This window comes from Triticum urartu, chromosome 7A, assembly GCF_056163025.1.
Source record: "Triticum urartu cultivar PI428250 chromosome 7A, HENAU_Tu73, whole genome shotgun sequence".
Lineage (NCBI taxonomy): Eukaryota > Viridiplantae > Streptophyta > Magnoliopsida > Poales > Poaceae > Triticum > Triticum urartu.
The window spans coordinates 488,762,807-488,834,895 of NC_141879.1; the positions used below are offsets into that span (position 1 = coordinate 488,762,807).

The 72,089-nt window shown below is 44.3% G+C and overlaps 2 protein-coding genes across 2 annotated transcripts; both read right to left on the reverse strand.

Annotated features, from left to right (window-relative positions):
- Window positions 1–11,068: 11,068 nt before the first annotated feature.
- On the reverse strand, window positions 11,069–14,532 carry LOC125521506 (uncharacterized). The gene is made up of 4 exons (XM_087535260.1): window positions 13,855–14,532; window positions 13,696–13,752; window positions 12,642–12,754; window positions 11,069–11,327 (listed from the first exon to the last, which is right to left on the reverse strand). The coding sequence occupies exons 1-4, from the start codon at window positions 13,955–13,957 to the stop codon at window positions 11,244–11,246; spliced, it is 357 nt and encodes a 118-aa protein (XP_087391386.1). The 5' UTR covers window positions 13,958–14,532; the 3' UTR covers window positions 11,069–11,243.
- A 23,585-nt stretch (window positions 14,533–38,117) lies between these two features.
- LOC147960091 (uncharacterized) lies at window positions 38,118–40,971 on the reverse strand. Its single transcript, XM_087533126.1, has 5 exons — window positions 40,843–40,971; window positions 39,011–39,175; window positions 38,840–38,914; window positions 38,345–38,644; window positions 38,118–38,189 (listed from the first exon to the last, which is right to left on the reverse strand). Exons 1-5 carry the CDS (start codon window positions 40,969–40,971, stop codon window positions 38,118–38,120), a joined length of 741 nt encoding a protein of 246 aa, XP_087389252.1.
- Between the last annotated feature and the right edge of the window lie 31,118 nt (window positions 40,972–72,089).

A 72,089-nucleotide genomic window follows, 5' to 3' on the forward strand; every position in this document is an offset into this window, starting at 1 on the left:
AGTTCGCTCCCAGTCGTCCCGTCCTTTCACATTAGTTCGCTCCCAGTTTTTTTGCGGGGTACAACAGTTCAACTTCTCCTAACCCTCCTCCAAAATCCATGGTCTCCCAAATCTCCATGGTCGCCGCTGAGTACCAGGTTAGAGCCATCATCGGCGATCAGTTCATCGTCATCTACACACGTGGATCCGAGATGGTGAAAGCATGGCTTGCTCGCTTCCTACGCATGTTCAACAGTTCAACGGATGAGTGGGTCACTGGGGTAGATGTTGAGTAGTCCACAGTCCTGGGACGAGAGAAGGATCTAAAGGACGAAGAGAGGAAGAAGCCCGCCGTGATCCAGGTTTGCGTACATAACGTTTGCTTGGTCTACCACATATGCCATGCCGATGTTGAGTGCCAGGATTTTAAGAACTTCCTCAAGAACAAAAGAGTGAAATTCGGTACTGTAGGCTTTAAGAACGACAGTGACATCCTGCGTCGGATAGGTCTCGTTGTAGGCCAGCCCTTCGATCTCCAAAAGGCAAGCCTGGTGTCCTCCTCTCAACCTTCAATGCTGGCCCTGGCAGCATCCATGATTGATCCTTCGTATGCTAAACTGAAGAAACCTCATCACGAGTTTCATCATGCATGGGAATCGAAGACATTAGGTGAAGATCACATCCTGTACGCAGCAATGGATGCCTACCTTTGTTTAAATATCTACAAGGGTTGGATGAAGAAGCAAAGCCTAGTGTCCGGTTCAAGCAAAGAAGCGTCGGCGAAGAGGAAGAGGGACGAGGACGAAGTCGAGGACGTGGACTCAGACTCCAAGTAGGTGGCAGTGCCGTCGCTCATGCTGGTTCTACTGCAGTGTCAAGCAGACTAGTTGCTTATTAGTTTATTTTCAAGGGTGTGTTGTGGTGAGGCCCTAACAGAACTATGTTTATGTTCTTTCTCGTTATTTGAACTCTTTACTATGTACAATAATACTAGTACTATGTCTTACTACTGTTCTTCTTGCAGTTGGTACTACTGCTCGTATCTTCGTGTTCCTACTGTACTTAATACGTTCATACTAGTAGTATAATTTGGGTCAGTCGATTTGTGAAAGAAGTTCGACGGAGCGAAGGAAGAAGACGGCAGAAGAGGTGGAAGAATCCCTTCTAGCCATCCATGTTGCATCAAACGGCTCACATGAGTCGACTGGCCCAAATTGCTCCTTCAGATTGCAGGATCCACGTGGCATTCAAGGTCCCGAAGGTAGATTCCGCGTCCGCACCCGGTTTGCGGGCTCGACGCGCGCGCGACCGGCTTCTGCCGCGACAGCCACCATGCGCGCCTCCTCCGAGCGAGCGGAGACGACAATGACACGCTAGTTCCTCCTCGCCGGCGGACTGGAGCACACGCTCGTCCTCCTCTTCGTACGCTGCGTGCATAGACGCGGCTCCAACAGCTGATCACGTGCTTGGCAGCGCGGCGGCATCGCGAGGAGGGACTACAGACGACGTGAGCGAGCGAGCCTTCGGCTTCATGGCACAGGGATGCCGGCGACACGGCGGTGATGGGCGAGAAATTGTTGGCCGGAGCAGGCGGGCGCCGGCATGCGCAACGGCGGCGGCATATTGATGAGTGCGCGTGTGGGAGCTTACTTTAGTTTTATATATAAGGTTGGTCAAACTTAAAAGAAAACCGTACTAGTACACGTAAACATTAGACTTAGGCAGCGCTTTTATTAGTTACTAGCTTATGTTCTTGCCCATTGTGACCAGCCTTAGTACCACGGCCACGATACGGAATCCTGTGCAAGCGCGTGAACCGTGGCCGCGCGGTCGATCGAACGATGAGTCACCGTGTCGCGCTCGAAGGACATCCACTGAACCTTTTTGTGTGTGTGAAAACAATCCTTGAATATTACTCAACTTTTTTTCCTATGAAAGTTCTTGACGCTGCAATATTTCCGTATATTTGAATTTAGCTCCAGTTCGTATTTATTTGGATTTGGACGTTTTAGGTGTGCCCTAGTTTTTTTAATACTGATTTTGTGTGTGTGACTGAGAGAGAATGTGTGTATGTGTCCATATGTGTGTTGTGGCGGAAGGGCAATGTGGAGACGGTTTGCGTGTGATACAGACATAGAGAGGTGTGAATGTGCAAATGATCGTGCATGAGTGAGACATAGACGGATGCCGATACGTTGTGTATACCTAAGAGAACGGTCTTCTAGTTTACTTGTGTGTGTGTGTGAGAGAGAGAGAGAGAGATAGAGGGAGAGAGAGATAGAGAGAGGAGCATCCGTAACACAACAACCACCTCTCTCGATTCATCCGTCCCTCGCATGGTCGCATGCAACACATGCATCAACGCGCACATTTTGACACCCCTCACCCGGCCCCTGCCCACCTCAAGGCCCGCACAATCTCTTCGTGAATACCCATTTCTCTCCTTAGGTTTGTTTTCTCTCAATATCTGACACACACACAGAGAGAGAGAGAGACACACGCAGCACAACACACACACACACACACACTCCCCCGAGCACACAATTCATCCCCATCCAAGGTTATATGGCGACCACTCTCGCTTGTGCTTCTTTGCACCCCAACATGCACAACACCTCAATCTTCAAAGAGGGCAACGAGTAGATCGAAGACGGCGACCACATCACGCTAGAGAATGCGGGATCATTTGGAAGCAGGGTGATGTGACGACGGCTGACTGACTCCTCTCCCCACCCTGTCTCTCTCTTGCACAAAATTACCAATCCCTCTCTCCCCCGCACAAAATTGTCAATCCCTCAACCCACGAGATCCTTCCCCTCTCATCCATGTTTTTCCTACTCTCTCATCAAACATGTTGTCTCTTCTCCTTCCACGTATACAAAATCCAGATGCACACGCATCTCATGTATATTACATGTATGCATCTTTCTTACAGACCTAACTTCTTCCTCTCTCTTTCTCTCTCTCTCTCTCTCTCTCTCTCTCTCTCTCTGTCTCGTTAGGTTTGTCTCCTACTCTCTCGTCCACATACATACAATCTTTCCCGCCCTATCTGCTCCATCTTCAAAAGACCTCTCTGCACGTTTCATTCACACATTGGGATATGTCAAAATGTTGCTTCTATAATGGCTGATGTAGAGTTATGGTTGTTCTTGTTGCATCCTACAAAGTAATAACTATGAAATGCATTTAGATTCTCACTTGACTGGGATTATGTGAGTTTGATCATGTTGTGAAGTACTATAGACCTTGTATACATCTTGGGATTCGACAATGATTGTAACTATTGAATTGTATAGACCATTACATTCGAAGTCAATAGCCTAATATATTTATTTCACAATTTCAGCAAATGATTAGTTCACTACAAACTAAGAAAACAAATGTGTACTACCTCCGTTTTTATTTAAGTCCACGTATTAGCATTGGTCAAAGTCAAGTTTTGTAAACTCTCAGAAAGCTTATAACAAAAAATATTAACATATACAATAACAAATAAATACCATTAGATTCATTATTGAATGTACTTTCACATCATACATATTTGTTATGGTAAATGTTTATATTTTTCTATAAACTTGGTCAAACTTTAGGGAGTTTGACTTTGGTCAAACCTAATATGTAGAGTTTACTACTACTACTCGCTAGTTGCTTAGCCGAATCACTCAACACGCCACACGGGGAGTCCAGTGTCACAAAATTTTGAGGTCGGCGGGAAAATCTCCCGCGACCCTGATTCCAACAGTGGGAAGTTACCATCATAGCCTTCGGAACAGGCCTACGGATGACGCTTGGTAGGGGGCTGTTTTCGTAACTTCAGGTTCACCCTACCCAGCCAACCCCACCCCGGCACACAGAGTAGTACACCTGAATACTCCCCAATTTCTATCCCCACCGCAAAATAGACTTGTCCACGGCCCGCAAACTTCGTGCTCCTCCCCTTTACATCGGCGCACTCGTCCATCGCAGCGCATCTGCCTCATCGACGACCTCGTACGCCACACTGGAGCCGGTCCACCGTCGTCGTCGTACACGGAGCCTCTTCCCCAGCATCGTCTTCCACGGTCTCGGATCTGCTTCCCGGAAGCCGACGCCAAGCGCAGAAGTACCACCGTCGTGGACAATGAACTGACTCCCGTTGCCGACCATGACTCACAGAGGCCGCCGCGACCATCGTTCTCCTCCTCGATTGGTAATGTGTGTATTGAATCACTTAGCAGTAGATGTGCAGTTCCAATTTTGTTCATACCTACCCTTCAAATTTCCTGGGTGCTATTGTTCCCGTAAAAGTAATTGGTTATAGCCTCCATTGTCCAACATAATATCAGCTTGTAATTGTGCATCGCTCCTGTATCGCGCTGTGCTTGGGTAGGTTTTTCATCTACAACCAGTAGTGTGGCAAATGATGTAAAGGTTTTTAGAACTAGCAAAATGCCCATGCGTTGCATGCATCAAGATGCATTTGTATGAGTAGTTTATCTTGTTGGAGATGCTCTAACATGGCAGACGAGTGCTTTAATGTTGCCCACAAGATGCGCGAGTATTACTAGTAGTATATTTTTCTTGCCATGTTGAGATTTTAAAACCATGCGTGCGAACATGCAGAGGAGCAATGAAGTCCAAACACGGGATATTCAGGACATCTTCAAGGAGCATGGCAAGTTAAAGAGGAGCTGCACCGAACCTGTAAAACGAGCTTTGGTAAGTAACACCCTTTCAATTACTTTCATGTAGCCTCGTGTTCTTCGATGTGTATATGTTGTAGTTTCTGTTTCTCTTAAGCGTGGTGTTCTTTGATGTGTAATAAGAAGATTCTTAATCGTCCTAATGCTTTCGTTTTTAGCTTGATGTAGGAAGTGGGTGTTCTCACCTTGTAGTCTGTTTTTATTTATTTTTTCCTTTTGAATTCACTTCTCCGAGTTATGTTTATCTGGCTTCTACTAAATGATCTAGGTTGCTCTGAGTATTTATCTAAAAAAGAAGTAACTTCATGTCAGGATGCAGTTCCTACGAGGAGGGAAGTATGGTCAACCTCAAGATCACGTTTCCAAAATGAGGCTGGATTACACACAAGGTGCTAGTTCCCTAATGATGTTGGATTAGACACAAGGTGCAAATTCCCAGATGATGCTGGATTACACATAAGCCAGGTGGAGTCGTCAGCTGTTCGTGTCCTCGTGGCATTAGTAAAGGCTGAAAGAAAGCATGCAGCAGCCCTTGAGAATGTAGCTGAGTTCCTGAAGAAGCGAAAAGAGCAATCAGATGCTCTCTTCACCCAAGCCAAAGAAGAGATGGAAGAAGCCAGAAATAAGCTAGCAGAGGCAGAGCAGGCTAGGCGTCTCCTGCTATCTAAAACTGTTGTCAATACAAAATTCCCTTCGTAATAGCTAGTTTCAAATGTTTATCTAGTCAGCCTACCTATTGTGATGTCCGTGCATCTATTGATGTGGCACAAAATGTTTTTTTTCGGGTCATGTAATAACAGCAATTACTTTCCAAACAATAACAGACGAAGCATTGGACATGGTATAGTTCACGCGCAAGCCCAAAATTCCAAGTTTCATACATAATGTCCACAACCATGATTCACTTCAAAGCCAAAAAATGTGAGGAGAGTTATAAATAAAGAAAATCATCTACTAGTTCTTGCTACCAGTGCGAGCACAACAAGTCTAGACCATGCGTAAATTAATTATATTTTAGTCTTTTTTTGTCTTCTAAAATGCCTGTCGGCTCGCGGAAGGACGTGTTGCCGGCACACGCGCGGATTCAATGAGTGCTCAGTCGGGCCTGCAGCGAGTGCGGCCCTCTTCGCCAGCGCACCGGTTCAATGTCTGCGCTATGAGAGGTCGCGTCCGTGTCAGAGCAATCACTCTCTCCAGTCCTTTTTTGTTTGGGTATAACAAAATCTCGTTTTCCATTCACATTTTAGTGGTAGGAGTTGTGCGTGTGTGTTTGTGAGAGAGAGAGAGAGGAGACGGTAGTCGGGGTTGTCTGATCGGTAAACAAATGAATAATGTCAGTCTGGGATGGAGACGAAAAGGAGACCGCAACAAATGTTGTGTCTAAAGAGAGATAGAGAGAGTAATTTTAGTGGTATGAGTCATATGTAGAGACATATAGGGTGTGTGAGAGAATCCCATAGAGAGAAAGACAAAGTGAAAGACGAGTGGAGACTGTGTGTTTGGCGGTGAAAAAGAAAGCTTAGGTACCGAGTGATACCAGAGAACAGTAGAGACGTGAGAGATAATGAAAACCGTGTAATTTATAATGATAGGGAGAGTGTGACACTTCTCAAGGGAGACGTCGAGAGACCATGTTTGCGAGGATAGGAGCAACATGAAGTGAGCGTGCGGGTGAGCTGGAGAAAAGAGAGTGATAGCTACCTGAAGGAGCATGCATGCGAGAGAGATGGGTGTGAAAGGAGATAACAAAAAAGGCATTCAAATATTTGAATTCGAGATGATGATACATGTAATCCATACTCGGACCAAAATTGATCTATCAAACATGCATACTCATATGAATTCACGCACATCTATGTTATTTAATATGTAGATATTACTGATCCATACATTTTAGTAGAACATAATTTGGTTAAATTTTTTCGAATTCAACCTTAAGATTTCAAGATCGTTGTATTTGTAAATCATATTATACATATAAAGGAGCAGAATTCTTTGTTGTGCTTTTGAAAGTATATATATAAAAAATGATGTATATAGAATGTAATTCCAATTGAAAATGGATCCCGCTCGAAAAAATATAATACAAACGGGATTCGAATTGAGTTGGCACGGTAAATGTGCACTCTGCAAAATTTGAACGAAGCGGGGAAAGTCGCAGTAACTGCCCGAAACCAAAATCTGCGAGATGGAAATCACTACTGCCTATCCCTGCCACGCAAAGCCTATATGCTGGATTTCTATAGGTTTCGATAGGGGTAGGTTTGTAATTTCACCCAAACGTGACGTAACCGCCTCTCACCCGGATTCATACACGGTGGGCGCCAAAACATAGTGTGTCCTCGGCCGAAATCGACCCCCTCCCCGATTCATATTCATACACGGTGGGCGCCAAAAACAAACTCTCGTCGACAAATATTCGGTGTATGCGAGATTACCGTCCTATCCCTAACCGACTAGTGTTGCTGTGATGTGGTAGAAATTTGTAACGGGGGCTAAGTTTGTAAATTTCCTCGCATTTGAGACAAGCGCGCCCTGAATACATGGTTCCCCTTTCCTCTCTACTTCCCTTTTCCCCATTCGTACTCCGTTGGCGCCAAAACACCCTCTCCACCCCACCCTCCTCCGTCCGCCGCCGTCCGCCACCCCATCCACCGCCGTCCTCCTCCACCATGCCGGGGCTGATACCCCGACACCGCCGTCCATTACAAGAGATCGACCTCTCTCATCTATGGCTTCGGACCGGGATCCTTGCATCCCGTCCTCTCGCTTCATCCCCGCCTTCGTCCACCTTGCCGGCGCCGCTCCTACGACCGTCTCATCCACCCCGCCCCGCCGCCACCGTATACCCTCCTAGATCTGCTTCCACGCCGCCGACAGCCATCGCTACCGCATCACCATCAAATTCTCAGCAAATGCATACACGGTGCCGCACCAGAGGCGGTACTCTTTCGTATCTGCTCAACTTATTTATCGCAGCAAGAAAATAGATCGCCACTGCTTTACTCTGATTTTTTGTCTTGGTTGCGAAGTTGCCTTTGTCCGGTTTGCACCTTCAGATCCGCCATGGCACGCTCAACACCATACTCGCAATGCTTATGGTTTTCCCCTTTTATATTCCACACTAGTTAAATCACAGTAGACTAAATTTCAAAATTGGGTCAGTTGTTCTTTCAGAGCTCGCCGGAGTTCGCTGGTGCGATCGAAGGGGCTTGGGTGGTTGTGGGGCCTCGCTGAACGAAGAAAACTCGACGCGGGTTGGGGTTGGGGTGGGGGTGGGGGTGGGGGTGGCGGAGGAACAAAGGCGGTGGGGGCCGGTGGTCCGACCGGCGGCCCGTGCGGTGTTCTGTATGGGAAGAATCAGAGACGAGGAAGAAGAAGGGTTAGGAGACGTAGGATCTTCATCCAACTGCCTGAAATGGTCGAGAGACAGCTAGGAGTTGCATTCTTAATGCGTTCTGGTTCATCATGTGTGGGCACTGCGCAACCAACATTTTATTATCCAAAATCTGCTTGCTCTTCTTTACCATGTTCCTCTTCCGTTCTTCTTTAATATGTACTCTCTCCGTTCCTAAATACAAGTCTTTGTATAGATTCCACCATGGACTACATATGGAGCAAAATGAGTGAATCTACACTCTAAAATGTACCTGGATACATCTGTATGTGATCCATAGTGGAAATCTCTACCAAGACTTATATTTGGAACGGAGGGAGTATGATAGTAGTACAGTATGTTCCTTGTACTAAAGATGAGCAGGGACATTTGTAGTGTAGAGGTCTATACGGTCAGTTGTGATGGACACTTTGAGCCACTTTGATTCGTAGGATCTTGTAAACATACGAATAGGATTTGTAGTGGCCTGCCCACTTGAATCCTATAAGAATAGCAAGGAAATGCGGGGAGTTGTGTCGCCTTTGAGAGTTACATTGATATTAACAGTACCGCACCTTCACTTGAAGAGAGCTGGTATCCGAAGCCATTCTAGCCGTACCGGCAATACTAGCACATATATTCCAGCAAGTTCCACTTTGCTGATTTTACTCTGATGCTTAAGGTTTTCTCGTTATATCTACACTATGATCTGTGTAGCTGCCTTGTGTCGCACTAGCAGCAGTCCACTCTTGAAGCTAAACACTGCAATGACTTACAAAATTGGCACCAAGGCATTGAGTGCCATTCTGGATGCAATGAAACTCACACGCTCCTCACCTGTTGATTCTTCTTCAGAATATGATCTTAATGACTATTCTAACCTCGAGGAGTCAAAGGTAGATGGCCTGTCCTGTTCACCCATCAAGGTGCCTGTTCTAATTTGGCAAGGTTTTATTGATTGCGCGTATCTTGCATATGTTGTCTTGCATAGGTTTACTCATCATATATGTCGAGATGCCATGCCCATCCATTATCAATACATATTCCATCTGTCATCATACCATGTTTTTCCACTCAAATGTTGTTCTTGTGCATCAGACATCAAAAAGGAAGAGGGTGATTGCCGAACCTGAAGGAGCACCAGCAAAGTCCTTGAAAAACGTGGTGGTGCCGGAGAAATCACTGGCCACTTATATTGGCTGTACAACCAGTGACACAAAACGTAGGACCGACTCCAGCAGACTGTACCCATACTTCACTGGCCACACCACTAGCCCCACCACACAGGACCTGCACTCCAGCAAAAGGTATACCGATTTCATTTGCCATCGCACCAGCTGTACCACAGAAAAATCCCACTCCGGCAAAAAGTACATCAAGTCCACCGGCCGAAGACCTATCCCAACTGCAAAGACGGCCAATTCCTGCAGATTGGAACCCCATTCCATTTATTCCCAATTTAAAAGACAATGTTTTCAATGTTGTTAGGGACTACGTGCATATATTCCCATCATGGGAAGATTATTGTGAAGACAAACACCATTTTCACATCTTCCTGTCCAACTTACGTGTAAGTGCTATTATTCATGGCTATTATTTTCCTGTTTTCTGCTGATTGAACACATCAATGATTTACATTACATTGTTGTAACTAGGCGAGGGTCAATCTGGATAGTCATGACAAGCAAAGCTTGCTTGTGCTTTTCATGGAAGCATTAAAGTAGTATCGGTGTTACCTAAGGAAATCACACTTTGATGGCAAGTCTATAAACGAATTTCCGGTGAAGTCTCCTGTGCTAAATTTAGAAGACATTGAATGGGAAAACCTTGTTATGCACTGGCCTCGTTCCCAGGATGAGGTATTGTCTATGAAATCACATGACAATTTGAACTTCTACTTTTCCGCATGTGCCTTACGAATCTTTTTTGCAGGAAATCTGCTCGAAGAAGAATTCCGGTTTGACAAGAACGACAGGATATCGCAAATATGTTGCCCGCTGCTTTGCTCTTGTTAGTACCTGTTGTCCTGTATCACTGTACTTGCATACATACCTCGTTCATTATGTGACAGCAGTATGCATGATAGCTTGCTTATCAATTGTTTGCTCCAAATTATCTGATCTGTATGAATGGTTACATTAGTGTAGAATATATCCAATGTCAATGTTTTTTAGCTCTGCATTGTTCTTGTAAGTACATGTTGTCCTTTATCAGTGTACTTATAATGACAGGTAGTTGTTCATGTACCATCACTCTGCAGCTTATTTTCCTTTGCCCTCCATTTTCTACACATCAGATCTATATTTACTCTTACCATAAGGTTGGTACTGAAGAAGTTTAGCTGTGCATTGCTCTTGGCTATACCTTTTGCATGTATCGCTGCACTTACATTTATAGCTACTTGGTTATGTAGCATAACTCTTCATCTTATCTTAAATATTCTCCATTTTTTGTATATTATCACATCTATATTTACTCTTAACAAAATGTAGAATAAAGGCAATGCTTTTGAAGAAGATTCTGTGGTTAACTTCTTGAATTGCAACCCCATCAGCATGGACAAAGCCTTTATAGAGCCTGTCTTCACCAATAATGTAAGTTTGTCCATCTCAAGCCTTCAAACTTTGTTGTATATATTTGGTTAGGCATGACAGCAACAGCTATTTATTTTTGGTGTTTGCATCAAATTGCTTTTTTAAAGTTTATTATATGTAGTTCATAAACAAAAGTTCATCCTTTCTCAATTTAAGTTTTCAGTTGTACAACCAAGTTCCTATTTCATACCATGTAAATTAAACTATACAGAGCAAGTGATCTTCTTTTGCACTGCATGTATGCTTCTGTTCTTCATCTGTAATCAAGTGGTGTGGTGAACCTACCCACTACAGCACAATGTCATATTTTTTCAGGCTTTTTCTTTCCTGGGCCTTGGCCTTTCCACATTCATTTATTTTCGTTTCATTTTTTACCCAAAATATTTGTCCAATATAATTTGATCCTTGGCCTTTTAAGGTCCAACTCCAGCCCATTTAACGAACATTTTCAAACCAGTTTGAATAACAATATGAATCACCACCAATTAGCTGAATATTACAGAAATATCTCAAAACTCACATTCTACAAATTTCCATCACATCCGTACTTTATACAGATCCAAGCAACCTAGAAATACTCTAGAACAGGAAAAGAATAAATAGAACTATCTAGTGCTTCACAACAAGAAAACATGTAGTCTGCTTCTTCAAGTACTGCTTCTTCCTTAGCAATGACAGGCTGATGCAAAACATCTGGGCATTCAAAAGAGAACAAAAAGTATGTCACTGATATAATAAATATTACACGAATACTTTTAAAATAAAAACTAAAAGTACATGAGATGGAAACAATTAATTTGAGATGGAAAGTTAGCCAACAGAATTTATATAGAAGTTCTTTTTGCAATACAATTATCTTATGTACATATGAATGACACCCAAGTAATTTGAGATGGAAACAAGTACATCTAGCAATCTAACATGTATAGTGGCACCAGCAAAAGAGCAAGACACGGAAGAATTTTAGCTTTACATAATGTTTACAAGAACAGGACCCTGATACAGGATTTAGCTTGTCCTCAACACTGTTAACAAGGTACTGAAAGTAGCTATGTGCATCAGCCTCACCAAGTCTTATCATGAATTGGTTGCTTTTAAAAACTATACTATATTTCTGGACAGCAAACTAAATAGACGGCTGCTCTCAAACCGTACATCCAAACAAAGCAAATAAGTACTCTACGGAAACCTTAGAACATGCTTTACAACTCATATGTAGAGGCCAACTTGAAATTATGAGCATAATGAACTCGTTTTTTAGTTAGAAGCTCGCTGTCCAAACCTGTCAGGTAGTGCAGTTTTTTAACTGAACCAAATTCAGTTTACACAGAGCTAAGGAACTACTTCAAAAACTGAGGTAAGTAAGGAAAACTACTTCAAAAACAGAGGTGCTAACTATGTTTACACAGAAAAACTGTACTATATTTCTGGACAGCAAACTAAAATAGACGGCTGCTCTCAAACCGTACATCCAAACGAAGCAAATAAGTACTCTACGGAAACCTTAGAACATGCATTGCAACTCATATGTAGAGGTCAACTTGAAATTATGAGCATAACGAACTCGTTTTTCAGTTAGAAGCTCGCTGCCCAAAACTGTCAGAAAAGCGTATACATATATTCAGACCAATTGGTAAAGCGTATAAAATGAAATTTCTGCCGATTCAGTAAAGCGTATAAATAGATTCAGACCAATTGGTAAAATGAAATCTACTCCATGAGATTTAGTCAACTTTAGGGAGCGTCGCAGATTCAGACCAATATTTGCAAGCATGTAAATACTGGTTCAACACTAGGGAGTACTGACTTTTGGTGGCAGCAAGAAAGCAACTCAATTTGGCAAGCAGTGCAATGCCAAGTGAATTTAGTCAGACATGCAAGTGAATTTAGAGTAGTAGCACTAGGGACTAGGAACTGACAGCAGTAGCACTAGATTCAATCAAGTGAAAGTGAATTTAGAGCAGCAGCAAAATCAGGGAATGTGAGAGAGGTAGAGGGAGGCTCAACCATGAATTGCTGCTGCCCCATGGTTGGGTATGTAATTGTCGCCGCTCCTCCTTGTGGATGCCGAGGTTGGAGACGCCGGATCCGTGCGGGCATCCACCTCCCATCCGCACCAGCTGAAGCAAACCATAGCAGATGAACATCATTTAAACAGCAATGAACATCATTCAGATGCTTTAGAAGCATAACAGAGTGAACATCATTCGCATGCTATTCAGTACGATATCTCAGATTTTTCAACTAAGCAAAACATGCATACTATAACACTTCAGTACGAATGTAAGTAATGTCTCTTCCATCATCATCTTCTTGCGTAACAACAAACGAGAGGATGCACACATTTTAGTATCACCAATCAGTCTGGTTATCTGCTAACATACAAATAACCAGACACATCTTTACTGATAAACATGACATAGCTGTCAGCCATGTGGAAAAGACAAGTTTATGATGTTACATGCCGATTACAGAGGAGTATTTTCGTGGAACCTGAGCCTAGAGAAGAGAATAAAGGATAAGCAGTGGTTCTATAGCAGCCTGGAATATGTGGACGCATATGCATACTGAACAAATGGTACAAGCAGTAGGGGACAAAACATCGCAATGGGTCATGCTATCGCCAGGCTTAAATTGTATCCTCATTAGATACTTTGATGTTGATGGTTCCTGATAAGTATGCGCAACCTTGTACCGAGCGACAAATTAATGAGATGCTTGATGTCGATGGTTTATACAACCTTGCACCCATCGACAAATTAATGAGACACTTGATCTTGATGGTTGCTACACAACCTTGTGCCTATCAGCAAAATTTTGGTACTGTAGAGTATGACTAGCTATCTACGACGGAGCCGAGGGAACGGTTGCACGGGTCGATTCCTCGATTGCGGTGTCCCTAGAGATCCCAAACGGCTATCCTTTGTAGGACACGTTTCCAAATTCTGAAGGCAGTAGGAACCATAGCAAAACGATTTTATTTACTTGGAAGTGGCTTTGTATGTTCAGTTAGCATAGAAAATAACATTTGCGTAACACTTCAGTATGAATGTAATCTCACCAGTCAGTCTGGAACTGCAGGAATCTTGGCATGCACACATTTTAGCAAGCGTCTTCCCTGCGATGGAAACAGCACCGACGAGAGATGTCAAACACAAGCCTCACGAAAATTTAGAACAGCAAGGGACGAGTACCGGACAACAGCAGGAAGAAACCACACCTGAGATGTAAGGCTGCAAAACACCGGCACCGCGGACGCCCGTCCATCCAGCCAGCCAGCCTCCGGCAATGGCGGCACGCGAGGTCACCAACCACGTATGCATGCCCAAGATGAATGTAATCAGTCTAGCTCCCGCCGTACATGAGAGGAGATGGAAGACTTGGCAAGGACGGCGTACATACCTTGGGCATCTAGGTCCCGCCGGAGATGCACCGTTGTCGACGACCACCGCAGTAGAAATCTCCGGTGTGGTCCGGTGTGCCGCACCAGACCGAGAGCAGGCGGTGGATCCCGATGCGGCCGGCCTCCATCACGCAGGTGGGTGCGGATCCGGCACCGCCGTCGCCAGAACTGGTGCGCCCCATCTATCCATCCATAGGTGGGCGTGGGTGGGTGGATCCATGGAAAAGGGGGTTTCCATGGGTGGATGGACGAGATGAGGAGGGAGGTCGGCCGGAGGTGGGGATGGGGCCGGAGACGGGGAGACGAGGTCGCCGGTGGGGGTGGGGATCGGCGGCGGCGGTGGAGATTGGAGAGGAATCGGGGGTGGGGAAGAGGAGCAGTTTGCGGGCAGCTTTGCGGGGCTCCACTCGTGAATCTGGGCATGGGCTCGATCTTGGGTCAGCCTCGACCTTGTCTACGGTGAGGGTCGTCGACGGTGGCGGTGGGGGTGGGGTTGGGGGCGGCTGTGGGGCGAGAGGGGGAGAGTGGATCGGGGGAGAGGAGTGGATCGGGGAAGTTAGGTTTGGGTGAGAGGGTGAGGGGGTGAGGGCTGCCGTTGGATCCAGAAGCATCCAACGGTGGTTGAGGCATGATCCGCGTGATATGCCTATGAACCAATCAGAACGCACTAAACAACTTGCAGATTTTTTAACCATATAAATTGGTCATGATTGATTACATACAAATTTTTCATTTCATTTTTCAATGCTCAAAATGAGTTTTTTTGTGAAAGACCTATCAAATATTTGTTCAAATGATGCCATATTTTGCACAAGTTTACATCTTAAATTGGCAAACAACATTGACAAAGGGAGTTTTTATTTCTTTTGCATGAAAAAACAATTTTCCATTTTTTGAGTGCTCAAAATAAGTTTTTTTGTGAAGAACCTACCAAATATTTTTTGTAAAATTTTACCAAATCAATTTTCTAAAATACTAGGCCATATTTAATGAACAATTGACCAAATGGTTAGGTGTTAAAAGTTTTGATCCACCTCTGGTGAAAAAGACAAATTTCCGCCGTTTTAGGTGGAAGCGGGGCAAATTTGAACTGTGGCTGCCTCATAATTTGCTATTTATTTTTTTCCAAAATTTATTTCTAGGTACAAAAGTATCTATTTAATCAGAGAAACATCAAAAGTTTTCCAAGATTCAACCACTAGCTAGGAACGGTCAAGCCCGTCGTTTTGATCACATTTTGAAACGAGCATAAAAAATTCAAAAAAATTGAAAAAATTGGAAAACCTTCGCATTGTGTCATTATATGTGGCCAAGTTCCTAGGAAAAATAACAAACTTGTAATACGGCAATTATTTTAAAAAAGTGTTCTCAGAAACAAGCTATCACGTGTGGAGATCAATGGCTTTCAAGTCAAATGATCAATCTTATGGCCACATTCATGGCATAGTTTGTTCAAATGATCTCATATTGTGCACAAGGGTGCATATTGGAATGGCAAACAATGTTGCCTAAGCAAGTTTTCATTTTCTTTGGACGAAAAAACTATTTTCCATTTTTCGAGTGCCCAAAGGGAGGTTTTTTTGTGAAGGACCTCCCAAATAATTATTGCAAAATTGGACCAAATCAATTTTCTAAAATACTAGGCCATGTTTAATGCATAATTGACAAAATGGTTGGGTGCCAAAAGTTTTTATCCACCTCTGGTGAAAAAGACAAATTTGTGCCGATTCAGTAGGAAGCAGGACAAATATGAACTGCAGCTGCCTCATAGTTTGCTCTTTATTTTTTCAAAAAATCATTTCTAGGTACATAAGTATCTATTTAATCAGAGAAACACCAAAAAAATTCCAAGATTCAACCACCAGCTAGGAACGGTCATTCCCGCCGTTTTGACCGCATTTTGAAACGGGCATAAAAAATTCAAAAAAAATCAAAAAATTGGGAAACCTTCGCATTGTCTCATTATATGTGACCAAGTTTCCAGGGAAAATAATAAACTTGTAATACGGTAATTATTTTAGAAAAGTGTTCTCATAAATGAGCTATCATGTGTGAAGATTCATGGATTTCAACCCAAACGCTCAATCTCATGGTCACATTCATGGCATAGTTTGTTCAAATGATCTCATATTGTGCACAAGGGTGCATCTTGGAATTCCAACCAATGTTGCCAAAGGGAGTTTTCATTTTCTTTGCACGGAAAATTCATTTTCCATTTTTCGAGTACCCGAAATGAGGTTTTTTTGTGAAGGACCTACCATATATTTGTTGCAAAATTGTACCAAATCATTTTTATAAAATATTAGGACATATTTAATGCACAATTGACAAAATGGTTGGGTGTCAAAAGTTTTGATCCACCTCTGGTGAAAAAGACAAATTCGCGCCGATTCAGTTGGAAGCGGGTCAAATTTGAACTGCAGCTGCCTCATAGTTTGCTATTTATTTTTTCCAAAAATCATTTCTAGGTACGTAAGTATCTATTTAATCAGAGAAACATCAAAAGTTCTCCAAGATTCAACCACTAGCTAGGAACGGTCAACCCCGCCGTTTTGACCGCATTTTGAAACGGGCATAAAAAATTCAAAAAAAATCAAAAAATTGGAAAACCTTCGCATTGTGTCATCATATGTGACCAACCAGGAAAAATAATAAACTTGTAATACGGTAATTATTTTAAAAAAGTGTTCACAGAAATGAGCTATCAAGTGTGAAGATTCATGGCTTTCAAGCCAAATGATCAATCTTATGGCCACATTCATGGCATAGTTTGTTCAAATGATCTCATATTATGCACAAGGGTGCATATTGGAATGGCAAACAAGGTTGCCTAAGGAAGTTTTCATTTTCTTTGGACGAAAAAACCATTTTCCATTTTCTGAGTGCCTGAAATGAGTTTTTTTTGTGAAGGACCTACCATATATTTGTTGCAAAATTGGACCTAATCAATTTTATAAAATACTAGGCCATATTTAATGCACAATTGACAAAATGGTTGGGTGTCAAATTTTTTGATCCACCTCTGGTGAAAAAGACAAATTCCCGTCGATTTAGTTGGAAGCGGGTCAAATTTGAACTGCAGCTGCCTCATAGTTTGCTCTTTATTTTTTCCAAAAATCATTTCTAGGTAAATAGGTATCTATTTAATCAGAAATACATGGTTTGATGGCGAGACATCGAGGTTTGGACGGTGGCCGAGGGCCCCAACTCTAGAGCGCGTAAGCTCGCATGCCCGCCGCGTGGTCACCACGTGCCCGTGGCGTTGCCATGTGTTCTGGGCAGCCTAGGAATGTCTAGTGGGTTGGTCACTCCCCAGGTAAGTGCTAGGAAGAAAATCACAACATAAGATTCTCACGAGGAGACCGATCGATGCTCAAACATGAATAAGCAGCCAAGTGTTTGATTTGCGGTACGGGAAATGCACATGGCTAATGGGCGTGAGTTTTGTCTGAGGATGATCAGTTACTAAGAAGACCGTCTTCACAAATTTTCACCTCAAAAGGAGGAGCCTAGGTGGTACTTGCTTTACAAAGTACCACACTGGACATAAATACGAATATTGAAGCTGGGCTCACAATAATGAATGGATTGAGTTGGCATTTGGTGGAGGATGGTTATTTGGGCGCAGGAAAGCACTGTAGAAAATGGATACCATTTGGACATGCCAAAGTGGTACTTCCTTCACAAACTGTTGTTCTGAACAGAATAGGAAAATGAATATTTTTGAATTATTTTTGAACTAGGAAAGGAAGGTTTTTACATATTTGACGAAGATATGACCCAAAGAATTTATGAGATTTTTTTGGGAATTTTGGGAATGACAGAAATATAGGTTGCTTCACAACCTAGGGCAAAAACTGCCACATGGACATGACACATGGGCAAAACTGATCAGATGGCGCCTAGTCATCGCAACCCACCACAATTTACAAGGCTATGACCATCTATATTGGTCGTTAACAACTAGAAATAAGGTAGCGGACTAGCGTTGTTTGCTTTATGACCATTTCGTGTAAGGAAATTATGACCTTTCTGACCAAAATGGTCGCAATGGTTTAGGGTTTGGAGCCCCCCAGACAGCTTTTGACCAATTGGTCTAAAATGGTCATAAATTTATGACCAATTCTTGGAGGGTCACTGACAGAAGGTCATAAGTTAACATATTTCTTGTAGTGAATGTCATATCATTCTACTATTATTTAAACCGTCTCTTTATTTGCCAATCTAAAATGGTATAAATTGACAGCACACTAACCATTGATACTTATGAGTTCTTGATCTGTAATCCAGTGGTGTCGTGAAGCTGCCAACTCCTTCACAATGTCATTTCGTTCCAGGACTTGACCTGAACAATACCATACTGTGTTACTGCAAATTTAAACTGTGTCACTTTATTCGTTAGTAAGAAATGTGATGAATGGTCAGCACTAATACTTTTATGTGCAAAACCTGTCATCTGTCTGCTTGTTTATCTTTCAAAGTGAGGAAGATATAAGTGTTGAACAAGGGCAGTCTCATCATCTTGCTCAGCTGCTTTCGCTGCAGCTCCCCAGCAGGGCTAACCTTTCTTGAACTCTATTGAAGTGTTGTCGGTTTTGTATATTATTTTGTCGGCGTGTTTATTTGCACTGGTGGTGATCTTTGATGCCCAGTGTATGTAATCTGTTGTCTGCTTGTGCTTTATTATCATAGTGGCGAACTTTGATGCCCAGTGGATGTAATATGCCGTAATTTCTTTATTGTATAGTGTAGGTTTTTTCTTATTCACGTTGCTGCAGTTATTTTACTATATATATATCATGTCTTCGCAGTAAACCGGCCAAATCGTAAAATTACGGTACATAATCGGGCCGTCATGCAATCACGATGTAGGTTGGGCCTGAAACGCGCCGATCAGCTCACGGGCCGGCAGCAGCCCGAAATGAACTCCGGCCCATGATTGTGCGAATCAAATCACGGGCTTTTAACATGCCCAAAAATTGTCTCGGTCCTTGTTTGGCCCAATCAGATATCGGCTGCGAGCAGGCTGGATGCAAACCGGGCAGTAGTTAGGCCCAACTATATGATGGGCTTTTAACAAGCTGAAATTAATATAGGGCTGAAATGTTAAACGGGCCCTTAACAGGCCAAAACTAATATCAGGCCGAATTACTAAGTGGGCCTTTAGCAAGTGGGCCCGAAAGCATAGTGTCTAGTTGATGGGCCGAATCTGATATGGGCCATAATTAGGCCCAAAACCACTTGAAGGGCCGGACCTGATCTGGGCCGTAATTTGGCCCAGAACATGGTAGGCTTTTAGCGGGCCGGATCTCATATGGGCCACTATTAGGCCCCGAGCGTGGCAGGCCATTAAAAGACCGTATCAAATATGGGCCGGCATTTGGCCCAAAACATGGCAGCCAGTTAACGGGCCGGCCTACTAGGGTCCTCAAAATATTGTGGGCCTACAGCTGGGCTGACCCATTAATGTCGGTGAAATCTCGTGGGCCTTTAGCTGGGCCGGCCCATTATGATCCGCAAGAATTTTGTGGGCCTTTACCTGGGCTGGCCTATTATGGCACACAAAAATCTTGTGGGCCTTTACCTAGGTCGGCCCATTATGGCCCGCGAAATCTTGTGGGTCTTTAGCTGGGCCAACCCATTATGGTCCGCAAAATCTCGTGGGCCTTTAGCTGGGCCGGCCCATTATGGTCCGCAAAATCTTGTGGGCCTTTAGTTGGGCCGGCTCATTTAAACTTGTTGGGCCATGCTACGTGTCGACGTATCATAGGCGCCTTCTGTCTAGTGAGTGGATGACATCTGTCCCGTCGATGAGCCGACACGTGTTTCCTCTAGCCAATGATGATTTTACACGTGGAAAATCCCCATTGGTCGGGGCTGTTAACGGGTTATCGGATCCAAAACCCGACCCGATAGCTTAACGACGTTCCGTTACGGTGGATGCCATGTGTCGGTCACCCTTGACGAAAGCACTTCTGTGATGCGCGATTTATTGTCATGGAAGTGGACACTTCCATGATGATAATTTTGGTAATGTCATGGAACACTTCTACGACAGCACAGGTATGACTATCTTGAATCTGTCATAAATTTGTCATGGATGTACATGCATGACAAAAAAAGCGACCTACTGTGACAAACACGTATCATCACGGAAGTGTATTTTTTTTGTAGTGCTCTCGCCGGATCTGGGGGTCGGAATAACTTGTCCTTGAGCAGGAAGCCGGTGGTGGATCTCTGCAGTCAGATATCTGGCTGCCCGAAGTTTTGTAATATCCTCCTCTGTAACAGAGGAAGCCACCCATCGACCTTGAGAGCTGGATCCGAACATGATGGGAAGGCTGAAAGCAATGGAGTCGAACCTTGGGTGGTGGAACTCGGGGTTAGGAAGGCTGAGGAGAAGTTTGGCATAAAAAGACGGCCCTTGGTTCTTTATAAAGGTCTCCGGTATTGGACGCCTCCTCCTAAAGCCTAAGAACCAGCCTATTCCTAAGGAATCTTCCCCACATGATGGTTTGGTTACCCACGTCCGTATTGATGAAAATCCCGCAATAAGGGGACACGATCCCTGCTTCGACAAGACGTGCCAGTAAAAACCACGCCCCCAAAACGTGGAATGGCGGGACAGGAAACGGTTCGAAATAAAGGCCGAGAGGGCGTGACATCACATTATTAAAGTTGCCAGGAGATCAGATTCATGGAAGTGTTGTACCCTCTACAGTTGTGCGTTGTAGATCCGAACACGTTCGTTTCGTCCGAAGACTATTCGAGGGTTCGGAAGGAGGAACCCGCCTTGCAATGCCGAAGACAACACTACGCGCCAGATACCTTGTCATTGAAGCCAGGTTCAGGGGCTACTAAGGGAGTCCTGGACTAAGGGGTCCTCGGGCGTCCGACCTGTTTATGGGCCGAACTGATGGGCTGTGAAGATATGAAGACCGAAGACGGTGCCCGTGTTCGGATGGGACTCTCCTTGGCGTGGAAGGCAAGCTGGGCAAACAACTATGAAGATTCCATATTATGGAACCGACTCTATGTAACCCTAGATCCCCTGGTGTCTATATAAACCGAAGGACTTAGTCCGGACAGGGGATACTCAATACCGTAGTCATACAAGCTAGACTTCTAGGGTTTAGCCATTACGATCTCGTGGTAGGTCAACTCTTGTAATACTCATATCCATCAATATCAATCAAGCAGGATGTAGGGTGTTACCTCCATCAAGAGGGCCCGAACCTGGGTAAAACTCCGTGTCCCCTGTCTCCTGTTACCATCAACCTTAGACGCATAGTTCGGGACCCCCTACCCGAGATCCGCTGGTTTTGACACCGACAACCATTCCTTAGGAAGAGCATACGCCGGACTATATCCGGGGACCTCGCCGGCCATGCATCGACCAATCCGGCCCCTGACCCTGCCATAAGGACTAGGGTTGATACGGGTAAAAAGCCGGATTGCCATTTCCATGAGGATTCATATAATGTATATGTCACCAATTCCGAAGTGGAGAGCGCAATGAATCATCGACGGTGGAAAGAGGCCATGCGCGACCCAAGTTTCACCGAAGAGGCATTCAATGCCCTCAGTTCTGCGGATGCATATATCCAAGCTGCTCGGGATGGACTTGTCGGAGCCACTCACCAGCTTTCAAAGGATATGCAGGTAAGAACTATGTATAGATTCAATAATCATGTGCCAGTAGTCCCCGAGACTTGAAGCAATTATCCCAACTGATTTAAGGGTCGTTTATATTATCAGGTACTCACGGCGAAAAATAACACGATGTCCAAGGAGCTTGAAGAATGTCGGACCAAGCTAACTGTTGTCACCACTGAACTGGAAAATTTGAAGAAATCCAAGAAGGCACCGGATGGTAAGCACAACAGTGTCCGGAAAATATGGTTCTGTCCTAACAATGATTTTTGAATACTCATTGTTTTGTTTACAGCAGCAGAATCAGCAGATCAGCTGGAGGAGAGGCTAAAGGCTGCTCAGGCGGACAAACAACGTGCCGAAGGGCAAGAAGCCGCCAGTCAACGTGTATTAACACGGACCATTAATGAGAAGAATAAACTACACGATGCCAACATCAAGCAAGTCGGAGAGCTAAAGGACGTAAGAGCCCAACTGTCAGATGCCTTGAAGGAGAACAGAAAGCTGAAAGGCGGCATATTTAGTATGTCCTTGAACCTAACTTTCATAAGATCCCCTGATGGGAAGTTTTATGAGATTTGGTCCTGTAGGTTTGTTAACTGGGCGGCCCGAGGGAGATGTGTCCAGATTTCAAGGCGACTTGCTGCAAGAGCCATCCAAAGTGCACGAGCGAGCTCGGAAAGCAATGAGGAACATGGATAAGGATTTACAGCCATCCGATTCTCCTCCAGGAATGATGGGGGAGCTCGCGAATATATTCAAGGGAGCTCGTCTTCGTTTTGAGCTATGGAAGGCAGCAGCATGTCGAGAAGGTGCACGAGAAGCCGGGGCCATGGTGAAAACACGATATACCGGACTTGACAGACAAGAAATTCCGGTTAGCCTGGTGTACTACCAAGTAAAGATAGCCGCCAAATTCTCACAACAGGAATGTAAACTAGACAGCCTGATAGATGGCATAGATAAAGAGTAGGCGTGTGATTTCATGTAACAAGACACTTTATCATCAACTTATGTCCGACCGAATTGTAAAAGATTGTCATGGCAGACCTTCCGCTTTGACCTCCGAAACCCAAGGGTTGGAGTGTTTCCGAAAACTATACTTGTGGGAAACACCAAGTATGTTCGGAAACTAGGCAATCCGGCCATAGTGCTTGAATAGACAAACTATATTCGGGGAGTTATGTTATATTACTTTTTAACGTAAGAAACATCTTCCAAAGAGAATAGTTCTGTTAAGGGTTCCTCTCCATGGGTCAGCATGCATTATGTATGCATGCCTAAGCCGTGATGCGAAAGAATAACATGAGTCTTTGTATTCTGATAGTTTATATTGCAACGAAGGTAGTTCGTTGTTTGTCCGCCGACCAATTATTCCCTTAAGAATGCTAGCTTTCGACTTCACCCGTCTGAGGTACATGTCCAGATGACCTAGTTGTAACAATCGCAGAGGTGCTCCCTTTATACCCTAGCCGAACAAGCGGGAACATAGGGCATAAGCACAGGAGCCAGGCAACCCATCTTGGCAAAAACTTAAGTCATAGAGGTGCATATAATGGCGAGGACAGGACACATATGAGAAAACAACACATATATGTGATGAGCTTTATGCTCAAAATAATAATAAGCTTCTATTGAGAGAAGCCCCCAGTTATGGTGGGGGATGTACATTTAAGGATGTATACCCCTCAAGTGTGCGGCTTACCTGAACACACGCTAGAAATCGTGTAAAACAAAAATAAAAAAGGAAAAAACTGAAAAGGGGGGAAAAAGGGAACGAACAAAGGTATGTGTCCGGACTTAGGCGTAGAATCTTCGGAGCCTAGCAATGTTCCATGGGTTCAGCTCTAAGCGATTATCCGATGCATTGTGATGGCGATAGGCTCCTCCGGTGAGAACTTCATCTATAATGAATGGACCCTCCCATTTGGGCTTGAGCTTGTCCTTTTTCTTCTCTGGTAGGCATAGAACGAGTTCACTGACATTTTAAGTCTTTGCTCGCACTTGTTTGCTTTGGTATCTTCGAGCTTGTTGTTGGTAGAATGCGGAACAAGCCTTTGCGACATCGCGCTCCTCCTCCAGGCCATCTAAGTCGTCCTGCCGATCGAGCTTGGCCTCTCTCTCTCCTCATACATGCGCACTCGAGGTGAATCATGGATAATATCGCAGGGCAAGACAGCCTCTGCGTCGTACACCATGAATAATGGTGTGTATCTGATGGTGCGATTGGGCGTGGTCTGCAGCCCCTAGAGTATGGAGCCGAGCTCCTTGACCCAGTGCTTATCTGACTCCTTTAGGGATCGCACTAGCCTGGGTTTGATGCCGCTCATTATTAGGCCATTGGCCCGTTCAACTTGACCGTTCGTTTGGGCGTAATCGAGTTTAATACCTAGATTAGCACACCAATTTTTGACCTCATCGGCTATGAAATTAGAGCCATTATCCGTGATAACGCTATGTAGGACACCATAATGGTGTACAACGCCGGAGATAAAATCTATCACTGGTCTGGCTTCAGCCGTTTTTACTGGTTTAGCCTCTATCCACTTAGTGAATTTATCCACCATAACCGGTAAATATTTCTTCTTATGGCTTCCCCCTTTAAGGGGTCCGACCATGTCTAGCCCCCAGACCGCGAAAGGCCAGGTAATAGGGATTGTTCTTAGGGCTGTGGGTGGCATATGGCTTTGATTGGCAAAGAGCTAGCACCTGACACAAATGCTGCACAAGGGCCTGTGCATCTGCTCGGGACTTGGACCAAAAGCAACCTATATGGAAGGCCTTGCTTACGAGGGACTGAACTGCAGCGTGATGGCCACCGAGGCCAGCATGTATTTCGGCCAAGAGCTGCCGCCCCTCCAGTAGTGCTTTTCTTGTAGAGTTCTCCTTCATGAATTTTGTAGGCTTTGGAGCGTCGAACTATGTGGCGGGCCTCGTTCTAGTCATCAGGGAGCTCCTGCCTATTAAAGTAGGCTAGGAAAGGTTTGGTCCATGGAGTGATTACCTCCATGATTACATTGGCGGAAGGTGTTGGCTCGATGCCCGAGTCCCCGGTGATATCCGAGTCATCTTCGGCATCCGGGGGTGTGGTCGGCGCTGGACTGGTATTTCCACTCTCGTCCTGCCATACCACGGATGGCTTGAAAAGCCTTTCCATGAAGGTGTTAGGTGGGACGGGGTCACGTTTAGCGCCCATTCGAGCAAGGATGTCCATTGTGTGATTGCTCTCTCAGGCCACATGGTGGAATTCAAGCCCTTCAAATCGAGCTAATATTTTGAGTACGACGTTGCGGTAGGCCACCATCTTCAGATCTTTTGCATCGGATTCTCCGTTAATTTGAGATGTCGCGAGGTTTGAATCCCCTCTCCCCTCAAGGCGTTGTATTCCCATAGAAATGGCCATCCGAAGCCCATGCAGTAATGCTTCATATTCTGTCGCGTTATTGGAGTCCGTATACATGATTTGTAATACATAACAGACTGTGTCCCCTGTAGGGGATGTTAGTATGACACCGGCCCCCAATCTGGCTAACATTTTAGAGCCATCAAAGTACATCACCTAGTTAGAGTATCTGTTGTACTCTTTAGGGAGTTTAGCTTTTGTCCATTCAGTGATGAAGTCAGCCAACACCTGAGATTTAATAGCTCGGCGTGGCTTCTATGTTATTTCAAATGGCAAGAGTTCGATAGCCCATTTGGCAATGCGGTCGGAGGCGTCTTGGTTGTTTATGATGTCGTTGAGTGGAACTTCGGAAGCCACCGTGATCAAGCACTCTTCAAAGTAGTGTCGCAGCTTCTGAGATGCCATGAAAACCGCATAGGCTATCTTTTCATAGTGCGAGTATCAGGATTTGCATGGTGTAAGGACCGCCGACACATAGTACGTTGGTTTTTGAAGTGGGAATTTGTGTCCCTCTTCCTCCCGTTCGACGAAGAGCACAACGCTCACCACCTGGTGAGTTGCGGATATGTAGAGCAACATAGGCTCGCCGATGTTTGGTGCGGCAAGGATTGGGTTGTTTGCTAACAAGGTTTTTATTTCTTCCAATCCAGCTGTTGCCGCATCCGTCCATTCAAAGTGGTCGGTGCGTCGGAGCATGTGATAAAGTGGCAATGCCTTTTCAACTAGTCTGGATATGAAACGGCTCAATGTTGCCACACACCTCGCTAGCTTTTGGACTTGTTTTAAGTCTGTTGGCATTGCCAATTGCGACAGGGCCCGGATTTTTGCTGGTTTGCTTCAATTCCTCTGTTGGACACGATGAACCCGAGAAGTTTTCTGGCTGGGACTCCGACGACACATTTTCCGGATTGAGTCGGATATTATATGTCCAGAGGTTGTCGAATGTGAGCCGCAGATCGTCCACCAACGATTCGATATGCTTAGTCTTGATGATTACGCCGTCCACATATGCCTCCACCGTCTTGCCAATTTGTTTTTCTAGGCATGTTTGAATCATGCATTGATAAGTGGCGCCGGCTTTTTTGAGTCCGAAAGGCATAGTGTTGAAGTAGAAAAGGCCCATACGGCATAATGAATGCCGTTGCGGCCTGGTCGGATTTCTTCATCTTAATCTGATGGTATCTAGAGTATGCGTTGAGGAAACACAGTGAATCGTGTCCTATAGTTGCATCGATGATTTGGTCAATGCGGGGCAATGGGAAGGGGTCCTTAGGGCAGGCTTTCTTGAGGTCTTTGAAATCGACACAAAGGCGCCAGGATTTGTCCTTTGGCACCATGACCGGGTTTGCTAACCAATCCGGGTGTTTGATCTCTCTAATGAACCTGGCTTCAAGTAGTTTGGCTAGCTCCTCCCTCATAGCTTTTCGCTTGGGTTCGGAAAGTTGCTGCAGCATTTGCTTGACTAGCTTCAACCCCTTTATTATGTTGAGGTTGTGCTCGGCCGGTCTGCATGGGATTCCTGGCATATCCGAAGGATGTCAGGCAAAGATGTCCCAATTCTCGCACAGGAAAGCTCTTAGAACAGCGTCGACCATCGGATCCAGCTGTGCTCCAATGGCTGCTGTTTTATTAGGATCCATCAGGTGGGCTTGGAATTTGACTATGTTGTCTACTAGCTCGAAAGAAGTGGACTTAGGCCTTTTATCGAGGATTACATTGTCTCTATCCACTGTGGAGCGCAGAGCGGTGAGATCCTCGGCAACAAGGGCCTCAGATAATGTGTCGAGGGCCAACGATGCGGTTTTGTTTTCGGCGTCGAGTGCTATGTCCGAATCACTGGTGATAGTGATAACTCCATTGGCCCCGGGCATTTTGAGCTTCATGTACCCGTAATGGGGTATAGCTTGAAAGCGTGTGAATGCATCTCGCCCCAACAGGGCGTGCTATCCGCTGTTGAAAGGTGCCACGTGGAAGATTAACTCTTCGGACCTGTAGTTCTCCGGCGTGCCGAATACTGCATCAAGCTTGATTTTCCCCGAGCATCGCGCTTCTCGACTGGGGATAATGCCTCGAAAGGTTGTACTGCTTTGCTCGATGCGGCTCTTGTCTATTTGCATTTTATCGAGCGTGTCTCTATAGATGAGTTTCAGTCCGCTGCCGCCGTCCATGAGCACTTTAGTAAGCAGAAAGCCGTTGATGATTGGGTTTAAGACCAAAGCGGCTGGTGCGCGGACTGATCGAGCCCTTGGTTCGTCATTGGCGGTGAAAGTTATCGATGTATCGTTCCAAGGATTTACTGCGGCTATTTCGTTGATTTCGGCGAGGTCGCGGAGTACCCTTTTTACACTGATTATTTGAAGAAAAGGTTTCGAAGACCGTGAAGACGTTGAGATCGTCGTCCCCTGGAGAGTATTTCTCTGAGGTTGTATTGGTGAGGATAGTCTCACCGCTCTTAGCCACCTGCCGGAGTACCCAACATGCCCGAAGGTTGTGCGTTGGTTCAGAATTTGGCATCGGGTGTATCTGACAGGGCTTGTAAAGCCATTCATCAAGGAAAGTTATGTGTCCATTTAAGGGCTGGATTTTCTTGTCCACGGGATGATGACCGGGTGCCCCACGAGGGTGCATCCTTTTTGCCCGTCCGGTGGGTGGCTTAAAGGTGGGTGGTTCCCACCGGGCTGTCTGGGCTTTCCAGGCGCTTTCCATTGCGCAATATTTTTGTACTATATGCGCTAATTCTGCAAAGTGCAGTATGCGGCATCGGTTGAGGGCATTGAGGATCCCCTCATCCGTACAGTTGCGGCAGAATACTGAAACCGCGTCGTCGTCGTAGAAATCTTTGATCTTGTTTTTAACAAGGAGGAATCTGGCCCAAAAGTGATGGACTGTTTCCTGAGGTTGCTGCCATGCGTACATTATGTCACATATGTTCGGAGGACAAGAATTTCTTGGGGAGTATTGCTTGTGGTGGGTGGGCGGGCTGAAATCCGAACCCCGGCCCACTGCAGAATCCGGAGGTTGAAGAATTTCTGAGGTTACTAGCCCGGGATCCGGAGTGTCCTGGGGGTTCTGAGGCTCAACGCCTGGTTCTATGTTCGGAGGACAGGAGGTCTCTTCCTGAAGATGGGTATCCGGCTCGCAAGGCTCAGGAATTCGAACATAGCTTGTTCTCAGCATAGGGGGAGAGGCATCCTCGGCTTGTTCCTCTACAACCGCCATCAGATGGGTGATAGGTGGGGACCTAATTTCCCTCTGATCGGGTTTAAGCCCAATCCAATCATAGTCTGTTGCGACCCACAGGGCGGCGATGCGATCTAGCAGTTCATTCAAAGATGAAATATCTACCGGATCCATCTTGTCGGAGTGTTCGAGGCCGATGCGGAGATGATTTTTGGCAATTTGGGGGACCGCCTTTGGCTTAACTGTCAGCCGGGCACCCATGGTAAAACTACCGAGCTAGAGGATCTGCCCAGGATCTAGGGCCCTTCCAGAGGTGATTTTGTCATTGATGACAAGGCGAGCCATCGATCCTTCTATTGTCGACACAGAGGAACTCTCAATGAAAGCACCAATGTCGGTGTCAAAACTGGCAGATCTCGGGTAAGGGCCCCCGAACTGTGCGTCTAAGGATCGAAGGTAATAGGAAGCGGGGGACACGATGTTTACCCAGGGCTGGGCACTCTTGATGGAGGTAATACCCTACTTCCTGCTTGATTGACTTTGATGAGTATAGGGATTACAAGAGTTGATCTACCTCGAGATCATAATGGCTAAACCCTAGATGTCTAGCCTGTATGATTTGTGATTGCCTCTACAGACTAAACCCTCCATTTTATATAGATACTGGAGGGGGCTAGGGTTGTACAGAGTTGGTTTATAGAGAAAGGAAACTACGCGTCTGGCCGCCAAGCTTGTTGTCCATGCAACGGAGAGTCCCATCCGGATACGAGGGAAGGTCTTCTATCTTGTATCTTCACGGCCCATCAGTCCAGCCCATGTCACATAGCCCGGACGCCCGAGGACACCCTTATCCAGGACTCCCTCATGCACCCCAAAGGCACACCAATAGTTATCTTAGCCGTGTGTGGTACTCCTCCGGTCATAGCATCGTAGTGCTTAGGCGAAGCCCTGTGCGGATCACATCACCATCACCACACCGTTGTGCTGACGGAACTCTCCCTCGACCCTCTACTGGATCAAGAGTTCGAGGGACGTCATCGAGCTGAACGTGTGCTGAACACAGAGGTTCCGTACGTTCGGTACTAAGATCAGTTGGATCGTGAAGACGTTCGACTACATCAACCGCGTTAATCTAACGCTTCCGCTTTCTGTCTACGAGGGTACGTGGACACTCTTTCTCCCTCTCATTGCTATGCATCTCCTAAATAGATCTTGCGTGATCGTAGGAATTTTTTTGAAATTGCATGCTACATTCCCCAACAGTGGCATCCGAGCCAGGCCTATGCGTAGATGATATGCACGAGTAGAACACAAAGAGTTGTGGGTGATAATAGTCATATTGCTTACCACCAACGTATTATTTTGATTCGGCGGTATTATTGGATGAAGCGGCCTCAACCAACATTACATGACCATGTTCATGAGACCGGTTCTACCGATGTGCTTTGCACACAGGTGGCTGGCGGGTGTATGTTTCTCCAACTTTAGTTGATTCGAATTTGACTACAGCCGGTCCTTGTTGAAGGTTAAAACAACAAACTTGATGGGAAATCGTTGTAGTTTTGATGCGTAGGTAAGAACGGTTCTTGCTAGAAGATCGTAGCAGCCACGTAAAACTTGCAACAACAAAGTAGAGGACATCTAACTTGATTTTGCAGGGCATGTTATGATGTGATATGGTCAAGACGTGATGAGATATAAATTGTTGTATGAGATGATCATGTTTTGTAAAAGTTATCAGCAACTGGCAGGAGCCTTATGGTTGTCGCTTTATTGTATGAAATGCAATTGCCATGTAATTGCTTTACTTTATCACTAAGCGGTAGCGATAGTCGTAGAAGCAATAGTTGGTGAGACGACAATGATGCTACGATGGATATCAAGGTGTCAAGCTGGTGACGATGGAGATCATGACGATGCTTTGGAGATGGAGAACCAAAGGCACAAGATGATGATGGCCGTATCATGTCACATATTTTGATTGCATGTGATGTTTATCTTTTATGCATCTTATTTTGCTTAGTACGGAGGTAGCATTATAAGATGATCCCTCACTAAATTTCAAGGTATAAATGTTCTCCCTGAGTATGCACATTGCTATAGTTCGTCGTGCCGAGACACCATGTGATGATCAGGTGTGATAAACCCTATGTTCACATACAATGGGTGCAAGCCAGTTTTGCACGTGCAGAACACTCAAGTTAAACTTGACGAGCCTAGCATATGCAGATATGGCCACGGAACACTGAGACCGAAAGGTCGAACGTGAATCATATAGTAGATATGATCAACATAGAGATGTTCACCATTGAAAACTACTCCATCTCACGTGATGATCGGACATGGTTTAGTTGATATGGATCACGTGATCATTTAGATGCCTAGAGGGATGTCTATCTAAGTAGGAGTGCTTAAGTAATATGATTAATCGAACTTTAATTTATTATGAACTTAGTCCTGATAGTTTTTGCATATCTATGTTGTTGTAGATTAATGGCCTGTGCTACCGTTCCCTTGAATTTTAATGCGTTCCTAGAGAAAGCTAAGTTGAAAGATGATGGTAGCAACTACATGGACTGGGGCCGTAACTTGAGGATTATCCTCATTGCTGCATAGAAGAATTACATCCTGGAAGCACCGCTAGGTGCAAGACCCGCTGCAGGAGCAACTCCGGACGTTATGAACGTCTGGCAGAGCAAAGCTGATGACTACTTGATAGTTTAGTGTGCCATGCTTTACGGTTAGAATCGGGACTTCAAAGACGTTTTGAGCGTCATGGAGCATATGAGATGTTCCAGGAGTTGAAGTTAATATTTGAAGCAAATGCCCAAGTTGAGAGATATGAAGTCTCCAACAAGTTACACAGCTGTAGAATGGAGGAGAATAGTTCTGTCAGTGAACACATACTCAGAATGTCTGGGTACCATAACCACTTGACCTAGGTAGGAGTTAATCTTCCTGATGATAGTGTCATTGACAGAGTTCTTCAATCAGTGCCACCAAGCTATAAAGGCTTCGGGATGAACTATAATATGCATGGGATCGAAAAGACAATTCCCGAGCTCTTCGCAATGCTAAAGGCTGCGGAGGTAGAAATCAAGAAGGAGCGTCAAGTGTTGATGGTTAACAAGACCACTAGTTTCAAGAAAAAGGGCAAAGGGAAGAAGGGGAACTTCAAGAAGAATAGCAAGCAAGTTGCTTCTCAAGGGAAGAAGCCCAAGTCTGGACCTAAGCCTAAAACTAAGTGTTTCTACTGTAAAGGGACTGGATAAGAAGGGTGGCAAAGTGAAAGGTATATTTGATATACATGTTATTGATGTGTACTTTACTAATGCTCATAGTAGCATCTCGGTATTTGATATTGGTTCTGTTGCTCATATTTGCAACTCAAAATAGGGGCTATGGATTAAATTAAGATTCTCTAAGGACGAGGTGACGATGCGCGTCGGAAATGGTTCCAAGGTCGATGCGATCGCCGTCGGCACGCTACCTCTACATCTACCTTCGGGATTAGTTCTAGACCTGAATAATTGTTATTTGGTGCCAGCGTTGAGCATGAACATTATATCTGGATCTTGTTTGATGCGAGATGGTTATTCATTTAAATCAGAGAATAATGGTTGTTCTATTTATATGAGTAATATCTTTTATGGTCATGCACCCTTGATGAGTGGTCTATTTTTGTTGAATCTTGATCGTAGTGATACACATATACATAATATTGAAGCCAAAAGATCCAAAGTTAATAATGATAGTGCAACTTATTTGTGGCACGGTCGTTTAGGTCATATTGGTGTAAAGCGCATGAAGAAACTCCATGCTGATGGGATTTTGGAATCACTTGATTATGAATCACTTGATACTTGTGAACCATGCCTCATGTGCAAGATGACTAAGACTCTGTTCTCCAAAACAATGAAGCGAGCCACTAACTTATTGGAAATAATACATAGTGATATATGTGGTCCGATGAGTGTTGAGGCTTGCGGCGGTAACGTTATTTTCTGACCTTCACAGATGATTTGAGCAGATATCGGTATATCTACTTAATGAAACATAAGTCTGAAACATTTGAAAAGTTCAAAGAATTTCAGAGTGAAGTTGTCAGGATATACCCCGCAGTATGACCCGGCCGGACTTGGCGACTCACTGGTAACCCGCCCTAACTTGGCGACTCACTGGTGACCCGCCCTGACTTGGCGACACACTAAGTGACCCGCCCGGATCTCTACACTCACTAATGACTCGGCCGGCGGGTCAGAGGTGCGACAAGTCCTGGTGGCCCAACAGGTGGTTTATGGAAGGCCGCTCGTGTTATGGTGGGCCGGCTTAAGATGAAAGGCATAAGGAATATTCTCCTATAAAGGAAGCAAGACTAGGACTCCACTTGTAATAGAGTAATCCTAATCCTAATAGGACTAGTCATGTAAGACGCCCCTTCAACATATATAAGGAGGGGCAGGACACCCCAAGAGGACAGGTTTTTACAAGTTAGGTTTAGACAGAAAACTCAATAGCTCTCAAGATAGAGCACCCTTATAATCGTGATCATCATCATCAATATGAGTGAAGCAGGATGTAGGATTTTACCTCCACCATGAGGGGCCGAACCTGGGTAAAAGTTCGCGTCTCTCGTCCCACTCAACCCCTCTCAAGCTACCACATAGATGTGTTGGCCTCGCGACTAACTCCTGACACTAAGGACATCTGCCGTGACAATTCCATGACAGTTGGCGCCCACCATGGGACCTGTGCACGGTGATGTTGAGTTCTTGAAGGATTTCTCCTAGGGATCGAGAGTTCACAATTTTCGGATGAAGAAGAGCCGGTTTGGAAGGAGCTGTGTCAGCTTCAAGTTCGTCGGACCAGATTTATGATCGGTGAGGTTTAAAGGTTAAACAAAATTTAGGGCTGCGCCGTGAGCCACCGCCTTTGAAAGTCGGATCCAAGAGGAGATAAATTTCAACTACTGCTACCACGCATCGCCGAGACCAACATGCATTTTTCCTTGTGCAATTAAGAAATCTAATCCAGATCGATCTTGGTGCAAGGCGCCAACACCAAAAGCCAAGACCAAAAAAATTGAGATCAGACAAAAAAGACATAATTGCAAGTCGGAGATGAACCCGAGAGTTGCTGCTGCAATGTGCAGATTCAAGTCCCAAGGCGGCTATTTGTTTTCTTCCACCACAACTCCAGATTTGACCGGTGATGGATTCCTTTTAGGAAGACTAAAATCAAGTCATCAACTATTACTCCATTATCTACTATGACATGGGAAGGCGCAAGTATTTGTACCAGTATAGAGTATTGGTCCAACCTTTGTTTTTTACCATCAACTGATGCGTCCTCAAAGGCATATTATCACTAGCGAGAAGTGGATATACAGAGTAGAGGAAACCGATCTAAGCTATCATGTTCAGCTCCGTTAAAAAAAGGTCACGGCCCGGAAGCGGATTTTCCACGGGCTCGGACTCCTCTATTGACCAGCTCCGTTGACCTGCCCTGTTGACCACCATGGTGAGCCGCCACTGACGTCTCGCCGCCTCAGAGTTGCCATCTTTGCCACCTTGCTTGAGCTGTCGGCTGCTTTCAAAAGCACCTCTGCCCCTGCAGCCGTTAGGTCACCGTCCCCGTGGCACTACCTCCATTGCCGTGGTGCCGCTGCCGAGCCTCCGCGGCCTCGTCGCGTCGCTTCACCTCACCGGTGTCGCTTTCGAACCTCCGATGCAAAACTCGTCTTGTTCTAAGTGGGCTCTGCCATGAAACACCACCTTACCTCCGCACCAAGGCCGCCGCAGTAACCCGCCCTCCGCTTCTATCATGTGTGGTCGCGGTCTTAAGCCGTCGCAGCCATGCTCGCTCACGCTCGGCCATGCTCTAAGTCACCGCGATGGTCTGCCTTTTCCCGTGAGTTGCGCCGGCCTTGAATAAATCGTCGCCGTGCCTGGACCATTTTGTCATTGGCATGCCAACATGCCATGTTGAGCCGTCTCCACTGGTTTTTAAGTCGCTTCATCATCACCTCCGCGTCGCCTCCAAGTTCACTAGAGCCGACTGCTGTCAAGTCGTCAACCTCCACAACCAAGCAAAGTGGCCGTCTCTCCAAGTCACCAACTCCGTTTTCCAAGTTGCCAAATCACTCCAATGTCTACGTACAACCATTATGAGGACGCGCTGCTGATACTTCCCATGTGTTCACGTACCCTAGTTTAATTTTTAAAAAATCCAAAAGACTCCTGCGATGGTGAGGGACAACGTCGGCCTAATCTTCTGGTCTGCATCCATGTGGTGTGGAGGACGTTGAGCAACATGCATTACTTATACGAGGAGATCAAAAGCTACCGTTGTTTCTTCATCACATGAAGACAAAGAAAAAGAAAGGGACAAAGGAGGAGAGGTCACGTGGAGCCGGGTCTGGACGACTATTAAAAGGAACAGGGGTGGTGTTATACTGCAGATGCACATTCGGCTGTGCCGTGCGGTTTCACAGACATGCGTGTCGCGGTCCAGTTTACATCAACGTGTCGGCCGACTCGCCCGTCCGCGCCGCCTTGCAACGCCACGGACAACTTGTCCGTCTGCCCTCGCGGTCGGTTCACGCGTCTGCGCCAGCTTATAACGCGGAGGACCACTTGCTCGTCCGCACCGGCTTACAACACTACGGTTGACTCATTTGTGTGCTTCCGCGGCCGACTCGCTCGTGATTGATTTCAACTTCACCATAGTGATCATCAACTCCGCGGTGGATAATTTCCAGCCTAACATATTAGGTGAAATTCATCCAGTATATTTTTATATTACATATTACTTTCTTTAAAAAGAGCAATTACTTTGGCTTGCAATGTTTTTGATGCAGGACAAATTGTGTACTGCAAATGTGACCATCTTGTCACGGAGTTTATTGAATGACTCGTACAGGAGTATACAATAAATGTTGCGAAGATTATCAGCTTGCCACCTTGCTTCCAGCTTCAGCATATTACAGCGTCCGTTGTTCAGTTATATGTCGGTTTATATCATGGTCAAGTATGAAGAATCTCAAGCCAACTCCTCGAGTCGTGTTAAGACTCTGGGGCTATGATGACATGACTCAACAAATGTTGCCGGTTTTCAGTGAATTCAAGAACTCTGGGTCATTGGAGGAAAAATAACCCGGCCTCGAAGGCTACTGCCCTATTGGTGAAAATTTAAAAGGCCATCAGAAAATTTCCGGCTTAAAAAGAAGCATTTTGGTTCAAAATCCGGCTCACGGGAAATCTGTCTCCCACAAAGCACTGAAGTTCTCAATATCCGCTTTAAAATTCCGGCTCAAGATGAATTTATCTCTCGCAAAGTTCGAGTTCTCAGAAAAATTTAAAGGTTGCCAAAGAGAACTTGCTACTATGATGCACGGTTCAAACATGGGTATCCTGCCTTATGGGCTTATCTTGGTCACTTGGGGGCTTCCTGCTCATATTTGAAGCATAGCTGTGAATATACCTCTTGATCGGCTCAATGCCACACTTGTCAGTATGTCACTTGGGGGCTTCCTGTTCAAACATAGGCGTATTCGACCAAAGAGAACATAGTGTTACTACCCTCTTGACCAGGTTTATTCAAACATAGATGTATTCGACCAAAGAGAACATAACCTTTCCGGGTCATCCTACCTGTAACCAGCTGCTCCAACTCCATAAGGTAATCTTGATTGACCAGCTGAACTCTTACCGATCAATCTTACGGCGTATTCGACCAAGATCTGAGCTTGTTAAGGTTAAAATGCCGGTTTTGCCATGTAAGAGCACGGCTTACAGATAGTTAGGATAGATCCAGGCTTCATAAGCCGCCTTCCATGAAACTTGGATAAATCGGCCCGTGATGCATGCTGCTACTCTGACCCCGCGTACTCCTGATAAGTCTATCTTTAAATAAGACCTGAACTTATCTGGGTTCAAATGCCGATTGGGTACTGTGAGTGCCGGCTCACAGAAAGCGCGTACCTTCCAGTGGCTCGGGCTAGTTTCATCGAAGAAGACACTTTGGCTTGGCGGCCTACAATAGCCTCGGATTTTTTGATTTCTTATTCTCTCATCTCTTTTTTGCCATTTGGTTTTACAAATCGGGCCAAGCTTCCCTATTTATGCCTCATATTTGAAGCATCTTCGGGTCTTTGCAACCCGCCAGGATGGCAGACTCTAAGTCGCCAGTATATGATAATACCCCAACTTGGCTGGATTTTCATGATGATATTGAATGATTGAGGTTTTCATACCGGATTATATTATTCAACTCTTGAATAGCCAACATGGCTGGATTTTTTATGGTTATCAATAACCAGTATTAGGATTAAGGTTTTCAAAGTCGCTTCAGCGCGATGGCTATTATTTTATCAATGGATATAATTTATTCTACAATGGAAGGAATAGTCCTGAGTTGCTGCAGGCTTACGACCCAGCACTTGGGGGCTACATTATTCAAGTTGAGATTACATCAAATATGCAAGTCCCATGTCACTGCCAGCATGCACCATGACACTTGGGGGCTAATGCAAAGTCCTTTTTACTGGCCTTATTGAAGACCCGACTCATCACATCATAATGAGCCGGCCCTTGGGGGCTACCAATTTTTTTTTGACTGGGAACTGTAGGGAAAACCCCCACAGCAAATCAAAACTTTATTAAAAGACAAGACAATAACAAGTACAAGGGGGATTACAAGGGGTAATCAAGCTAAAACTAAAAGAAGGAAAAACAACAAAGAGGCTCAAGGTGGAAGAAAAGAGATCCATTTAAGGAGATCGTCCTTAAAAGCAGGCTTAATCCTGTATTGCATTAGGGCAATATCATGAAGAAAAACTGTTCTCCATTTATTAAATCCAGCTCTCTCATGCCTAAAGACCTTAGCATTTCTGACAATCCATATATTCCAGCAAGCTATAAAGACCACTTCAGTGAAGAAAGGTTTCCTAAAACTCCTTTTTGCATTGATGACTAGCTCCTGCATCGAGTCACCTGATGACCAATCAATTTGCAAATAATTCCAGATCCTGACACTAAAATTGCAATTGAAGAACAGATGATCTCTTGTTTCCCTCGTCTGCAAAGGGCAGAGAACACAGTTTACTCCATCCTCCAAATGCCAATGCCTCCGTTCCACCATATCTTTGGTATTTAGCCTATCCATAATGAGCATCCAAGCAAAAACTTTTATTTTCATAGTGCAAGAGGACTTCCAGATCCAAACTGTCAGGGGGTTGAAAGATTGTGGCACAAACACATGGGAGTAAAAAAGCTTCGGAGAGTATCCCTTGGCAGTGCCATTCCAAAGCCAAATATCTTTGGACCCAGTGACTCTATCATGGCTGTCCAACAGAGATTGAAGAATAAGCAGCTCATCAAAAGCCTGGCTAGACAAAGGAAGATGAAAGTGGTGATACATGTCCTGAGAGTCCAAGAAATCCTTAACAGAAATCCAGGGATATTTAACATATGAAAAAAGCCTGGGAAATCTGAATTGAAGCCTAGAGTCCTGATCACCAAGCTTCCAAGTGTCTGACCACATGAGTGCAGTGTCACCTTCATTTATCTGAACCCAAGAACAGTCCCTGAAATTTTGCAAGACTTTGCATATATCCTTCCACCAGAAGGAGCCACAATCAGAAGTTCCTTGGGGTACTCTGCCATGATAGTAAGAGTCCCAAACTAAGGACACCCAAGGTATATCCTTTTTATTGAGGAAGTTATTAGCATGTTTGAGCAGTAGCGCGACATTCTGAACACCCAGGTTGAGGATACCGAGGCCTCCCTTGTTTTTTGGCCTGCAAATAAGGTCCCAAGCAGCCAGAGAAGGAGCAGGTTCACCCCTATTTTTTCTCCAGAGGCATTGTCTCTGAATTCTCTCCAATTGCTTTAGAATCCCAGCAGGGATAGCCAAACTACAAAGAAAGAAGATAGGCATAGAAGATAATGCAGAGTTTAGAAACTGTAATCTCTCCCCCTGATTTAAGAAAGAGGAGCTAGCTGTCATTCTTCTCTCCATGCAATCCACCAGAGGCATGTAGTCCACCATTTTAGGCCTAGTAGTACCTACTGGCAGCCCAAGGTATGTGAAAGGCATTTTCCCAATTTGACATCCAAAAGCAGCAGCTAAATCTGTCATAACAGCAGTGTCCACATTGATGGGAATGATAAAGGATTTATGATAATTCACATCAAGCCCAGTGGACCCAGAGAAGACCTTCAACATGTCCTTCAAAGCAATTAACTGCGCCTTGTCAGCAGGCAAGATGATCAAGGTATCATCAGCATACTGAATCACAGGATAGTCCTGGTCATGACAAGGTATTGGGAGATGAAGTATGCCTCTTCTGAACATGTCATTAACTACAGTCTGTAATAGGTCAGCAGCTAAGACAAATAGCAGAGGAGAGACTGGATCTCCCTGCCTAACACCCTTTTTTCATATGAATTTCCTACCTGGAACACCATTTAGCAGAACAGATGATGTACCTGTAGACAAAAGCTGTTTCATCCAAAGAATCCACTTTTCATTGAAACCCTTATATCTCAAGATTTGGACAATTGCCTCATGCTCAAGGGAATCAAATGCCTTCTCAAAATCCAATTTAAGTATGACAATTGGCCTCTTGGACTGATGACACTGATGTAAATACTCAAAAGTCCATCCAATACAATCCTGAATAGTTCTGCTTTTTATAAACCCATACTGGTTTTTGTGGATACACTGCATTATTACCTCTTGGAACCTATTGGCTGCCATTTTGGAAAGGAACTTAAGACCCATTCCTGTTAAAGAAATAGGTCTGAAATCCCCCACCTCCTCAGGTGAATGTTTCTTAGGCACCAAAGTGATATATGAATCATTGATGTTCTCTAGATGAGCAGTACCATCATAAAAAGCCTGTGCCAGTTCATAAAAATCTGGAGAGATAATGTGCCAGCACCTTTTGAAGAAAAGACCATTAAAGCCATCTGGACCCGGGGCTTTATCAACTGGCATATGTTTGACAATCTTATCCATTTCCTCTTTCTCAAAGGGCTTAGTGTGAGCATCCAAACCCTCCACTGGAACGATTAAAGAGGAGAGATCAAAACCCATGTTGATGCCCCTTGAGGAGCCTATTCTATTTTTGAAACAATTCCATATAATACCCTCCATTTGAGAGTGGTCAGATACTACAGTGCCATCAGGTAGCTTTAAGCTAGCAATAGAGTTCCTTCTATGCCTCTCAGTAGCCATAGCATGAAAGAACTTAGTGTTTTCTCCACCCACTTTAATATATCTGATAGTACATCTCTTTTTCCAATAGAGCCATTGAAGATGAAGTAACTTTTCCACATGATTCTTAACCACTCTTCGGAAATTAGACTCGTGCCTGAATAATGGTCTGAGCTCCTCAAGTTCATCTAGTAACAAAATAACCTTATTACATTTACCGACCAGCATTTTTAGTTTGGAGATGTTCATCTGCCATCTTTTGAGACACATCTGCAGTGATTTGAACTTGTCAGCTATTCTAGCTGTGATATGTCCTTTTCTAGAAGTTCTTTGCCATGAAAAGTCAACACAGTCCATAAAACCCTCAAGCTCTAACCAATAGTTTTCAAATCTAAAAATGTTAGACTTGGGGATAGAAGTTTTGATGGAAACCACACATGGCACATGGTCAGATGCAGTTTTTGCGAGGGGCGTCACCTCAGTCATGGGATAGTCAGAAATCCAATCAACAGAAGTGAAAAACCAATCTAGCTGCTCAAGGAGGGGATTATCCTGCATATTAGACCAAGTGTATGATCTACCTTTGATGGGCAATTCCAAAAGGCCCAAGTGACCTATAATCTCATTGAAGATAAACATGTCATTCAGGTCCCCTCCAGGGAAATTTCTGTTATCCAGCAAGCGCATAAAATTGAAATCCCCCAGGAGCAGCCAATTTTCATCCACTGGAATATTCAGATGGTATAACCAAGTAACAAAGTTATCCCTAGCTTCCCCCTGACAAGGACCATAAACAGCAACAAGAGTCCACCTCTCATTATTTTGTCTGGAAACAAACTCAACCACTACTGCAAATTGCTGGATTTCCAATAAGGTCCCCTCAAAAACAGAGGAGTTCCAAACAACTATGATACCACCAGAGGCCCCCAAAGAAGGAGCAAAAGCAAAGCTGTCAAATCTTTTAGGACAAAAACTTTTGACTGATCTGGAGTCGAAAGAAGCACATTTAGTTTCCTGCAAACATGCAATTGCACAGTGACTTTCATCGATCTTTTGCCTGACAGCTCTTTGCCTAGATTCAGAGTTTAAACCCCTGACATTCCAGCACAGGACATTCCAGCTTTTACATTGAGAGTTCATATATGAAGATCATAAACAGGTCCCCAAACCACACAGCACACAATGCCATATGCCCAAAAGCCACATCAAGGTCTGAACCAACATTATTACATATCCAAAGTTCAGAAAGTAAAGACATACAGGGAGCAAATTTTGGGGCTTGCAAAACCCAGCATTTGGATAGCACACTATTCATTGGAAGCTTGGTTGGTAGCGGCAGAAGGGTCCACCATAAGTGCATCCTCAGTGAGCAGAGCTGCATCAATGTCCAATTCCTTGCCAAGAGCTTGTAGATAACTGACAGGAGTGGGAGGAGGGACATCTCCATATGCAGTAGTGCTGGGCCTCTCAGCAGTCATGGGCTTAGCCTTGGGCTTCTTCTTCTTGGGCTGTAGAACCAGCTCATGGAAAGTGGGCTTAAACCCATCACATTGGGCCGAGCTTCTAGTACATCTGCGAACAGACGTTTCAACCAGAGGTGTTTGCGCCAAAGTTTTTCGTGGTCTCCTTGGTCTTGCACACATAGGTGGAGGGGGGACAAGAGCAGGCATAGCCTCATCCGCATCATCTACAAAAAGAGCTCTTGCCACAGGTCTAGCCGGCTCCGACTCTTTCCATGTCAGTAGAGGAAGATCATCAGGCTAAAAAGCAAGGCTCCATCTTCTCTTGACTGGCGATGAGGGCTTAGGCATTAGAGGTTTCGGTACCTCAAACACCACTAGTGCATTCAGCAAATTCTCAAAAGAACGCCTCCATATCATTTCAGGCGGCAGAAGGGGTCCAAAAGGGACCTTAAATACAGGTTGAGCAAGGGCCTCAACATCAATAACTGGGGGTTGATAAACCACGATCGCCCATTTGCTAGCATCTTCCACATCCTTGGCAATGTTCTCCGGGTCACTTCAGGCTTCCGTTGCAGTTCCACCAACTAAATTAATTGCAGGTGGCTCCTGAAGCTGCACGTCTGAACTTGGCTGAGTAGAGCTTTGCTGTGCTGAAACATTGAAAACCATGGACTCTTGGTCCTCCACAATTGGTTCCACAGCAGGCTCATCCCAGTTGCCCCAGTTGTCCTCTTGATCATGGGCAGGAGCCGGCGGCGGCGGTGGCACATCGTTCCACCCCAAAGCAGGGAATGGAGGCAGGAAAAAAGGCGGCATTTCTGGAAAGGGCACACCAGGCAGTGGATGAGGGTTGCCATTGATGGGCATCCAGTCCTCATCTTGGGGCATTTGCTCGGCGAAATTGGCACCCAGAATATACAATGGCGCCGTCCAAGACACTCTGGCACCACCCTAGGCTGCATACTCCATGAACACCACGTCCCGGGGCACAAGAATATCCTCGGGGAAAGATGCAAAGACCAAGGAGCGCACGAGATATGGGTCCTGACTAATCCAATGATGGAACTTCCCAAAGGTGTTAACTGCTGCCCGAAGACCATTCTCATTGCGAAGATCAAGCGGAATCCCCAAAAACATAAGCAAACCCTGTCTGAAACCCTGAACACCTCTAAAAGATTCCCCCTCATCACGCTTCATAAACCGAACAAAACGATCATTACCCAGGGGCTGAGGCGGCATCTGGAGAAGTGAAAATCTGACAGCAGCATCCCGTAGCTCAAAAAGACCCACCGATCTAATCCAAGGTTGAGCAGACCTCACCAAAATCCCATGGGCTTGTAGCCATTGGACAACTTCCTCCCTAGCAACCCCAATATGATCAGGAGGGGGGATGGGCGTTACCTCGGCCAACATGTACTCCTCATGGCGACGCACAATTGGGGTATGTGGCGTCACGAAGGTTCGCGGCACCCGAGCCTCATCGCCATCCACAATGTGGTGCCCTGCCGGCACATAGAGCAGAGGGTCAAGGTGAAAGTTTGCCATCTGAGAGGCACGTCCCGGGCTTGCAGCAGACGGCGAGAACTCCGGCGGAGGTGGGGTTTCCGGCGGTGCAGTCGAAGGTGTTTTGGGACCAGGGCTGATGGAACGGGACGAAAGAGTTAATGCAGAAGCGCAAGAGGAGTCCAAGTTTGGTAAAAATTGTGTCAGAGAGATATTCTCGGTGGGAGCTGAGGGATCCTCGGAAGTTGCAACGTTACCGGGTTTCGGTTTCCAAACCAAGCCCAAGATCTGTGCAAACCGGTTGCAATCTTTTGCAACATGCCCCACCCGCAGACACGAGTTACAGTGCAACCCAGAAGTGCACGCCATGGCAAAATGGCCCTTGCGCAAACATTTTTGGCATGTTAAGATTTCATCCACCATATCTGAGACCAAATTATCAAACTCCATTGCAGCTTGTTGAGAGGAAGGAATAGTGGAGGGCCCGGAAGGTAACAACAGCCCAACTTGATCCGTGGCACGTGCAGATGACGGCCCAACATGAGAGGACACGTCCACATTCGAAGAACCATGATTCCCGCCCGAGATAGACGGCAGCCGAGTCGTAATAGGAGGGAGGTTCCCAACCGTGCCAAAAGATATGGACGGAGAGGTTGACGTCCACCGGAGTTCAGCCGGCGGCGGGGGATGGATGACCACCCTTTCATGGTCCGGGAGAGTATACCCCGCATCTTCAATAGTTTGGATACAGTCCGAGGACTTTTGGGGCTTGGAATGCATGGCTAGCATGCCAAGGGCAGCTTGACGTTTGGAAGGACTAACAAGTATCCATTCTGCATCACATTCCAACTTCCAAAGCTTGAACTCACGGCTCAAATTTGGGCCCCCATGACCCCAAAGATGAAAGTAGCATTTGAAATGATCACAAGAATAAGAACGGAGGTGAAGAACGATCATAGCCACAGCCTTACATGAAACTTGAAAGCCAAAAACCTTATCCTTGAGCGGAAAAACCATAAACTCAATTGCAGAACCCCCAATGGCCGCCTCAATTGCTGCTGCCACTGAATCTTCATGCAAACGAAAAACATGCCGCCCAAAAGAGATTACCATGGTGAAGAAGCCCGTGTCATCCATGGGATGTACCGTAAAACCAGTAGATTGAAAAACCTTCTCCGCCAAAAGCAAGCCCTTGGAGAAATCCAAGCCAAGAGTGGATCCAACATCGAAACCCATGGAGATGGGTACTAGAAGACAGATCTCAGTGCGCCGGAGAGATCTAGTGGAGAGAAGTGGAATTTTATTGGCTAGGGGAGGAGATCACCGGAGGTGGTGGCGATCGCCGGGGAGTGGGTGGGTGGGTGTGTCATTATGCCGGGCTACCAATTGCTCCTGTCAAAAATTTAAGGTGCGCAAGCTTTAATCCATTATATTGAAAGGTTTATTGCTCAGTTGGTAGAGTACAAAGCTCTTAACCTTGTGGTCATGGGTTCGAGCCCCATGGTGGGGGTTACGTCATATGAAGTTATTTTCAATGAAGTATATATATAAAGTTCCAGCTCAGTATTATCTTACTAAGCCGGCCCTTGGGGGCTACAAGTTGATATTTAAGTCTACATAATCCTATCTACAAAGTCCCTTCTCATTATGTCATAATGACCCGGCCCTTGGAGGCTACACTGGTTGAAGTTTTTATGAGCATAAGGCAATTACAAGTCCGAGGTTGCTGCAAGCATGACAACCCGGCACTTGGGGGCTACATATGTGGAATATTCAGTTTTGGCTAGTGACTGAGATGAACAACTTGGATTTCTTCAAGGTTGTAACATTTATATTGAAGCAAGTCTTAAGCGGTTACTACGCTCCCTTCTTAATACTTGGGGGCTACAAGTGATATGCATATAAGGGAGGGATATTTTCAAGTTTGATGATTAGCAACAATCATGACCCGGTGCCATCAATATTTACAAACCGGTAATTTTGATAATGTTAAACCGACAAGTTCTACATCTTGAAGCCAGCTGAAAATCAGATCAGTATTTCAAGACCAATATTTTTCTTAAGCATTGGGAGCTGAATCAAATGAATTATTCTTCACAATATTTTTCTTGAAAAAACAATGACAGAAAAATGATTATGAAGCTGGCCTATTGACCTGGACTTTCTAGAAGAAGGAAATGACAAGGACTTCAGGATGATTAGGTGCCGGCTTACAAGAATTTTTAAGCCGGAGCACAACCTGTCAAATTTGTTCTTGTGTTTATTTTGCAGGATCAGTTTAACATGGATAAATCCAAATTAAACTAGGGGCTAATGTCGGGGATACACCCCGCGGTATGACCCGCCCGGATGTATGACCCGGCTAGACTTGGCGATTCACTGGTGACCCGCCCTAACTTGGCGACTCACTAGTGACCCGCCCTGACTTGGCGACTCACTAGTGATCCGCCCTGACTTGGCGACTCACTAAGTGACCCCCCCGGATCTCTGCCCTCACTGATGACCTGGCCGGTGTGTCAGAGGAGCGACAAGTCCCGGTGGCCCAACAAGCGGTTCATGGAAGGCCGGCTCGTCTTATGGTGGGCCGACTTAAGATGAAAGGCATAAGGAATATTCTCCTACAAAGGAAGCAAGACTAGGACTCCACTTGTAATAGAGTAATCCTAATCCTAATAGGACTAGTCATGTAAGCCACCCCTTTAACATATGTAAGGAGGGGTAGGGCACCCTAAGAGGGATAGGTTTTTACAAGTTAGGTTTAGACAGGCAACCCAATAGCTCTCGAGATAGAGCACCCTTGTAATCGTGATCATCATCATCAATATCAATGAAGCAGGATGTAGGCTTTTACCTCAACCGTGAGGGGCCAAACCTGGGTAAAACCTCGCCTCTCTCGTCCCACTCAACCCCTCTCAAGCTATCACATAGATGCGTTGGCCTCGCGACTAAGCCCTGACACTAAGGACATCTGTCGTGACAATTCCATGACAGAAGTGGAAAATCATCGTAACAAGAAAATAAAGTTTATACGATCTGATCGTGGAGGTGAATATTTGAGTTATGAGTTTGGTCTTCATTTGAAACAATGTGGAATAGTTTCGCAACTCATGCCACCTGGAACACCACAGCGTAATGGTGTGTCCGAACATCGTAACCGTACTTTATTAGATATGGTGCGATCTATGACATCTCTTACCAATTTACCACTATCGTTTTGGGGTTATGCTTTAGAGATGGCTGCATTCACGTTAAATATGGCACCATCTAAATCCGTTGAGACGACACCATATGAACTGTGGTTTGGCAATAAACCTAAGTTGTCGTTGGGCTACAATGCTTATGTGAAAAAGCTTCAACCTGATAAGCTCACACCCAAATCGGAGAAATGTGTCTTCATAGGATACCCAAAGGAAACTGTTGGGTACACCTTCTATCACAGATCCAAAGGCAAGTTATTTTGTTGCTAAGAATGGATCCTTTCTAGAGAAGGAGTTTCTCTCGAAAGAAGTGAGTGGGGGGAAAGTAGAACTTGATGAGGTAATTGTACCTTCTCCCGAATTGGAAAGTAGTTCATCACAGAAATCAGTTCCAGTGATGCCTACAACAATTAGTGAGGAAGTTAATGATGATGATCATGACACTTTAGATCAAGTTACTAGCGAACCTCGTAGGTCGACCAGAGTATGGTCCGCACCAGAGTGGTACGGTAATCCTGTCCTGGAGGTCATGTTACTAGACCATGACGAGCCTACGAACTATGAGGAAGCGATGGCGAGCCCAGATTCCACAAAATGTCTTGAGGCCATGAAATCTGAGATGGGATCCATGTATGAGAACAAAGTGTGGACTTTGGTTGACTTTCCCGATGATCGGCATGCCATAGAGAATAAATGGATCTTCAAGAAGAAGACTGACGTTGACGGTAATATTACTGTATACAAAGCTCAACTTGTTGTGAATGGTTTTCGAAAAGTTCAAGGAGTTGACTACGTCGAGACCTTCTCACTTGTAGCGATGCTTAAGTTTGTCCGAATCATGTTAGCAATCGCCGCATTTTATGATTATGAAATTTGGCAAATGGATGTCAAAACTGCATTCCTTAATGGATTTTTAAAAGTATATGATGCAACCCGAAGGTTTTGTCGATCCTAAAGGTGCTAACAAACTGTGCAAGCTCTAACGATCCATTTATGGACTGGTGCAAGCCTCTCGGAGTAGGAATATACGCTTTGATAGTGTGATCAAAGCATATGATTTTATACAGACTTTTGGAGGAGCCTCTATTTACAAGAAAGTGAGTGCGAGCTCTGTAGCATTTCTAATATTATATGTGGATGACATATTGTTGATTGGAAATAATACAGAATTTCTGGATAGCATAAAAGGATACTTGAATAATAATTTTTCAATCAAAGACCTCGGTGAAGCTGCTTATATATTGGGCATCAAGATCTATAGAGATAGATCAAGACGCTTAATTGGACTTTCACAAAGCACATACCTTGATAAAGTTTGAAGAAGTTCAAAATGGACCAGTCAAAGAAAGGGTTCTTGCCTGTGTTACAAGGTGTGAAGTTGAGTTAGACTCAATGCACGACCACTGCAGAAGATAGAGAGAAAATGGAAGTCATTCCCTATGCCCCAGCCACAGGTTCTATCATGTATGCAATGTTGTGTACGAGACCTGGTGTGTGCCTTGCTATAAGTTTAGCAGGGAGGTACCAAAGTAGTCCAGGAGTGGATCACTGGACAATGGTCAAGAACATTCTGAAATACCTGAAAAGGACTAAGGATATGTTTCTCGTTTATGGAGGTGACAAAGAGCTTGTTGTAAATGGTTATGCCGATGCAAGTTTTGACACTGATCCGGATGACTCAAAGTCGCAAACCAGATACATACTTATATTGAATGGTGGAGCTGTAAGCTAGTGTAGTTCCAAGCAGAGCGTCGTGGCGGGATCTACGTGTGAAGCGGAGTACATAGCTACTTCGGAAGCAGCAAATGAAGGAGTCTGGATGAAGGAGTTCATATCCGATCTAGGTGTAATACCTAGTGCATCGGGTCCAATGAAAATCTTTTCTGACAATACTAGAGCAATTGCCTTGGCGAAGGAATCTAGATTTCACAAGAGAACCAAACACATCAAGAGACGCTTCAATTCCATCCGCGATCAAGTCAAGGAGGAAGACATGGAGATTTGCAAGATACATACGGATCTGAATGTTGCAGACCCATTAACTAAGCCTCTTCCACGAGCAAAACATGATCAGCACCAAGACTCCATGGGTGTTAGAATCATTACTATGTAATCTAGATTATTGACTCTAGTGCAAGTAGGAGAGTGAAGGAAATATGCCCTAGAGGCAATAATAAAGTTGTTATTTATATTTCCTTATATCATGATAAATGTTTATTATTCATGCTAGCATTGTATTAACTGGAAACTTAGTACATGTGTGAATACATAGATAAAAAAGAGTGTCCCTAGTATGCCTCTACTTGACTAGCTCGTTAAACAAAGATGGTTAAGTTTCCTGACCATAGACATGTGTGAAGGAAATATGCCCTAGAGGCAATAATAAAAGTTATTATTTATTTCCTTATATCATGATAAATGTTTATTATTCATGCTAGAATTGTATTAACCGGAAACATAATACATGTGTGAATACATAGACAAACAAAGTGTCACTAGTATGCCTCTACTTGACTAGCTCGTTGATCGAAGATGGTTATGTTTCCTAACCATAGATATGAGTTGTCATTTGATTAACAGGATCACATCATTAGGAGAATGATGTGATTGACTTGACCCATTCCTTTAGCTTAGCACTTGATCATTTAGTTTGTTGCTATTGCTTTCTTCATAACTTATACATGTTCCTATGACTATGAGATTATGCAACTCCCGTTTACCGGAGGAACACTTTGTGTGCTACCAACCGTCACAACGTAACTGGGTGATTATAAAGGTTCTCTACAAGTGTCTCTGAAGGTACTTGTTGGGTTGGCGTATTTCGAGATTAGGATTTGTCACTCTGATTGTCGGAGAGGTATCTCTGGGCCCACTCGGTAATGCACATCACTTAAGTCTTGCAAGCATTGCAACTAATGAGTTAGTTGCGGAATGATGTATTACGGAACGAGTAAAGAGACTAGCCGATAATGAGATTGAACTAGGTATTGGAATACCGACGATCGAATCTCGGGCAAGTAACAAACCGATGACAAAGGGAACAACGTATGTTGTTATGCGATTTGACCAATAAAGATCTTCGTAGAATATGTAGGAACCAATATGAGCATCCAGGTTCCGCTATTGGTTATTGATCGGAGACGTGTCTCGGTCATGTCTACATAGTTCTCGAACCTGTAGGGTCCGCACGCTTAAAGTTCGGTGACGATCGTAATTAGGGTTTTTGTGTTTTGATGTACCGAAGGTTGTTCGGTGTCCCAGATGTGATCACGTACATGACGAGGAGTCTCAAAATGGTCGAGACATAAATATTGATATATTGGAAGCCTATATTTGGATATCAGAATCGTTCCGGGTGAAATCGGGATTTTACCGGAGTACCGGGGGTTACCGGAACCCCCTCGGGGGTTAATGGGCCTACATGGGCCCTAAGGGAGAAGAGGAGGGCCGGCTAGGGCAGGCCGCGTGCCCCCTCCCCCTAGTCCGAATAGGACAAGGAAGGGGGGCGGGGCGGCGCCCCCATTCCTCTTTCCCCCTTCCCCTTTCCTTCTCCAATAAGGCAAGAGGGGGGAGTCCTACCCCCCTAGGCGCGCCCTCCATCCTCGTGGGGCCCATGTTGCTCCACCGATGTACTTCTTCCTCCTATATATACCTACGTACCCCCAAACTACCAGATACACAGCCAAATACCTAATTCCACCGCCGCAACCTTCTGTACCCTGAGATCCCATCTTGGGGCCTTTTCCGGAGCTCCACTGGAGGGGGCATCAATCACGGAGGGCTTCTACATCAGCACCATAGCCTCTCCGATGATGTGTGAGTAGTTTACCTCAGACCTTCGGGTCCATAGTTATTAGCTAGATGGATTATTCTCTCTCTTTGGATCTCAATACAAACTTCTCCACGATTCTCGTGGAGATCTATTCAATGTAATCTTCTTTTGTGTTGTGTTTGTTGATATCGATGAATTGTGGGTTTATGATCAAGTTTTTCTATGAACAATATTTGAATCTTCTCTGAATTCTTTTATGTATGATTGGTTATCTTTGCAAGTCTCTTCGAATTATCAGTTTGGTTTGGCCTACTAGATTGATCTTTCTTACAATGGGAGAAGTGCTTAGCTTTGGGTCCAATCTTGCGGTGTCCTTTCCCAGTGACAGTAGGGGCAGCAAGGCACGTATTGTATTGTTGCCATTGAGGATAACAAGATGGGGTTTATATCATATTGCATGAGTTTATCCCTCTACATCATGTCATCTTACTTAAAGCATTACTCTGTTCCTTTGAACTTAATACTCTAGATGCATGCTGGATAGCGGTCGATGTGTGGAGTAATAGTAGTAGATGCAGGCAGGAGTCAGTCTACTTGTCTCGGACGTGATGCCTATATGCATGATCATACCTAGATATTCTCATAACTATGCTCAATTATGTCAATTGCTCAACAGTAATGTGTTTACCCACCATAATACTTATGCTCTCGAGAGAAGCCACTAGTGAAACCTATGGCCCCCGGGTCTATTTTCCATCATATTAATCTCCCGCTAACAAGCTATTTTTGGTGCCGTTTTTATTTCCCTTTATTTACTTTCCATCTTCATAAAAATACCAAAAATATTATCTTATCATATCTATCAGATCTCACTTTCGTAAGTGTTTGTGAAGGGATTGACGACCCCTTTATTGCGTTGGTTGCGAGGATTTTATTTGTTTGTGTAGGTGCGAGGGACTCGTGTGTGGCCTCCTACTGGATTGATACCATGGTTCTCAAAAACCGAGGGAAATACTTACGCTACTTTGCTGCATCACCCTTTCCTCTTCAAGGGAAAACCAACGCAGTGCTCAAGAGGTAGCAGGCCATAGTGGAGAGGAGGAGGCAGGCCACAAGAGGTGGCGCCCCCTCCCCATAGCAGTCTGAATTGGACAAGGGGTGGGGGGCGCGGCCCCCTTTCCTTCTCCCTCTCCCCCTCTTTCCCCTTTCCCCTCTCCGTTGGAAGGAAGGGGGGAGCCGACTAGGACTAGGAGTCCTAGTGGGACACCCCCCACTTGGCGCGTGCCTAGGGCCGGCCGGCCTCCCCTCCCCTCCTTTATATACGGGGGCGGTGGTGTAAGTGCATCTAGTGCCCCTTAGTGATTTTGGTGTATTGAAGACTTATAGGTTAAGGGAGTAATGCATTTGTGAGTGTACATAGGTCTATAAGTCTATGAGGAGTTTGATATTTACAGAGAAAGTCGGCCACTAAAAATGAATGTCTTCAACTAAAGACTTTGGCTTTCTGAAGACTTTGAAAGTGAAGAAATTGGTGTGATCCTGAAGACTTGATATTCATGCAAGGAATATGAAGCTTGAAGACTTTTGTTTTCGTAGTTTCATTTTCTCTTTCTTGAGTCATAGGAAACATCGTACTGTTAAAGGGGGTCGAGGTAAAACTAAGAAAAAGTTTCCAAGTGATGCTCATCTCAAAATCCTACACCTATCAATCCTTTTGAGTGAAGCCATTGGAAATCTCATACAGTTCAGTCAATTTCTTCAGTGATAGAGATGAAGATCTTCTGGTCTCTGAGGAATTTGTTCTGACTGAGTAGTTGGGAATTCGCCACTGCAGATTGCCTACAAGTGAGGAACATGATAGCCCTGAGGAAATTGATACCTCAAATTTCCGACTGTTGTTGTGCTATGCGCCAGCTGTCCCAAAATATCTACCCACCTAACGGTCATATCATTGAAGAACATTTATGTCTCATCATGTCGGGCTGCTCCCTAGGCTATAAATAGCCGCCCCCTACAACCACTAGTTGGTTGGCTGCTCCATGAGAAACTGACACTTATCATTGAGAGCATCCCATCCTCCGAGGACTTTGAGAGAAAATCATCAAGTCAGGAAAAACCCAAAACCCAAACCAAACACCTACAAACCCAAAGTGATTGAGCATCACTGAAGAGATTGTTCCTGTGTGGAACCAATACTTGTTACCTTTGAAGACTGTGCATCTTCCAGACGGTTAGGCGTCATGGTCTAGAGCATCCAAGAGGAAATTGTGGATCGCTGAGTGATTGGGCGAGGTCTGTGTGACCGAGTTTGTGAAGGTTTGGAAGTCACCTGAAGACTTACCACGAGTGATTGGGCGAGGTCTGTGTGACCTTAGCTCAACGAGAATACGGTGAGGAATGTGTGTCCAGGACTGTGTGTCCTCAGGTTTAAATACCTAGCCACTCCAACCAGACATACTACTGTCATAGTAGTTGGAACTGGTCTACCAAATCATTGTCTTCACCGAGCTAACTGGTTCTATTTCCTCAACCCTTTCATTTCCTCAATATTGTGTTGTTGTACTTGATCGTTACTGTTTGAAGACTTTGACCAAAGACTTTCTCAATTTCCTAGTTCAAATTCTTTAGTCAGTTTGTCTTCAGCCTGCTTATCATGTGTTTACGCTTTCTGTACTCATTGCTTGTTTTCATTTGATCATGTTGACTGTGCTACTGCTTTGTTATACTTACTTCTGAGTACCTATTCTGGTGCTAAGTAGTTCGTTGCTTAGGAATTTCCTCACCCTGAAATTCCTCAGTGACGAATTTGTAAAAATCGCCTATTCACCCCGCTCTAGTCTATATAACGCACTTTCAATTGGTATCTGATACGTCTCCAATTTATCTATAAGTTTTTTGTTCCATGCTGTTATATTATCAATCTTGGATGTTTTATAATCATTTTATATCATTTTTTGGTACTAACCTATTGACATAGTCCCAAGTGCTAGTTCTTGTTCTTCCCGTGTTTTTTACATCGCAGAAAATCAATATCAGACGGAGTCACGGAGAATTTTTATGGGCCAAAAGGAACACAACAGGCCCTGGCTGCGCCTGGGGGTGCCCTGTGGGGGGCACAACCCACCAGGGCGCGCCAGGAGGCCCAGGTGCGCCCTAGTCGGTTGTGCCCACCTCGGGTGCCCCCCGGACTACCTCTTTGCTCTATAAATACCCCAAAAATCCCAGAACCATAGGGGAGTCGACGAAATATTCATCCAGCCGCTCCAGAGTCTAGAACCACCAGATCCAATCTAGACACCATCTCAGATGGGGTTCACCACCTCCATTGGTGCCTCTTCGATGATGCGTGAGTAGTTCTTTGTAGACCTTCGGGTCCATAGTTAGTAGCTAGATGGCTTCATCTCTCTCTCTTGATTCTCAATACAATGGTCTCTTGGAGATCCATATGATGTAACTCTTTTGCGGTGTGTTTGTTGGGATCCGATGAACTTTGAGTTTATGATCAGATCTATCTTTTTATATCCATGAAAGTTATTTGAGTTTCTTTGATCTCTTATATGCATGATTGCTTATAGCCTCGTATTTCTTCTCCGATATTTGGGTTTTGTTTGGACAACTTGATCTATTTATCTTGCAATGGGAAGAGGTGCTTTGTAGTGGGTTTGATCTTACGGTGCTTGTTCCAAGTGACAGAAAGGGAAACGACACGTAGGTATCGTTGAAGGATAAAATGATGGGGTCTATCTCTACATAGATAGATCTTGTCTACATCATTTCATCATTCTTATTGCATTACACCGTTTCTCCATGTACTTAATACACTAGATGCATGCTGGATAGCGGTCGATGTGTGGAGTAATAGTAGTAGATGCAGGCAGGAGTCGGTCTACTAATCTTGGACGTGATGACTATATAATGATCATTGCCTGGATATCGTCATAATTATTTTAAGTTCTATCAATTGCCCAACACTAATTTGTTTACCCACCATTTGTTATTTTTCTCGAGAGAAGCCACTAGTGAAACCTACGGCCCCCGGGTCTTCTTTCTCATATAGTTGCTTTTGCGATCTACTTTTATTTGCTTTTATTTTCAGACCTATTAATCCAAAAAAACAAAAATACGTTGCTGCACTTTATTTTATTTGCGATCAATTTATGCAATCCGTTACAACTTTTTCCCGTCACGCACCAATTTCTGGCACCGTTACCGAAAAGGGATTGACAACCCTTTAACACGTCGGGTTGCGAGGATTTGTTATCTGTGTGCAGGGGCTGTTTACGTTGTGTTGCTTGCTTCTCCTACTGGTTTGATAACCTCGGTTTCATATCTGAGGGAAATACCCACCGCCGCTGTGCTGCATCATCCCTTTCGCTTTGAGGAAATATGGGCATAGCTTCAAGCGACATCCAAAGGAATTTTTGGCGTCGTTGCCGGGGAGGATCTTCAACATATAACAGCTTCCTAATCACAAATCTCATCTCCTCGCAATTTACATTATTTGCCATTTGCCTCTCATTTTCATCTCCCCCACTTCACAACAATTTGCCGTTTTATTCACCTCTCTTTTTGCTTGCCGTTTTCTTGCCATATCTGTTTTTGTGTGCACTCTTGTTTGCGTAGTCATGATGCCTCAAAGAAAATATTATGATGTTCCTTACCCAAATATTTTGCTTGAAATTGAGAAAAGTACTAAGGAATATATGACTACACAATTTGAGCATAATAAGTATTTTACTGAAGAACTTAAGGAGCACTCCGTTGTGCTTGATGCTATTACAAAACAACTTGATGATATCAGTAGAGAAGGTTCCAATCTACAATCTAAGTATGCTTTTGCTGAAAGTTTGCTAGGAAAAATATCCGATGCACAAGCTACCATAGTAAATCAAATGGACGCTAAACCAATCTCATTAGAAGGCAAAAGTGATGAAGATCTTAAAATGATTGGTGTTTATTCTATTGATTCCTTGTTTAGTAAAGTTAATATTGATGAAAAAGGGACTGGAGAAGAGTCAACTTTAGGAAGAAGGCGTCCCAATATTCCGGAGGGTGAAAATCTTGTTGAGAAAATTGATGAAAGTGGCTTTGGAGAGGTTAAAACTTTAACTAGTGATGTGCCCACTCTTTTGGATTACAAAGACTTTAATTATGATAGTTGCTCTTTGATTGATTGTATTTCTTTGTTGCAATCCATGATAAATTCACCCCATGCTTATGAACAAAACATAGCTTTTACTAAACATATTATTGATGCTATGATGAATGCTCTTGAACAAAAATTGGAATTCGAAGTTTCAATTCCTAGAAAATTGCATGATGAATGGGAACCTACTATCAAAGTCAAGATTAAAAATTATGAGTGTTTTGCTTTGTGTGACTTGGGTGCTAGTGTTTCTACAATTCCGAAATCTTTATGTGATGTGCTTGGTCTTACTAATCTTGAAGAATGTTCTTTGAATTTGCACTTGGTGGATTCTACTATTAAAAAGCGTATGGGAAGAATTAATGATGTTCTTATTCTTGCAAATAGGAATTATGTGCCCATAGATTTTATTGTTCTTGATATTGATTGCAATCCATCTTGTCTAATTATTCTTGGTAGACCGTTTTTGCGCACTATCGGTGTCGTGATTGATATGAAAGAAGGCAATATTAAGTTCCAATTTCCCTTGAGGAAGGGTATGGAACACTTTCCTAGAACTAGAATTAAGCCACCTTATGAATCAATCATGAGGGCATCTTATGGATCTCGAACCAAAGATGACAAAACTTAGATCCTTGCCTTGTGCCTAGCTAATGGCATAAAACTATAGCGCTTGTTGCGAGGCAACCCAATGAATAAATTTTATTTTTGCTTTTTTCCTGTTTTTGTGTGTTAACATAATTATGCTACTGTTATGATTGTGTTTTTATGTTTTAATTAGTGTTTGTGCCAAGTAAAGCCTTTAGGATCTTCTTGGGTGATAGTTGTTTGATCTGGCTGAAAAAACAGAAACTTTTATGCTCACGAAATTAATTTTGATTTTTTACCAGAGAGCGATAAAATACCAATTCCACTTTCAGTAGATCAACAAACAAATTGCTCAGGTCGTCCTAATTTTTCAGAAATTTTGGAGTTACACAAGTATTCGAAATAGCCAGATTGCTACAAACTGTTCTGTTTTGACAAATTCTGTTTTCTTTGTGTTGTGTGCTTATTTTTATGGCTCTATGGTTTTATTTGATGAGTTTTGTCATAGAAAATTTGGAATACAGTAGATATAATACAAAAACAAAATATTAATAGGTTTGATACAGTACTTATAGTAGTGATTTATTATTCTTATACTAACGGATCTCACGAAGGTTTTGTTGAGTTTTGTGTGATTGAAGTTTTCAAGTTTTGGGTTATCTTATGATGGATGAAGGAAGGATGGAAGAGCCTAAGCTTGGGGATGCCCCGGCATCGCAAGCTATTATCCAAAAATGAGCAACCAACTAAGCTTGGGGATGCCCCTGAGTGGCATCCCCACTTTCTTCCAACGATCATCGGTATTTTGCTCGAAACTGTATTTTTATTCGTCACATGATATGTGTTTTGCTTGGAGCATCTTGTATGATATGAGTATTTTCTTATTTTACTTTGTGTTTTAAGTCATCATTCCTTGCTGGACACACCTATTTGAGAGAGTCAAAATTATGGCATGACTTGTTAGAATTGCTCTCTATGGTTCACTTAAATTTTTATGAGCTATGGACTTGCTCTAGTGTTTCACTTATATCTTTTTGAGCACGGTGTACTTTAGTATTTTTTGAATAAATGCTCTCTTGCTTCACTTATATTTATTTTAGATTTAGTTAAATTTTCAAGAAGTTCTCTCTTGCTTCACTTAAATTAATTTGAGGGAAAGAAAATTTATTATGCTCATGATCTTCACTTATATTTGTTGGAGCTTGTCAAAAGCAACACATGAAAATTAGTCCCAAAGTGATAGATATCCAAGAAGGATATAATAAAAACTTTCATGAAGATCATTGGACAAAATAAACTTGATTCTTAGTAACAATTTTGAGATATGATGATGTGATATGTGAGCTATGTTAGTGAGTAATTATGCTTTAGTAAGAATATTGGTGTTAAGGTTTGTGATTCCCTATGCAAGTACGAAAGTCAATAGTCATGCAATGAAATTACATCCTACTTCTGGTGCATTATTCGGTGTTAATTATGCTTAATGCTTGCTTATGAGATTATTCATTTCTTAGTTGGTCGCTTCCCAATCCTTTGCTAGCCTTCATTTTGCACTAAGTATGATCACTACTTGTGCATCCAAAAACCTTTAAACCAGTTTTGCCACATGAGTCCACTATATCTACCTATATGCGGTATTCTTTTGCCGTTCTAAGCAAATTTGCATGTGCCATCTCTAATTTTCAAAACAAACTTCTCTTTTGTGTGTTTGTTTCGCTCGCGGAGCGGTGAGGGGTGGCTAATATTTTCCATGCTAGATGTGTTATTCTCAAGATGAGTGTTTATTCAGTTGTCATTGCACGAGAGTAAGGCAAAGGTATTAGGGATGCCCAGTCCCGAAATGCAAAAAAATAATTGAATTTACCTTATGTTTTCAAATAATAAATTCCTTGGAAAGTGTTGGTATGGAGGGCAACTGTGGATACGGCTAGCCATGGAAAGTGAAAGTATGGTGGAAAAAGGAATAAACTTTATTTTCTATTTGGGAACCACCTATGATATATCTATGCATGGAAAGTATTGGGAACTCTTAAGTCGTTTTCGTTGGTGGGATGGATACACCTCCTAAAATGTTTTTATCTCTTAATTTTTTCGTTTTGAGCTCTGGCACCTCTACAAATCCCTACTTCCCTCTACGAAGGGCCTTCACTACAAAAAAATACACTTCCATGATGATAAGTGTTTGTCATAGTAGGTCGCTTTTTTGTCATGCATGTACATCCATGACAAATTTATGACAGAATCAAGATAGTCATACCTGTGCTGTCGTAGAAGTGTTCCATGACATTACCAAAATTATCATCACAGAAGTGTCCACTTCCATGACGGTAAATCGCGCATCACAGAAGTGCTTTCGTCAAGGGTGACCAACACATGGCATCCACCTTAACGGAACGCCGTTAAGCTATCGGGTCGGGTTTTGGATCCGATAACCCATTAACAGCCCCGACCAATGGGGATTTTCCATGTGTAAAATCATCATTGGCTAGAGGAAACAGGTGTCGGCTCATCGTCGGGACAGATGTCATCCACTCACTGGACATAATGCGCCTATGATACGTCGACACGTGGCATGGCCCAACAAGTTTAAATGGGTCGGCCCACCTAAAGGCCCACAAGATTTTGCGGACCATAATGGGCCATCCCAGCTAAAGGCCCACGAGATTTTGTGGACCATAAGGGGCCGGCCCAGCTAAAGGCCCACTAGATTTTGCGGACCATAATGGGCTGGCCCAGCTAATGGCCCACAAGATTTCACGGGCCATAAAGGGCCGGCCCAGGTAAAGGCCCACAAGATTTTTGTTTGCCATAATAGGCCGGCCCAGGTAAAGGCCCACAAAATTCTTGCGGATCATAATGGGACAGCCTAGCTAAAGGCCCATGAGATTTCGCTGACATTAATGGGCCGACCCAGCTGTAGGCCCACAAGATTTTGAGGACCCTAGTAGGCCGGCCCGTTAACTGGCTGCCATGTTTTGGGCCAAATGTCGGCCCATATTCGATCCGGTCTATTAATGGCCTGTCACGCTTCGGGCCTAATAGTGGCCCATATGAGATCCGGCCCGTTAAAAGCCTACCACGTTCTGGGCCAAATTACGACTCAGATCAGGTCCGACCCTTTAAGAGGTTTTGGGCCTAATTATGGCCCATATCGGATTCGGCCCATCAACTGGACACTATGCTTTTGGGCCCACTTGCTAAAGGCCCACTTAGTAATTCGGCCTGATATTAGTTTTGGCCTGTTAAGGGTCCGTTTAACATTTCGGCCCTATATTAATTTCAGCCTGTTAAAAGCCCGTCATATAGTGGGGCCTAACTACGGCCCGTTTTGCATCCAGCCTGCTCGCAGCCGATATTTGATTGGGCCAAACAAGGACCAAGACAATTTTTCGGCCTATTAAAAGCCCGTGATTTGATTCGCACATTCATGGGTCGGGGTTCATTTCGGGCTGTTGCCGGCCCGTGAGCTGATCGGCACATTTCAGGCCCAACCTACATCGTGATTGCATGACGGCCCGATTATGTACCGTAATTTTACGGTTTGGCCGGTTTACTGTGAAGACAGGATATATATACAGTAAAATAACTGCAGCATCGTGAATAAGAAAAAACCTATACTATACAATAAAGAAATTACGGCATATTACATCCACTGGGCATCAAAGTTCGCCACTATGATAATAAAGCACAAGCAGACAGCAGATTACACACACTGGGCATCAAAGATCGCCACCAGTGCAAATAAACACGCCGACAAAATAATATACAAAACCGACAGCACTTCAATAGAGTTCAAGAAAGGTTAGCCCTGCTGGGGAGCTGTAGTGCAAGCAGCTGAGCAAGATGATGAGACTGCGCTTGTTCAACACTTATATCTTCCTCACTCTGAAAGATAAACAAGCAGATAGATGACAGGTTTTGCACATAAAATTATCAGTGCTGACAATTCATCACATTTCTTACTGACGAATAAAGTGACACAGTTTAAATTTGCATTAACACAATATGGTATTGTTCAGGTCAAGATATGGCAGGAAATGACATTGTGAAGGAGTTGGCAGCTTCACGACACCACTGGATTACAGATCAAGAACTCATAAGTATTAATGGTTAGTGTGCTTTCAATTTATACCATTTCAGATTGGCAAATAAAGAGATAGTTTAAATAATAGTAGAATGATATGACATTGTTCATAGTTAAGACATTGCAGAATATGACATTTTGCTATGGTGGGTAGGTTCACCACACCACTGGATTACGGATGAAGAACAGAAGCATACATGCAGTGCAAAAGAAGATCACTTGCTCTGTATAGTTTAATTTACATGGTATGAAGAAGGAAGTTGGTTGTACAACTGAAAACTTAAATTGAGAAAGGACAAACTTTTGTTTATGAACTACATAATAAACTTTAAACAAGCAATTTGATGCAAACACCAAAAATAAATAGCTGTTGCAGTCATGCCTAACCAAATATATACAACAAAGTTTGAAGGCTTGAGATGGACAAACTTACATTATTGGTGAAGACAGGCTCTATAAAGGCCTTGTCCATGCTGATGGGGGGCAATTCAAGAAGTTTACCATAGAATCTTCTTCAAAAGCATTGCCTTTATTCTACATTTTGTTAAGAGTAAATATAGATGTGATAATATACGAAAAAATGGAGAATATTTAAGATAAGATGAAGAGTGATGCTACATAACCAAGTAGCTATAAATGTAAGTGCAGCGATACAGGCAAAAGGTACAGCCAAGAGCAATGCACAACTAAACTTCTTCAGTACCAACCTTATGGTAAGAGTAAATATAGATCTGATGTGTAGAAAATGGAGGGCAAAGGAAAATAAGTTGCAGAGTGATGGTACATGAACAACTACCTGTCATTATAAGTACACTGATAAAGGACATCATGTACTTACAAGAACAATGCAGAGCTTAAAAAACATTGGCATTGGATATATTCTACACTAATGTAACCATTCATACAGATTAGATAATTTGGAGCGAACAATTGATAAGAAAGCTATCATGCATACTGTTGTCACTTAATGAACCAGGTATTATGCAAGTACAGTGATACAGGACAACAAGTACTAACAAGAGCAAAGCAGTGGGCAGCATATTTGCGATATCCTGTCGTTCTTGTCAAACCGGAATTCTTCTTCGAGCAGATTTCCTGCAAAAAAGATCCGTAAGGCACATGCGGAAAAGTAGAAGTGCAAATTGTCATGTGATTTCATAGACATTACCTCATCCTGGGAATGAGACCAGTGCATAAAAAGGTTTTTCCATTCAATGTCTTCTAAATTTAGCACATGAGACTTCACCGGAAATTCATTTATAGACTTACCATCAAAGTATGATTTCCTCAGGTAACACCAATACTGCTGCAATGCTTCCTTGAAAAGCACAAGCAAGCTTTGCTCGTCATGACTATCCAGATTGACCCTCGCCTAGTTACAACAATGTAATGTAAATCATTCATGTGTTCAATCAGCAGAAAACAGGAAAATAATAACCATGAATAATAGCACTTACACGTAAGTTGGATAGGAAGATGTGAAAATGGTGTTTGTCTTCACAATAATCTTCCCATGATGGGAATATATGCACGTAGTCCCTAACAACATTGAAAGCATTGTCTTTTAAACTGGGAATAAATGGAATGGGGTTCCAATCTGCAGGAATTGGCCGTCTCTGCAGTTGGGATAGGTCTTCGGCCAGTGGACTTGTTGTACTTTTTGCTGGAGCGGGATTTTTCTATGGTACAGCTAGTGCTATGGCAAATGAAATCGGTATACCTTTTGCTGGAGTGCAGGTCCTGTGTGGTGGGGCTAGTGGTGTGGCCAGTGAAATATGGGTACAGTCTGCTGGAGTCGGTCCTACGTTTTGTGTCACTGGTTGTACAGCCAATATAAGTGGGGTGTTGTTTGATTTCTCTGGCACCACCACGTTTTTCAAGGACTTTGCTGGTGCTCCTTCAGGTTCGGCAATCACCCTCTTCCTTTTAGATGTCTGATGCACAAGAACAACATTTGAGTGGAAAAACATGGTATGATGACAGATGGAATATGTATTGATAATGGATGGGCATGGCATCTCGACATATATGATGAGTAAACTAAGCAGATGGCGGTGCAACAAAGTAGAAGAAATGCAAGACAACATATGCAAGATCCTGCAATCAATAAAACATTGCCAAATTAGAACAGGCACCTTGATGGGTGAACAGGACAGGCCATTTGCCTTTGACTCCTCGAGGTTAGAATAGTCATTAGGATGATATTCTGAACAAGAATCAACAGGTGGGGAGCATATGAGCTTCATTGCATCCAGAATGGCACTCAATGCCTTGGTGCCAATTTTGTAAGCCATTGTAGTGTTTAGCTTCAAGAGTGGACTGCTGCTAGTGCGACACAAAGCAGCTACACAGATCATAGTGTAGATATAATGGGAAAACCTTAAGCATCAGAGTAAAATTAGCAAAGTGGAACTTGCTGGAATATATGTGCTAGTATTGCCGGTACAGCTAGAAAGGCTTCGGATACCAGCTCTCTTCAAGTGAAGGTGCGGTACTGTTAATATCAATGTAACTCTCAAAGGCGACACAGCTCCCCGCATTTCCTTGCTATTCTTATAGGATTCAAGTGGGCAGGCCACTACAAATCCTATTCCTATGTTTACAAGATCCTACGAATCAAAGAGGCTCAAAGTGTCCATCACAACCGACCGTATAGACCTCTACACTGCAAATGTCCCTGCTCATCTTCAGTACAAGGAACATACTGTACTACTATCATACTCCCTCCGTTCCAAAATATAAGTCTTGGTAGAGATTTCCACTATGGATCACATACAGATGTATCCAGGTACATTTTAGAGTGTAGATTCACTCATTTTGCTCCATATGTAGTCCATGGTGGAATCTATACAAAGACTTGTATTTAGGAACGGAGAGAGTACATATTAAAGAAGAACGGAAGAGGAACATGGTAAAGAAGAGCAAGCAGATTTTGGATAATAAAATGTTGGTTGCGCAGTGCCCACACATGATGAACCAGAGCGCATTAAGAATGCAACTCCTAGCTGTCTCTCGACCATTTCAGGCGGTTGGATGAAGATCCTACGTCTCCTAACCCTTCTTCTTCTTCTTCTTCTTCTTCGTCTCTGATTCTTCCCATACAGAACACCGCACGGGCCGCCGGTCGGACCACCGGCCCCCACCGCCCGTGTTCCTCCGCCACCCCCACCCCAACCCCCAGCTGCGTCGATTTTTCTTCGTTCGGCGAGGCCCCACGACCACCCGAGCCCCTTCAATCGCACCGGCGAACTCCGGCGAGCTCTGAAAAATCGACTGACCCAATTTTGAAATTTAGTCTAGTGTGATTTAACTAGTGTGGAATATAAAAGGGGAAAACCATAAGCATTGCGAGTATGGTGTTGAGCATGCCATGGTGGATCTGAAGGTGCAAACTGGACAAAGGAAACTTCGCAACCAAGACAAGAAATCAGAGTAAAGCAGTGGCGATCTATTTTCTTGTTGCGATAAATAAGTTGAGCAGATACGAAAGAGTACCGCCCCTGGTGCGGCGCCGTGTACGCATCTGCTGAGAATTTGACGGTGCTGCGGCAGCGATGGCTATCGGCGGCGTGGAAGCAGATCTAGGAGGGTAGACGGTGGCGGCGGGGCGCGGTGGATGAGACGGTCGTAGGAGCGGCGCTGACAAGGTGGACGACGGCGGGGATGAAGCAAGAGGACGGGATGCAAGGATCCCGGTCCGAAGCCGTGGATGAGAGAGGTCGGTCTCTTGTAATGGATGGCGGTGTCGGGGTATCAGCTCCGGCATGGTGGAGGAGGATGGCGGTGGATGGGGTGGCGGACGGCGGCGGACGGAGGAGAGTGGGGTGGAGAGGGTGTTTTGGCGCCCACGGAGTGCGAATGGGGAAAAGGGAGGTAGAAAGGAAGGGGGGAACCATGTATTCAGGGCGCGCTTGTCTCAAATGCGAGAAAATTTACGAACTTAGCCCCCGTTTCAAATTTCTACTACATCACAACAACACTAGTCGGTCGGGGATAGGACGGTAATCTCGCATACACCGAATATTTGCCGACGAGAGTTTGTTTTTGGCGCCCACCGTGTATGAATATGAATCAGAGAGGGAGTCGATTTCGGCCGAGGACACACTGTGTTTTGGCGCCCACCGTGTATGAATCCAGGTGAGAGGCGGTTACGTCACGTTTGGGTGAAATTACAAACCTACCCCTATCGAAACCTATAGAAATCCAGCATGTAGGCTTTGCGTGGCACGGATAGGCAGCAGTGATTTCCATCTCGCAGATTTTGGTTCCGGGCGGTTACTGCGACTTTCCCCGCTTCGTTCAAATTTTGCAGAGTGCACGTTTACCGTGCCAACTCAATTCGAATCCCGTTTGTATTCTATTTTTTCGGGCGGGATCCATTTTCAATTGGAATTACATTCTATATACATCATTTTTTATATATACTTTCAAAAGCACAAGACCATTTATACATAAATATGGTTTACAAATGGCATGATCTCAGATTCATAAGGTTGTATCCATCAATTTGGATTTTCAAATATTTGAAACCACTTTATGTTGAAATCCAATGTATGCATTCCTCGCTAACTGTCTCCAATTAATGTGTGTTTCATGCGGTTTTTTTACTTCTCAAACATGTATAATGTGTTTCACACACGCAACATATAGTGTAATCCCGTTTAGACATTAATTTCATATAAACCATGCATTGTTTGTAATTGAAGAATCTATGGATCACCAATATTGATAAACTATATAACATTACACGTGTGCCCAAATTCAAATGAATATGCATGTTTGATACACCAATTTGCATTATGATATTATCGATGTCGTGATCTCCAGTTTAAATATTTGAATCCCCTTTAATCCAGATATTTGTCTCATATAGCTATCACTCATGCTTATATAGGACTATCCCTCTGGACCTATACACGTTCATCGTCTCTTAGGTATCTCTCGTGCTACCTGTATGTCGACAATGATCTTTTATCTTCGTAACACACTGACGGTACTCTCTCCCTCGACCTTCATCACTCTATCTCTCTCTAAGTATATCTCGCTCCCTGCTATGTGTCTCTAAGTATGATTCTCCATGTGGAATCTCTTTCTCTCACACAAACACAAAACTTTGTCTCCCGGGGTCTCATTTCTCTCTACTATTCCCATGTGTGCCACTCGCACACCCCTCATATAGAGATGTCTTTTGCTCCTTAGATATGAGAACCTACGACTCTTCCTCATCAATATCTCTTTCTCACACACAAACACAAACTCTGTCTCCCAAGGTCTCATATTTCTCCATTGTTCTCTTGTATGTCGCTCACACACACCCTCTCTCCCTAGAGATATCTTGCGTTCCCTCGTATGTCTCTCTAGCTATCACTCTCGTTGTGAAATATCTTTATCTCTCGCATACACAAAACTCCGTCTCTCTGGATCTCATTTCTATCTGGTATCTGTTTGTATGTGACTCACACGCACCCTCTCTCTATCTCTCTCACACCCACACACATAACCCAGCCTTCTGATCCACTCGACTCCTATCTCTAACGCACACTAGCTAGCATCTTTATCTTTCTATTTATCCGTTTCTCCATCAACCTTCTTTCTCGCCCTCACTCTTGATTCCTATCACGCACACTACATATGTTTCTCTCTACATGCAGTCAAGTGCCCTCTCACACACATATATAACTTCACCCTTTGAACCACCCGACGGTCATCTCCAACACCCAAACTAGCGGATGTCCCTCTAGCTAGCATCTCCATCTCTGTATATATCTGTAGTTTCTCCGTCAACATTTCTTTCTCGCACGGAGTCTTGCTTCCTATCACCCACACTATATATGTCTCTCCATACATATGCATTTATAGGTTGGTCTCTTTTGCACAATCGTTGTGCCTCACTCCCTCTGCTCGCCATAGATGCATGCTCCAGCCCACGCCACTATCTCTTAAAGAAAAAAACACATGCTCAATTGTCGGGACTTCTTCCATGCATTCTCACATGCATGCATATTGTCATACCGATCCGTCTCTCCCATGTCGTTGATCTTATGACTTATGTCTTCTTTCTTTTATCTCGATCATCGCACGCGCACACACACACACACATCCCACGTATACATGTATACCTCTCACACATGCATGTTCAAGGTCTCTATGTCTCCATACGTAGTTAATTACACTCAATCCTAATGCCACATCAAATCGTTCTCCTCTTTTGTGCACATAACTTCCGCCTAGATGGGTAAAACACACACTCACACTTAACAATCTCCTTCTAGCTACCCCCCGCCTCTCACTCTTCCCCTATATCCCCGAAACCAATAAGACCATCCCTTAGTTTAATTCCCACCTACATGCACCATCGATATATAGTAGTCTTCCTCGGTGTCTCTTGAACAAACACGTTCTCTCGAAGTCGACTCCTCTCATGCATATAGGTCCTAATGCGTTTTTCGAGGCTAACTTTGACCAAACGTTAGAGCAATAATATATGACATGCAACTTACACAAAGCATACCTTCAATTTTGTATGTCAAATGAGCTTCCAATAATATAATTTGCATAGTATACATCTCATGTGCTATTAATCTTGTCAATAGTCAAAGGTTGTCTTGAAAAACACATTAGGCCCTATATAGATGGAAGGAGGGAGTAGGTCCCATGCAAAAAATGAGAATAAAATTCAAACATCTGGGCATCGTGGCTCGGTCTATAACATTGAGAAACTTGGTTTTAAAATCATGAAACTTGGCATGGTGTCATGTCATGGTAGTACCATGCCGTGGTAAAAAAATTCGCCGAATAGGAACAAATTTTGGTATAAGCTTCTTGCAAATCGAAGCTTCTCTCAAGAAGGCTCATGGTTCTGGGAGGGAAGGTGTCACCTTTGTGTGCATAATTCAAATTCAAGCACATGTTCCAGTGCACCATAGTTGGTTGAAAAATCACATGTGTGTCCTTGGGTAAATTTGTAGGTTCCATGCAAGAAATGGGAATGAAATTCAAAATTCTGGGCGTCGTGGCTGGGTTGGAAACATTGAGAAACTTAGTTTTTTAATTCCTGTAAATCCAAAACATGCATGAAAATAATGGAACTTGGCTTGGTGCCATGACATGGCACCAACATGCTGTGGTAAATTTGCAATCCGATTTGCGAAGGCGCACACATTAACAATCAACAAAGTCATTTTGGAAGAAGTGCTGTCACGTTACAATCGGAAACACAAGTATTATTGAAACCGTGGGCGTTCTACTTACTAGTACCATTTACGTGCCGCCATGCGTCCCCTTTTTTATTAGCTAGGAGGCGACGTGCAGGGTAGCTATTTGAGTACGAGAGGCGTGCGATCAAACCCCTGCGCGTGCTTATCGGGAGGAGAGCCCTTTGACCTCCATCTGCCGTCCACCTCTCTCCCAAGGTCTCCACTAATGGCGCCCGAGCCTCTGTTTAATGGCATGGCTATGTCTCACCCGACGGACCTATATAGCATCTACTGCGACTTATAGCAAGACTGATGAATATATAAGGACAATTAATTTTTTTTATCAAAGAAGGGCTTGCCCCTTCCGATTTTCATTACTGAAAACCACCACAATTCACAAGAAGTTCAGCACAAGTCCAGCCTAACACGAAGGACTAAAAGCTACCAGATTGAAATCGCAACATCCCAAGAGGCCAACAAAGGCCAAACATCCACGCTAGAACCCAACATTTCACAACCGACGACACAAACCACATCCTAAACTGATTATTACATCAAAAGAAACCAGGAAACTAGTCTCCGCGGCGAGCGGCAATGAGCTCTTTCGTGTCCTCAAGACGCTGATTGAGAACATCCACGGATTCCACCACCAGCCTTTGGCGCTCGTTGCGGAGCATGTCATTCTCGTCCATAAGTTTCTTCAACAAGGTACTAGTCTCCTCCTACAGGTCTACACTTCGGACGATCTTCTCCCTCAGCAGGTCGCACTCAGCCCAGAGACTCTCATTGCCCTCCCTTAGTTGCCTTATGATGCCGGTAGCCTGTTCAAACGAGGCTATCATGTCATCCCGCAACCTCGCCGAGCGGGTGATCTGATCCGTCTGGCTATGGACGATCGCATGCATGCGCCTGTAACAGTCGTCGCGTGCCCGCAAGAAATTTTCCCAGGCCGCCGCCGCGCGGCAGGATATCTCTACTGCATTCGTGGCGCGACGGGACATCCCTGCTGCTTCCGTGGCACGGCCGGACCAGTCTGCTACATCGACGACGCGGCGGGACCTCCGTGCTGCTTTAGCGGCACGGCGGGACCTCTGTGCTGCTACTTCCGCGCGGCGGGACATGTCGGCTGCTCTCGCAGCGAGGCGGGACATCTCTCGTGCTTCCGCTTCCATGCTTGTCTCTCCCTGGTGGCAATCTCTCGACCCAGAACTCACGCTGGCCATGGCAGACGCAAGGGAAGGATGCTGAATGACTTGTTTGTTTTTGTGGATGAGGAGTTGAGGAGGAATGTGCAGTCATCTTGGCATACTAGTATTTATAACCGAGTACTAATACACTCCTAAGTGGGAAACCGTTTAGGTCGTGATCGGTGTGAACAGGTTTGCAATTCAATATAGCGTGGAGTAATTTGGAATGTGACGAGATGCAAGTTCAAAATTTATTGACGGCTCTAGTTTCCAAGTGCGGCACTATTCCCAGATGGATTACTTCTTTTTCTACTCCCTCCTTTCCGGTTTTATAGGGCTTATATCAAAATTTTAGTTTTTCCATTTTATAAGGCTCAATTTGGTTGTCCCCAACACATGTTCAGATTCCAAGGTGCATTAAATCATTGCATGCAAGTATTAAGAGAAAATTGACCAATGCATGTACTTTATGCATGCATGCATTGCAATTAATGCATTAAACCTATCTCTCGGGACTTCTCGCACGCACCATCGTGCCACCCACAAAAACTTGTACTCTGAGTTTAGTAGTACGTTATACAGGAAGAGAAGAGGTGCACGCACGCACTCGTCCTCTCACACACGCGTCTATTTTTTCTCGAAAAGGAGGATGATGACCCCCGGCCTCTGCATCTGGGAGTCACACACGCAAATTATTGAAATATATCGAGTGCAGTGCTTTGATGTGTCGCGTCAACTCGTACATCAACGAGAAGTTTGATTATCCTCTCCCTCGCGGACTTAACTGCACATGCCTTTGGCTGTATGACAGGTTGGCCACACACCTGTAGGGCCCACCTGTCATACATGCAAAGGCAGGAGCATCCCTCCCTCGCCCATGAGCGTGGTGGATGGCAAGACTAGGAGAAGCTTTCGCTACACGCTCTCTCTCCCACACGCGGTGGACATGCAACAGTTCAATCGGTGTCAAATGGCCAGAAGCATGCTGTAGTACTCCTCCAGTGCAGTAGTATTCCATCATTGTTCGACTTCCCGAAGAGGCAAAGAGCCAAGCGCAGCCCGAACGCTCGTGTGGCAGTTTCATGTGTATAGTAGTCTAGGATAGCGTGTACCGTGCATGTAAGCTTAAAATCGTTGGGGCTGGCTCCATGCTATGTGGCCATCTCGAAGTTTTAAAAAAAAATTAAAATAGTCTTCTGGCCCTACCCGAAAACTGCCGTGCGTACTGCCCGGGAAAATCCCCGCCCTCAACTTTTAACTACGCAAAAACAGTTCGAGCTTGTTCATTCTATATAAATACAGTACTTACTGTATGTTTATTATCCCGTGGAGTTGTTCAATGAATGGAGGGGCGGGGAGCACAAGTGAACAATACTGTAGTACTACTAGTAGTAAGTAGGAGTCGTACAATAGTCACCTTAAATAGAGAGTTTCTTTTCTTTAATGCCACGTACACAAATTGAAACGCTTGTTGTGGAGAGAAAAAAGATAATCACTCCACTATATATGGACGCAGGGGCCTGAGCTCTTGCTTTACTAGGGTTGATCTCTTCATTCTCTCATCCTCTTCAGATATAAACAAGACAGCGGCAGCGACATTTTCTCTCTGCTCACCGTTGGTCACAGATCCGGTCGGATCCCTTCGCTCGGTGTGTGTAGAGGACTAAAAGGTGCATCGTTCACGCGGTCATCGCCGCCGAGGGAGGAAACCCATAGCTGCCGGAGGGGCCCAATCCTTTGCCCGTGCCGTTCTCTCCGACACATGGCCGGCTCGGGAGGTCCTCCGACCCTTCTTCCTCCCTGCCGTATTGTCCACAGATCCGTCCTGCCGCCGCCGACATCCCGGCGAGCCTCAGGTATAAGTTCTTCGAAAGCGGCCTTGCTCTACTGCCCTAGCTCCCCACGTGTCTGCATGTGCATCTTTTTCTACTCCCATCAGCTCTTCCAAAGCCACCTAAATTTTTAGTATTATTAGAGGTAAAGCTACTTCATGCATTCGAATCTAGGGCTTTGTTCAAACAACGAAGAAAGGGGGGAAGTTGTAGCATGAATCTAGGACTTGATTCAAAGAGGAAATAATATGGTGAAAGTAGTAGAGACCGGATACCCAACCGGTCTCTTGGTTGAAAATGGAAATAATGGGAAAACGCAGTACAAACTGGATAAGGAACATATCTATTATTGGTTGAAAAAAGGATAGAAACTGGCGGCTGGTGGACAAGTCAACAGAGTATGTCCATGATTAGATTTGCTGCCATCACATAGTAAAAGGTCTCCAGGATTAGATTTGCTGCCCTCACATAGTAAAAGGTCTCAGGATTAGATTTGCTGCCCTCACATAGTAAAAGGTCTCCAGGATTAGATTTGCTGCCCTCACATAGTAAAAGGTCTCCAGGATTAGATTTGCTACCCTCACATAGTACAATGGCACTCCTGCTGTTTTCCCCAGTATGATAAGTAAGTTGCTCCTTTACGCTGCTGAGTGTCCTAGTGTCCCCACGGTCCCATGCCCTTAAACCAACTCTTTAGCTGCTCTTGATTTACTCTGTCTGGTAAACAAGCAATGCCACCATTAAAGTAATCCCATATTTGAGGAATCTCACTGTTGGTTGTAATGCTTCTGGTAACATAAAGCATCGCTGACGTTTTAAAATTTCTGTTGTCCTTGCGTGATTGCCATGGACATAATTAAGATGCTTCTTTTCATTTTCTATATGTTTCGTATATTCTTATTGACCAGCAACTATTTACTTTCTATCTTTTTGTGCAGATAGGGATATCCATTTCACCTTGTTGCTATTGTGACCTTTTGGTGAACTGCACAAAACACTTTTTTGGAATGAGTGTCTTGTGCAGTTCAACTAAAATGTCATGTGGGCAACATCTCTCAATTTTGGTGGAACTGCACAAAATGGTGATTGGAGTTTCCAAAATCTCTGTCAAGTTCTACTGGTAATCTCGTGCAACATTTTATTAGCCATTGCAAGATGGAGCCGTCACTGTCACCACAATGGCACTTTATTTTAGTGGAACTGCACAAAAGGATAAGAAAATTATAGTTGCACCTTACCTGAGCCGGACAACCAACCTTAATGTTCCTCAACTTTAGTGCAACTACTAAAGAAGAACCTGCCAGCTCACAAGAGCAAGTACTTCTTGCTAGCTGAATGATGCAATCTTTGCTTCATTTCAGGTGAACTGCAGAAAAAGGCGCATGAATTGAATCATGGAACTCTAGGCAGACCTCATCCAAGTAGAGCTGGAGGTTGAGTTCAAGGAGGCCGCTATTAAAGCGAAATCATGCTCTCCTGTCTCCTTGTTTGTGCTGTGCAAACATGCTGTGCAAACAGGAATACTCAACTACAGATGTTGTGATGGTCAAGAGCATTCGCCAAGTTCTTCGATTGTATGACATGGCTAGCCAAGATGGATTTATTCCTGATATTCACTTTATCAAAAGGCTCTAATGGGTTGGTTCTGAATCTTGCAAGCCGGGAATTAGTGAGATGTGTAGGCATCTTTGTTGTACTTATTATTTGGATCTTATTTGTTGGTTCTGAATCTTGCAAGCTGGGAATCAATGAGATGTGTAGGCATCTTTGTTGTACTTACTATTTGGATCTTATTTGTTGGTTCTGAATCTTGCAAGCTGGGAAACATGTCATGATGATGCAGAGGACAACAACCATAACAAACAGTGCAAACTCGGTAGTATTATCTTTTGTGAAAGTGCGACAAATGTGATGATCGTGTGCGTCCTGAGAATAATAATTCTAATTGTTGTGCATGTTGATCATGTGGCACTGATAGAACGAGCGAATGCATTGCTTGTTTTAAGTACAAATTTCTATTAAAGCTAATTAAATTTAAGTAAAGTGACCACTAACTCCTGTTATTACAGTACCAATACAGACCCGCTCGTGAACCGACGTGTGGCCGAGGGTGCATCTTCTGTCGGGCGTGCAGCGGACGAGGGAGGGGTAGTAACTGTTATCGCCTGTACACACTCAGCTTACTGTTGAATCCAGTTCCCCAAGAGCTGAAAAACGAACTGCTGCCGTCGCCTACACACTCGTTCACTTGAAGAGACTCCAATGGCGATCCGAGGGGTGAGCCTGCTGGATATGGACTTCAGCAAGGAGTTCCCCTTTGAGTTCGCCGTTCAGTCCTATGGTTGCACCAATTTGAATGTGATGTACACCAACGATATGGACTCGGTGAAGCTCTGCCTCGCCTCAGTCCTATGGCTGCACCAGGTTCTGGAGCATTCGCCTGTTTCATCGGCAGCGCCGACTGCACCTTCGCTACGGTGGAGAGAAGGAAGAACGCGACGATTCGGCCATCTGGTGCAACAAGCTTGTCGACATCCAAAAGCAATACAAGATCATCAGCAATGGGCAGGAGAAGGACTCCGTGGTTGACCTCGCTGAGACCATCATCGACCCCTGATACGCCAACAT

Excerpts from the sequence above, each read along its gene's own strand:
- LOC125521506 (XM_087535260.1), bottom strand. The coding sequence starts at position 13,957 with ATGCATACGTGGTTGGTGACCTCGCGTGCCGCCATTGCCGGAGGCTGG. Across the intron at positions 13,753-13,854 it reads TTTGCAGCCTTACATCTCAG|GGAAGACGCTTGCTAAAATG; the intron begins GTGTGGTTTCTT and ends TTTCCATCGCAG. Across the intron at positions 11,328-12,641 it reads TGGGGCAGCAGCAATTCATG|ATGTTTTGCATCAGCCTGTC; the intron begins GTTGAGCCTCCC and ends TTGAATGCCCAG.
- LOC147960091 (XM_087533126.1), bottom strand. The coding sequence starts at position 40,971 with ATGACTGCTGAGAGGCCCAGCACTACTGCATATGGAGATGTCCCTCCT. Across the intron at positions 39,176-40,842 it reads TCACTGAGGATGCACTTATG|GCTTTTTATGATGGTACTGC; the intron begins GTGGACCCTTCT and ends GAACTGGCACAG. Across the intron at positions 38,190-38,344 it reads TCACATACCTTGGGCTGCCA|TTTGGCTATCCCTGCTGGGA; the intron begins GTAGGTACTACT and ends CTTTCTTTGTAG.